The sequence below is a fragment of the Nicotiana sylvestris genome, chromosome 9, assembly GCF_000393655.2.
Source record: "Nicotiana sylvestris chromosome 9, ASM39365v2, whole genome shotgun sequence".
Lineage (NCBI taxonomy): Eukaryota > Viridiplantae > Streptophyta > Magnoliopsida > Solanales > Solanaceae > Nicotiana > Nicotiana sylvestris.
Window position 1 is genome coordinate 24,309,735 of NC_091065.1, and position 72,089 is coordinate 24,381,823.

The 72,089-nt window shown below is 38.0% G+C and overlaps 1 protein-coding gene and 1 long non-coding RNA gene across 3 annotated transcripts; one reads left to right on the forward strand and one right to left on the reverse strand.

Moving 5' to 3' along the window:
- The first annotated feature begins 9,969 nt into the window (after positions 1-9,969).
- On the forward strand, positions 9,970-28,772 carry LOC104230137 (uncharacterized). 2 transcript variants are annotated; one of them, XR_011402259.1, is made up of 6 exons: positions 9,970-10,295; positions 25,135-25,249; positions 26,604-26,728; positions 27,151-27,262; positions 28,334-28,415; positions 28,496-28,772. It is a non-coding gene; the product is annotated as an uncharacterized lncRNA (long non-coding RNA). The 2 variants fall into 2 exon arrangements; XR_011402260.1 differs by lacking the exon at positions 26,604-26,728.
- Positions 28,773-37,425: 8,653 nt separating this feature from the next.
- On the reverse strand, positions 37,426-38,979 carry LOC138877344 (uncharacterized). Its single transcript, XM_070156948.1, has 3 exons — positions 38,836-38,979; positions 38,213-38,740; positions 37,426-38,154 (listed from the first exon to the last, which is right to left on the reverse strand). Exons 1-3 carry the CDS (start codon positions 38,977-38,979, stop codon positions 37,426-37,428), a joined length of 1,401 nt encoding a protein of 466 aa, XP_070013049.1.
- Positions 38,980-72,089: the final 33,110 nt, after the last annotated feature.

Below are 72,089 nucleotides of genomic sequence, written 5' to 3' on the forward strand. Positions count from 1 at the left end.
GTGGGTGTGAAAGTGGTCATTTGTGGAGTTTTGGAGTTCTGGGATGAGTAACGGGGTGTTGTTTAAGGTATGGCATGTGTTGCAGTGATGGTGAGGAGCTGGATAGTTCTGTTGCTTTGGGATATTCTGTGGAGGTACAAGGTTCTGAGCATTTGGGAAATTGATATCTGGAGTGGTGAGGGAAAATGATAGACTTGTCAGATTCCGAACCTGATCAAGTTCTTCTTGGAATTTCAACAGTTTTTGTTCAAGTTGGGATGCATTTTCCTTAGGAACCTGAGTACCATGGCCATTGGTGGCCTCTACCCATTCAGTTGAATTCTCCTTTCTGACGTTGTTCAAATCTTCCATTTTGCCTTTGTTCTTGTTTTTGACAGGACTAAGAGGAGGAGTGGGTGGAGGGCCCTTGGATCTCGTGGAATAGAATGATGTTGCCAGAGTGCACGAACTAACCTTTGGGGAGGGGAATAATAAAACAAAAGCAAAAATAGAAACAAAAGGTAATCAAGTTAGTGAGGAGTATAAAAAGTATTGCGATATTTAAACATATAGTGCGGGAATATAAATCGAGTCCTAATTTGGGAACCTCTTTGTGCCCGAGGTAGTCATAGAGACAAATTGACTTGGAGAACTTAGAATGTTAAATGCCTCATTTTATTGATAAAAATAGACGAATCCCAAATCGACACTAAATAAGCAAGAAATAAAAGTCACTAATGACCATTGGCCTTATTACATTTATAAAGTGAAAAAGATGAACTCCTATCTACTTGGTCCCAGAAGAACCTTCCTCAGGTTGAATGCTCTCGTTGATCAGATCCTCCATTTCGCATAGGTTCACTAGTAAAAATGCCTTTGTTAGGTATTCTCCTTCGTTTCCCTCAGCATTTTAGCAGTCGGTGACTCTTTCCCTCACTTTTCCTTCCAATTCCAGCAAAGTGTATTTCAGATATTTCAACTTTTCACTAGCTTTGGCGGCCTTCTCTTTCCACTCATTGATTTGGTCATTTGATGGAAGACTCCTCCACCAGTCTAGCAAGAGTAAGGGTATGCTAACCATACCAAAGTTGGGAACCTCATTCTTCATTTTCTGCAAAACAAAAGGGTTAAGACCCTACCCCTACCAGACTCGACTATTTAACATCAACAATTAGCATGAAGCATTTAGTTCTCCAAATAAGTGCACAGAACGTGGTGGTGTCCATTTGGGTTCAGGGAAACCCAGTGGGCTTTGGACAAGGTTATCTTAAAGGATCATTATTTGGACAACATAACTGATCCGACTAGGTTTGACCATGATGCATGCACAATTTGAACAGAGTAATGGTTTCTATGAGTTTTAGACTGGTACCCTTGAGCGGACAACTCAAGGGGGAAGGCACGGAACTGTCGACTGCACTGCTGATCGACTGGTTTTACCGCAAATATGCCTTTCCAGATTTAGGGGGTAATGATATAGGAAGGGCGCAACCACTCATTATAAGCGTTGCTATGGTATTTGTTTGGCACGAGTGGAGTATGATGTTGAGCATGATTATGCAATAATTAAAACATGTTGTCACGTATTTGCACGTTAAGAAAGCGGTAAATACAACAGTTTCATAATTTAAAGCAACAATAAAGGAAAGAAACAAGAAGACATGTCAGTTTTGCAGTTGAAAAGTATATTAAATGCTTAAAGGAATTAAACAAGTAATTGTACATAAAGAGGTACAAATTCACAAGAACGATCTGAAGTGGTAAAAGCTTAAGATCCCCAGTAGAGTCGCTATGCTATCGCGCCCCCTTTTTCTGGGCGAAATCAGGTTTTTGACATTTGGTATGGGACAACTCGTTCCTTTTGGGAACTAGGTTTGCATTTGAAAAGTCTCCACCTAATGATTTAAGGTGAATTAGGACACCTATGGGTTCAATTCTAAGTTATTTGAACAACCAGAGATAGGGTAAGGCTTGAAATTATCCTAAGGGGAAGGTGTTAGGCACCCCTCAGGATCTACTAGTGTGGTTTCCGACCAGACAGTTGATTGTGAATTTGTGCAATTTAGCAAATAGACAAGTATGAGCTCAAATATTAGGTGATTTAAATTTAAACACATAAGAGAAAGAGCAATTAAAAGAAGAGTTTTTGAAAAGAAGTTTGCAAATAAAGGGAAAGGGGTCCTAGGTTTATATTTAATATGGATCACATCAATGCAATGCTCGGTATGACACTCCTCAAAAGAGGTGATACATGTGGTATTAGCACATCGGTTATCATATCCATATCTACCCTTCCTGCCCCGTTGAGGTATTAAAGCGCAGATTGGTCTCGATCATTATTGCATGTTATTACCCGTCCCATTCCTATCAGTCCCGGAGAAGTTTAGGACTACTATTCCTAAAGAGGAGGGATATTAGGTTGATTTTGGTTTCAAAAGGTAAAAATCTAAGGCGACATACAAAACATATAATACTGCATGTTGGGGGAAGCATGTAAACAGATAAAGGCTCATGCATACCTCCTCAAACAGAACACATATATAGCATGTCTTGGACATACTTTTAAGGTCTGATTAAAATACTAAAGACGAGGGGAGTTAATTATTAAAGTAGATTAGTTTATTACATAAGTCAGATAAGAAGTCCGAATCAGACCTGCTTGCAGGTTGTAGCAATTAACAAAAACGAAATTAATTTTTTATTGTTATCATCACCTAAGGCTTGCCTAAGCGTTTGGGTGAAATGATATCTATTACTGATTCAGAAAGTGAAAAAATAGTAACAGTTTTAAAACGAACGATTGAGATCATATACACATGCTTTCTAAACCTCGTTAGATAAAGAAGGAAGGTTGTTTAAAACTTGTTCAGAATAGACTGAATTTAAAATTGATTGCAGATCCTATAGGCAGGATGTCTAATATTGCTCATTTTATTTCTATAGACATGATTTCTGAAAGGGGTATTGATTCTTAACCTTATGAACACGATATCTGATTTTAACCATTTAGATTCTAGGAACATGGTATCTAAATGTCACCATAATATACAGAATTTAAGCAAGTCCTATAGGCATACTCTCTAGATGCAGAACATGCAAAAATTTAATGAAAGCAGGTCTTATAGGCATGGTATCTAGTGTGCAGAATTACAAATGCATAATTTAAACAAACGGATCCTATAGGCATGATTTCTAAAATGCAGAACTCAAAACATGTAGAATTTAAACAGCAGATCCTATAGGCATGATTTGTACCCTTAAGCATGCATAATTACCCAACCCTTTTCACTAGCCAAACCCCAATGTTTATTACAAATTATTACAGACTGGATAATGAATTACATCAGAAAAGTACAAAAGAAACGTTACAACCAGAAGAAGCCTGATTCTTGACTTCCTCTTTGAGTTATGGAATAAACCACCTCAAATGCCATTGATTCAAAGCCTTTCTCAGACCTGGGTGTGTCAGAGTTCCCTAAGGGTCTCAAAGGACCCCGGGCAGTGCTTACACCCAGGTTCATGGAACCAGATTGGGATGAGTGCAGTGTGGAATTGCCAGCCCTTATGTGTCCAAGTTCAGAGGGAGCTCATGGGTCCCAAGGCAAGGCTCACACAAGAGAGGCAGAACCTAAGTCTAAGAAGATAGTGAAAGTGCAGGAATAGAGTCTTAAAACTGAGGGGATAAAGGAGAGGGGTAGAGGGTGATAGGGAGATAGTAATTAGTAACACACAGAGTTAATAACTCCATACAAAGGGGGTCAGAGTTGGAAATATATTTCAAGGAGCCTATGTACTTAGGCATGGATCAGCTTTGGTCATGCACAACAATAGAACGTGATGACATGCCTATAAACTAATCGGAACACACAACATCTAGAGGAGACATGGAGGTTATGATCCCAGGGGGATCAGGTTTGGGTCATGCACAGTAATGTCCAATGTTGTCATTCCCCAAACCAACCACAGATACTAAACATCTTGGGGATAGGGATTTAGGATTCACAAGTCATAATAAGTAATGGGCAGAAGCATTAACTCAAAACAGGAAGGGGCAGATAACAACATGTTTAATAATGGAACTTGGTTAAATACAAACAGGAGACAAACAGGGATGGAAGAGACAGTAAAGAAACATGTTGTTATTGGTGCAAAAGCTTAATTAAAATATACCAATAAGATGCAAATGCAGAGAAAAATAAGCAAGCTTCCCATAGCCTAGCCTTGGCTTTCAACCGGCTAGGTAAGGCAGTAATACAAGTAGAACAGAGAAAAGAGAGAGATTTTAGTGGAGTGTGTGTTTAAACTCAAGTGTTTTATGCCTTGTGTTCGTGTGTTTGAAAGAACAGAAGGTGGGTATTTATAGTTTTGAAAGCATGTAAGAAATAAGGCAACAAATACACATATGGAAGTAATCAGCAATCTGAATCAATCAACCAAGTGATTCCCCTTTAATTGAGGAATCACTTTTTTAACGGGGCTAAAAGGTTTAAAAGAAGGAAAGAAAATTAGTTTGTAGGCCGACCGGTTATTACCATAAAAGGAAGTAGTAAAACATTGAGTACACAATAGAGTCCAAGTACAGAGATACACTTGTTTTGGGGAAAAGATTCAGCAAGGTAATAAGTACGTAAAGGGATCAATCAAATTAACAGGCAGGTAAATTTAGAGTTCACAAAAAGAGAAGTTTTGAAATCAGTCCCAAAATTGAGAATCAATCAAAGAAGGGGCCTCTGCATATAAATAGAAGTGCACAAACAATGGACATGTGAGGCCAAACTATTGGCAAAAGAAACAACATGCAGTAGTAGCACAAACTTAGTAGACAGTAAACATTCGAAGCATGATAGTCACGTAGGTCAAGTTTTATTGAATCAGTAGTGTAGAGAAAAGAAAAAAAGGATAGAGTATCAGAAGCATGCAAAGGGTCAAGTGCAAAAACCCTTCTGAAAAGCATAGTCGAGTTTCAAAGATAGTAAGAACTCAGAATCAAAGGAATCACATAAAGAAAAGATATGCTGAAACAAAGGAACTTCAAATCAAGTCAGGTATTCCAACAAGAAATTTCAAACCCAAAGACATAGGTTTTTCCTTAATAACATTCAAGCTTAGAAGATGATAAACAAATAAATCGCACAAGCAGTTTCAGAAACTCGAATAGACCCCAAAAGAAATTAGGGTTTTCAACATCGATCAAATTTAAAGATGATGAACAAATTCATCAGACAATATTTAGCAAATAGTCTTAGAAACTCGAATGAACCCAAAAAAATTAGAGTTTTTATCATCCATCGAGTCTAGAAATGATAAACAAGTAAATCAAACAAACACTTAACAAATAGTCTCAGAAACCCCAAAAGAAATTAGTGTTTTTATCATGCTAACCTCAGAAAAGATTTTGAAAAGAAGAACTTGAAGGAAAACCCTAATCGGAAAAAGATGAAGAGTCTTTTTTTCTGAAAGAAAAATTAAAGAAGCTTCGAGAAGGCATTTAAAAACTCATAGCAAGCATAGATCTAAAGTGAACCTGAAGAAGTCGAGAAGCTCTTAGAGATTAGGGTTTCAGAAGAACCCCAAGTGACGAGAAAGGCCTTGAAAGCCATCGATCTAAACAGGAGAGTCAGGGATCTGACTCGAATGGCCATGGCTGGATGGAGAAAGGTCAGAGACGACCGGAGAACAGTCATCGAGCAAAGACTGGACCAAGCCCCTTCATAATCTGGTCATGAGACCACAGAAACGAGCACATAGAAGTCATGAGAGGCTGATACAGGTCTTAGATGATCCTGGAGAGCCATGGATTAGGGTAGACTAAGGTGGCGGCGGCTAGGGTTTGATGTTGTTGTAGAGAGGATTGAGAGAGGATGGGGATTCAGAGGCGGCGTATTGTGAGAAATGGATTAGGGTGAAGGGGTCGTTTGGGTTAAAAAGGGAAGGGAGTAATGGGAGCCGTTGATCTACACGATCAACAGCTGGGATTAGGTGGGAGTCCGGGTGGATCATTTAAACGGGTAAAGGGTCGGATTTGAAGGGAATTGGGTCGGGATAAAATTGGGTTCCAATTGGGGTTCAAATTAGGCTATAATTGAAAGGTAATTGGGCTAGTTTTTAAATAGCCAATTTTCCTCATTTATTTTATAAAAATAGCAAATTAAATTTGAAAATAAATTAAAAGTACTAAAATGATTTATAACATATAATTATCAAATTAAAAATACTGGACTTAATTTTTATAGATATAAACACAATTAAATCTAAAAGAGGCTAATAACAATTATATGCAATTTTGCTTTAAAAATACTAAATAAATTTTTAAAAATGTACAAAAATTTATTTTAGCTATATTTTGGAATAAATATGAGAATCCAATAAATGAATTACCAAAATGATAATTTTGGAAATATTATTGGGTTTTTATGAATAAAATAGGGGAATAAATTGGTTTAAAAATCTTTAAAAATTAAGAGAGAAAAAAACAATTGGACATACTTATATATGCATACATATGCTATTTTGAAAGTATTTTGCATATTAAAAATATACAGGGAAAAATTGGGTATCAACAATGCGAACAGTGTGAACCTGAGGGGATCGCAAATGCCAGCCAAGATCTCGCAAATGCAAAAGCCAAACCCCCCAGCCATGCTCGCAAATGCAATGTTTCCTTCGCAAATGCGAGGCTCGCATTTGCGAGCCAGACCTCGCAATTGCGAAGTCTGCAGCAGCCACCAGAAGCACAAAGACTTAAGTTATGATACTAAGTCCAAAAACCTTTCGTAGCCTATCCGAAACTCACTTGAGCCCCCTGGGGCACCAAACTTAACATGTAAATAAGTTCAAAAATATCCTACCAACTCGCTCGCGCAATCAAATCGCTAAAATAATACCTAAACTACGAATCGGACACCAAATCAAATGAAATTTTCAATGAAACTTAAGAATTTCTATTTTAACAGTCGGACGTCTGAATCACATCAAACCAGCTTCATTTTTTTACCAAATTTTGCATATAAGTCATGAATATAGTGATGAAATATAAAAGCTCCAAAACCAAAATCCGGACCCGGTAGCAACAAAGTCAAACTTAGGTCAAAATTTTAAATTCTTTAAACCTTTAAACTTCAAATTTTGACAAAAGCGATAACTCGAGTTAGGGACCTCTGAATTCGATTCTGGGCATACGCCCAAGTCCCAAATCATGATACGGATCTATCAAGACCGTCAAAATATGGATCTGCATCCGTTTGCTCAAAACATTGACCGAAATCAACTAAGATGAACTTTTAAGGCACATATTCACATTTTATCAAATTTTCACATAAAAGCCTCTCAAAAAAAATACGGATCGTGCATGCAAATTGAGAAAGGCTTAAAGAAGCTATTGGAGGCTTCAAAATACAGAATTAAGATTTAAACTCTATATGACCTATCGGGTCATCACATAGCACCCCTAGTAATCGAAGTAAAAGAATAACAATAGGGATTCACATAGAGATTATGTCCTATTACATTCTAAAAAGAAAGTTAAACCCAACAAGGTGACAGCCTCCAAGGCAACATAAGATAATAGGTATAGACAACTTAACCTATCTAGAGGCTGGAGAAAAAGAAGGTTAGCCAGAGAACTTTATCAGTTAGAAAGTTTAAGGGTCCAATTTAAGGACTTTAATGATAATAGACTTGTAGCGCATAGGGTATCAATGTTGCCCTTATGGCAGGGCATAGTAGAGCAACAATATGAAGATTCGGAGTTAATATTATCGAAAGAGAAATTTTTGTGGCAAAGAGAGATAATGTTTGAGTTTAGGGAAATAGAGTTTTCCGATACCAGGTCGATTGTGTGTCCTAGATATAGATGATCTATGGGAAAAGCTGAGAGTGGAAGTGAATTATCCCCTCCCCCCATTATATTCATCATGATTTGAAAAGGATATACCATGGTACCAGAGACATGTATTGTTGTGCTAGTGCGACAAGAACATTGTCGAATTTTGGCACAATAAACCTAATGGTCAGGAGGTATAAATAGAGTATCAAGTCCTAGAGGGCTGATAAAGAGGATAGAGTTCCCGGTGTGGAAATGAAAGAGTAGTTCAAGGATAAAGTGCAGTATGGGTTTACACCATTCTTATTAGAAATATTACTCTAGATGGTTGATGGTCGAAAAATTTACAAGATTAACCCATTTCTTATCAAGATGGAACATTCGCACAGTCGAGAATTATACAAGTGATGAATTGAGAAGACAATATGTTTCGGGACATTCTAAAAACTATTACCTCAGATAGAAGAGTTTAGTTACAATGAACTTCTAAAGATTCTTCTAGAAATGTTTGGGTACGCAGATCGGTCTTAGCACAACTTTCCATCCGCAAACAGATGGTCAGGCCGAGCACACTATTCTGTCACTCGAGTACATGTTGCGAGATTATGTTCTAGACTTTAAAGGAAATTAAGAAGATCATCTGCCGATCATTGATTTTGCTTATAATAATAACTAACATTCCAGTATCCAGATGACACCATATGAAGCTCTATACAGGCAGAAGTACAAGTCTCTTATCGGTCGATTCGATATTGGCGAGACAAAATTAGTTGGCCCTGATTTTGTGCAACAAGACGTAGAGAAGGTGAAAGCGATTCAAGATCATTTGTTGACCGTTCAGAGCCGACAAAAGTCCTACTCTAATAACCGATATCGAGACTTAAAGTTTGCTGTGGGAAGCTAGTATTCTTGTAAGTGTCATCTATGAAAGGAGTGATAAGGTCAGGCAAGAGAGGAAAAGTTAGACCCTACTATATCAGACCATATCAGATTATCCAAAAAATCGGCCAAGTATCTTATAAGCTTGAGGTGTCCCCAGAATTGGAAGCAATTCATCTAGTGTTTCTTGTATCCATACTTCGTAAGTGCTTGGGTGACCCCTCCCACATTACCCCATTGAGGATGTCCAGGTCACAGAAGACCTATCCTATGAGGAAATTTCAGTAGTTATCCTAGATCGCCAAGTTCGTAAGTTACAAACCAAAGAGGTGGATTCAGTTAAGGTACTTTAGAGGAACAACAATGTAGAGGAAATTACATGGGAAGCTGAAGAGGATATGAAATCCACATATCCTCATTTGTTTTAGACTGCAAGTTTATATCGACACTTGCATGATACAGTTTCATTACTCTTAAATTACTTATCGAGCTTAATTCACATATCTTCTTTAGGTGATAACGCTGACACAAATATGGAAGGCACAACATAGAGTACAATGGATGATAGTTGAGGCGAGTCATGGCTAACCCTTTTTTTATTTGTTTTACATAAATAGACAGTCATGTGAGGCCAATTGAATGTTATTATGCTATTTTCTAGCCCCGTCTGGCATTGTTTGTATATTTGGGCTGCTTACCAATTTTCAGATAGCCCTATTTACAAAGAAAACTTTTCCAAAAAAAAAATTTAAAAATCGTGGGAGTTAGATTATTATTCAATATTCGAGGATGAATGTTCCTAAGGGGGATTATGTTAACCCACATACTTTTGACGTCAATTGCATTGTTAATTAAATAAAGTAAGTCTGGAGCGTTTAAGATCTCTCCAAAAGTTTAAGAGAGGTTTATTGAGATGATAAGTAAGTTTCATAAGAATTCAGAGTTGTACGAATTAAAAAAATACTTTTCGACGAAGTTCGCCAAAGGGAAGTGGATTGTCATAGCCGTACTTTTGGGGAAAGAATAAGAGTGCTTAACATGACAATAAGGTCTTTTTATAATTTATTTGAATCATATAATAATTGTATGTTAAGTTTTGAAGTCAAGTAAGTTGTAAAATAAAAAATTTGTAAAAGTTGTCGCAAGATACATTTATAATCTTACTGAAATTTTGGTCTAATGTCACTGAGCTTTTCTATCATATTGAATTATAGGGTGATCCACCCGCCAATTTGAAGCTCTAAGAGTCTAGTTTTAACGCATTAAACTGTTTGTCGATACGATATTTGAGTAGAGAGATATTCGCAGTTTTGTGAGACTACACAAGTAGCTCCCTATGATACCCACTCTGGAAGGTGAAAATATTTAGATATATACCAAATGCCCACAACCCATTTTCATTCGTATTTTTTTACTATTTCCAGACCCAAAACACTCCCAAACACTCTCTATGAGTTCTCATATGATCCAAGGCCAAAATCAAAGGCTACCAAGTGAATCCAACCCCAAGAATCTCGTGGTGCTAGCTAAGAGTAGCTCTAGTGCGTTGTGGTGACGTTGAAGGTTGGTCTAAGTGAGAGTAAACTCATGTTTCGATCTGACCTTGTTGATTGAGGTAAGATATTACTTCCTCCATATTTTCTTGTGCTTGTAAAAGCCATGGCTAAGTTATAAGATTGAAAACCCGTGAGGTAAAGCCCGAAAATCATAGTTATGTTTGGTTATCTAGTATGGGACAGTTTTCAAGATTTTTAAAGGTTTGTTGTGACAGGAAAATTGGTGCAGTAGCTTGTGTAGGTTGTTGTTGCTGCTATGGACATAAGAAAATGTCTTAGAATTATAGTTCGTTAATCGTAAAACCAAGCTTGCGGCTCGTTATGATTGTTGAATTGTTTAAAGAGCTTGTTGAGAATGTTATTGTTGTTGAGCCGCTCGTTTGAATATTGGTAGTTAATGAATAAGGAAAATAAGGAGATAAATTAGAGTTGAAAAGGTTATATTGTTTTTGAGTTTCCATTGTTAAAGACTATGGAAGTTCTATGTACGCAAAGTGTCCGATGAAATGTCTAAATGAAACTAATAGTTTATTGAGTTGCTATTGATCCAAATCATTCGTATGATGTAGATTGCCGTTCATTAAGCGTTCGAGTACTTATTGTTGACATATGATTTTTGTCCCTCCCCAAATTTTTCACATTTTAGCACATAAATATTTAATTTAGCCTTAATGTAGCTATTTCAGCTTATTTTGACTCTTTTACTTTATTTTCGTCACAAAAATGAAAATTACAAAAGATATATATAAATTTTAGTTTATTTATTTCTCATAAACTTTAAAAAATACAAAAAATAGTACTTTATATTTTTATCTTTATATATATATATATATATATATATATAACGGAAATTGTAAAAAATAGTTTAATTAATGTGTTGTAGCTTTTTTTTTTAAAAAAAAACTTGGAAAAATATAAAAATAGTTTCGTTTTAATTGTCAGTTTTATTTTTATAGTTATTTTGCTTATGTAGGATTAATTAAATAAATTCATGTTTTCATTCTCGGTTCCGGGCAAAGAATAATATTCGGGTTCAAACGACCCATTTTTAGGCCTAATTTTCGAACCTAGCCTCCGAGCCCACCACACGTAGGGGACACAGACAAAACACAAGAACATGGGCACATGGACAAAGTAACATGGGAAGGCTTTTAAAATTGGACCACTTAGATTTAAGAGAAAAAAAAAAAGAAAAAGCATATAAAAACACCCTACATTTACATATACACTGATGAGCACATGAAAGGGGGGACTTAGACATTTTTTTTTTGAAAAAAAAAAGGGAAGACCACTACTGTTGGTCTTCTTCTCCATTTTTGGAGAAGAAGAAAAAAACCACCACGACCATAACTCCACCGCCTTCACGTCTCAAAACCACCATTGCCCGTCAACGGAAAAATCGTCCAGCGACCACCCTTCCACCTCCAGCAACCACCATCACCCCAGCTTCCTCTCCGTCTCACGACCACCATCAACAGCCCACCATCCCTCACGAACCAGAAGCAACGTCGTCAACCAAACAGTCCGTCGACCACCCTATCCTCCAGTCAGCGAGCTCCAGCTCCACCAAAACAGCCATCGCTGCTGCGCCATCACCTTCCTCGTCGTCCACCCAGACCACCCTCATCGTCGCCATAGACTCCCTCCGTTCGTCGCTACATCCGTCAACCGGACGAGCTCAACCTCACTATCGAGCAACCAGATCGTCCCCGTCATCCTTCTTCCAGTCGACAACCAATCAACCAGCCTCACGACCACCGGAGCCCCGTCGAGCAGCAGCTGTTGCTGCTGCTGTTGCTTCACGTTCTTCTCCTTCGAACACCATAACACCAGCCCCCAGGTCTCTAACCAATCAGCCCAGTTGTCGCTGTTTCTTCACTGTCGTCGCGCAGTCCGTCTGAGGTCGTCGTTTGAGTTGTGCTCGTGGTTTCCGGTCTAAGATCTTTGAGCTTGACATCGAGGTTCCAAGGTTCCGTCGTTGGAGAGGTTTCCGATAGTTGTCGGTCCAGTTTGGTTGTTGTTCTTGCTTCAAACAGGTGCATACACATTTCTAAACTTGTGATATTTGCTTAAATGGAATGAAAATGGCATGGATTTCCTATGAACTGTTTGTGTGTCGTCTTTGTTGAATTGCTTTTGATTTTACCATGGATATTATTACCTATTAGAATTGTTGTTCCATATTTGTTTAACCTCGGATGACTTCATTGTTATTTTGTTTATTTCGTTTTTCCTTTGAATTTTGTCTTATAAGATATGTTCCACAAAATGGGTACATGAAAGAAATAAGTTGCTGGATTTAGATTACAGCTTAACTATTAGTCTTCATGATTTAATTGTTAGTCTAATCTATAATTATTGCTTTACAATAGTCACAAAGTTTATATAAAAGAATAACGAACACCTAGTATACTTTTAGGCGCGCCTTTAATTTATTATCGTGATTACGGGTACGGTTCTCGTGACGTAGTTGTGATGCTTAATTTCTAAATTCGAGGGTGCATTTCATGTGACCCGGCTTCAATTTCGAACAAGGTTAAATAAAGCGTGTCGTGAACCACAGGTGCTATGGTTTGAGATGTTTTAAATAACCTTGAATTTTTTCGAAATGTTAAAAGCTATTAAAATAATAACACCCTTTTTGCTTTAACTTTTGTTTTAACTTTAACTTTTGCTTTAGCTTTAACTTTTGCTTTTGCTTTAACTTTTGCTTTTGTTTTCCCTTTAAGCTTTAACTTTTGCTTTTGGCTTTAGCTTTAGTTTAAACATATGTACAACATGTGCCTATTGTTATTTGAAGTATTTTTAAGTTTGTTGTCAGACGAGCCTCACCAAAAAAGTGCACAAACTGCGGGGCTCTCATAAATGTATATATTAAAAATACTTAGAATACGGGATGAGCCGTCTAGCGAACTTCACGGCTTTCCCCAAAGATAATAATGCGTTAGACTCTTTAAGCGCGATTTTAATTAAATTACATTCTTAAATTCGGGTGCGCATTTATGTGACCCAAATCCAAATCTCAACGGAGTCGGAATGTATTAACAACCACGAGTGCATTGATTTCGATGTGGTTCGAGATGCATTTTCACGACGTTGCAATTCTATTAAAAATAATAATAAAAGCGGTTTAAACTTAATAAAAGCACACAAGTTATAACATGTATTAAAATCAGATATTTAGCCATTATAATAATTTAAACGACCGTGCTAGAACCACGGGATCCGGGGGTGCCTAACACCTTCCCTCGGGTCAACAGAATTCCTTACTTAGAATTTCTGGTTCGCAGACTTCATTTGGAAAGTCGAATATTTTCCTCGAATTGGGATTCAAGATAAACCGGTGACTTGGGACACCAAAAGCCAAACCTTTCCCAAGCGGTGACTCTGAATTAAATAAATAATCTCATTTCGAATATTGTCACTTAAATTGGAAAAACTCTCTCACGCATTTACCCTTCGGGGTAGGCGCGCAAAAAGGAGGTGTGACAGCTCTGGCGACTCTGCTGGGGAAGAGAACCCAGAATCTCTGGTTCAGGGTTCAGAATTCGAGCTTAGATGAATTGTTATATTTGGCTTTATCTGTTATCTGATTTTTAGTTGTTGAGCCTAATGTGCTAAATGTTGCTCTTACCGCTTTGATATTATCTAAACTGTATATAAACTTGTCGAAACCCTCCTCTCTCATCATCTGCTGGACAAGTTACAAAGCCGGACGATCTCGCGGGTCCCCGGTACGTAGCCTCCTCCTCGACTCGAGTTGTCCGCTCGGGTACACAGTCTAGAACAAATGCCCAGGTTACGAACCTAGAATAACTCAGCTTCATGCCGGATCCCTAGTAGGAATGTTTGTTTGCATCACGTGCATTTGACTTTGGAGGCCCAACACAGGGGTTGGGTCTGTCTAGGACAGATGTGCCAAAATGAAAAGACCATCCTGATGCATCCTACTTGTTTTCTGTGCATTTATTTGTTTCGGGCTTACATGCTGACCGGCTTTGGAGAATTTGGAAAATTAAAAAAAAGGAGAGAAATAGAGTACGGAGGTTTGATTATCTGTTTTAGAAAAAAATCAACGTCCAAATAATGTCGAAACTCTGCCGAATTTTTTAGAAAAAAAAAAAAGAAAAAAAGAGTTTTGAAAAATGGTTTTGTTTGCAATGGAAAAAGAGTCTTGTTTTTCAAAAGAAGTTTGTTTTATCTGACCGAACTACGCAGGTCTGATTCTCACCGGATGTGAGATACGTAGGCAAACCTCATCGGTTCTCACTCGCTGGTGACTGGTTCATATCTCACCGGAGTCTGTTGTCTTGTTCACTGTGGAGTGAAAGAACGCACCCCCATGTGCACACAGGTCTGGTCAAGTGAAACGAGGGTGGAAAGAGGATGACCGACAGAGTGTATAAGAAGAGAGACGTCGTCGACGTCTTACCGGCAGTGAGAGGGGGAAAAGACAAGATAGAAAATAGAAGAGGCAAGGTTAGAGAGATGGGGGAAGAGAGGGAGAATGATGAGGAGGAGAGAGGAGAGAGGGGACTTTCCTGGGCAGAGGGTGGTCGCCGACGACTGGATTGGTCGCTGGTTTTGTTGCCATTTTGTTATCGTTACGGGAAGGGTCGCTGAATTGGTTGCTGGTTTTGTTACCGTTTATCACCTCTAAGAAGGAAAAATAAAAAGAAAAGATTCTATGCGCGTCTACAAAACAAAGAGTGAAAAATCACTTCATAGGGTGAAATTACAATGGATCCGCGAACTGGTTCAGAACTCCACTCCTTCACATGGATTAGAGTAAATAATTAGAAATAATGGGATAATATTGCCCAAAAAATTCATTTATAGCAATATGAAATTTTTCTAAAAAATCAACAAGTATTTTAACATTATCCCAATCCCCATTCGTAAGGTGCTCATCATCATCATTTACATGTCCATAATGTTGAGTTTATAGGGTTTCTATATTCATATGCAATAACCAAACTTTCATACATGTAATTCCATCTAGTTGGACAATGTTTAGGAATCTTTCTTTCTCTTAGGCCACATTCATCGCATCTTTTAAAATATTCTCTAAATCTACTTTTACGGTTTGAATGAAAAAGCCAGTTAAGAGCCATTTTAACTTTTTCAATTTGAAAATTTAAAATTCTTATACCATCACCCACAATTAAATGGTAAATATGAAAAATACATCTAACATAAAAAATATTACTAAATGCAGGATTTAGTGTAGTGGTAAGCAAGTCTATAGCATTTGTGTTATTAATAGCATTATCCATTGAAACCGACATTATTTTATCACTAATGCAAAAATATCTGCAAATATCCGTAACTGTGTTAGCAATAAACTGTCTTGTGTGATTTGAAGTAATTATGCGCCTTTGCATTATTTAATCCTCATCAATTCAATGATTGATAACTATAAGGTAATCACAGTCGTTGCCACTTCTACCAATATCAATTGTAATAGCAACACGACAATTTATATGAGTAAATAAAGAGTGCAAATATTGTTCATATTTATGCTTATACTTATAAATATTGTTCTTTACGGTTGTGCGAGGAAAACTTTTATAAGTAGGATTAAAAAAAATTCTAATATAATGCACAAACGAATGGTCAGAAGGAAAACTATAGGGTAAGCACATAACAGTTACCATTTTTTCCAATTCTTCCCGATCTTTTTTGGGATCATAATAAATACCACTGGTAATGGTGTTAATTCCCGATTGAAATTTATTTGAACCGGTACTAGGTCAGCCTGACTAGGACTAGGTACACTTTTTCCATCAGCCAAAGCTTTCAGACGTTCATATCTAACTCTATCTTTAGGGTATTTTTTTATGTGTCTAGTCAAAGTTCCCCCCTCCCCCCAACCTCCCGCGATCCAAAATATTTAAAAGCTAACTCCATACCACAAGTTTTACACTTAGCCTTATTCTGTGGAACTAGTTGAGTAAAAATGGACAAACAAGAGATGTTTCCTACCGTATGGTAGGTTGTCTAGAAAAAGGAGGGGCAGTAACAAGAGTATCAGATGGGTCATCATTTGGATTAGCAGCGTTATCACTAGTTGGAGTAACATCAGGAGCAGGACTAGTGGGTGTATCATCATCCGGTTGAGTTTCATCAAAATCAATTTCCTCGTCATCATTTTCATCAATAATATTATAATTATTAGAATAAAGAACATTCATTAATTTATAGTCTAATTGTTCACCGGGTGAAATATTATGGCAAAATTGGCTATCGGTAAATTGTAATAAACTATTATCGGTATCAAGAATAGCAGGTGTAGGATGAATATGTGATTTGATTTGATTCCAGGAGCCGAGGGCAGGGGAGGAGGAACAACAGTACCACTAGATTCGCCACTCTTGGATTTTTCCTTATTCGTATTTTTACAAAAAATATTTTTAAGGAAGACATCTTAATTAACCAAGTAATAGCAAATAAATAAAATAAACAAAAACTATAATATTAAGACTTAAGAGTTGGAACGAGTTTACCGAATTGACGAGCAACTTGTTGAAAATTGATTATCGTTGAAGACTTCAATTCACCAACTTCATACTTTTTTCACAAATTGTAACAACCTCAATATTTTTGTACTATTTGTTGGAATAAAGAAAGCAATAGTAACAAGTATAGAAGAAAATTAGAGAGAAATTGTGATAGATTGATATTGATTTTGTAAGAAAAATTAAAGAATGATGGTGTATTAATAGTTAAAAATAGGAAAAAAATGTAATTATAAAAAATTTGGGATTAAAACAAAGTTGGGGGAAAGGGGATTAAATGGCAATTTTTTAATGCCCAATGACTGTTTTTTTAAATAGCCAAACGGCTACTTTTTTTAAAAAAATTACCGTTTGGCTCGCCAAGGGATCGATCCAGTCCCGGTCCTTTGGCGGGCCAAGCAGTCCCGATTCTAACGGTTCAAGGGCAAAAATCGGCCTATGAGACCGGCCCAAGCCCACCTTTAACGGTCCTATCGGTCCTGACCCATTTATCCCATTTGGTCCGCGGTCTAGGGCCAGTTCCGTCCCTGGCCCAGACCGGCCCTTTTGCCAACCTTAGCAATATCTAAAGGTTGGGTTTGGGGTTTCATCCTCTAGCAGATATCATTTTTTCGGACTAGAATTAATAGCCCATGTACTGGGTTAGGCGTTTATATGATGGTAGTGTCGCGCATCTACAAATATAAGAATTTTTTTTAATATATAAATTTGAACACACACCTAAATCTTAAGATATTATTTTTAAATCTTATACTGGATGATTAAAACTATTTATTTTCTCAAACAAATGTTGAGAAAATAATCTTTATTAAGAATTTAATAAATATAACATTCAAATAAAATAACTTAGATATTATATCCATAAAGTACTAGGTTGTAAGGTGGTGGCTAGTAGAGACTGACTTGTGGTATTTGGCGGTGATAATGGATTATGGTGGTTGTTATACTGTGGAGTGATGGTGGTGATAGTAGATGTACAGGGTAAAATTGGAGTATATTAAATAATCGAATGACAACATGACACGTGAAATCGAAGACATGTAGAAAATAAATTGCGTAGTAACCAGTACCGGAAACAACAACTGCAATTGACGTCGGGCTGACCCCCAAAAGAATATGATCAAGTGAGCAGAATCAAATGCTTGCCATCGGATAACATTCAATGAAGAATAATCCCTGGCATTAATTAGTCAGCCGTTGAGAATATTTGCATTCATAGTCTGCCATTATATATTCATCAATGACCCTCTTTATTGTCATTTAAGAAGGGCTTGATCATAGGATCTTGTTTCCCCAGATATAGCTATAAATAGTAGACTCAACAGCTATTGTAATATACGAAAATCTTGGCAAAACTTATGCTATATTCCATTCTCAGGCTAAATAAAATACTTTACTTGCTCTTTATAATATTCTCATTTCTATCCCCGGAGGCATTGTTTTCGGAGCCAAGCTTATCATTTCTTTTGATTTTAACTAATTTGATCCAAAAATAATAAATAAACTATATTAAAAATAAGACTTAGCGGTTAAAATAAATAAATAATTGAGTTTACTTTTTTTCACCAATAAATAATTTCCCCTCAACTTTGAGTTTAGTTCATTAGAACAGAAATACGAATACGAAAACTTGGGGCGGTGAGGTTTCCCTGCAATTGTCAGGTGACAGTGAATGAGTTGCCCATCTAGTGAATCCAACCTCTGTCTGCTGTGTCTCTTGATCGGCAGTGGCCGCAATTGGAATGTGAAGGGCTCGAGTATGGTGTAAGTTGAACTTGTAACGGGCTTTCATTTACGTGTATTACATCATTGTGTAGTAATTACACGATCTAATAAGGCAGAATGCATAACTGGACCCTTAAATTTGGTATTTTTTGTCATATGAACAATTAAATATAGAGTTGTTCCCATCAGCCCCTTCAACTAAATCGCATTTGTGCCAATTAGACACTTTGTAGACCATCTGAGAAAAACTATTATAAAAATTAAATGAGTGTGTTACAGTTGTCTCTAACACCTTAAAATATTCCACGTTATAGAATTAACCTCCAAAACAAATTGAAACTCATTTTCAGAAAATGGAAAACCTGACCATCGGCTCTGGTGACTTAGTGCCCTAAAAAGCTCATTGAAAATTTCCTCCGTTCAACTTCATCTCACTTCTTCTTGTTTCGATTTCACTGAAATATCACGCTATTCTCTCTATTCTTCGTCTAAGTTGGTGTAGCTTACGAGTGCCGTGTAAAGAGAACAAGCATGCCAAATGAGAATAGTCAAATTCATGTACACTAAACTTTCTTTTAAAAAATAAAATTAAGAAGAAAAATGATGGGTTCACAGGAGGAAGAAGAGAAATAGAATGTAAGGTAAAAGTTAGCTTTAATTGGAATAATATATTAGAATATAATAATAATCAACAACCTTTTTCTCATGTTCACGCACCCTTTCTCACGCACTCAATCATGTCACTACGAAGTATCTAATTGACACAGATGTGATTTAGTTGAAGGGCCTAATGGAAACAACTCTATGTTTAGGTGTCCAAGTGATAAAAAAAGCCAAGTTTAAGGGCCAGTTATGTATTCTGCCATCTAATAACTACACGACATAAGCTGCTTGTTGGTTAATATAAAGTCATCACAGTGTAATGTCAACGTGATTATACAAATAGTAATTACAAAATTAGATATTTCTAGTTTTGAAAATAAATAGTCTCTTTATTCCACTTTATGTGACATAATTACTGTTTTGAGAATTAAAGGAATTTTCTTTTACCATAATCTGTTTTAAATACTTTTAACTGTTTTTGAATTGTTAACTTATAATATATTTTATATAGTTTTTAAATATATAATATTTCTTCCCCAAAAAACTCAAAGACCCTAAATTTAAATTTACACCAGAAAGTAAGTAGTTTGACCCTCACGAATTATGTCACATAAAGTAGAACGGAAAGAGTATTAAATATCAAAATAAGATACGAGTTTGTAAAGCTACCGTATCTTGGAATATAGGTAGACTTTACCAAAAATATGGTACAATAAATTAAAAGTATCTATGTAGGTATACCAATTAATTAGGATAAAGTTATAGTCACATTAAAGTGTCAATTTAGTTGAATATTTTTTAGGAATCTTTTGATTTTATCAGTGATTTATATATTAGTAAAAAATATTAACTTTTTTAATTAATTTTTATTTTATTTTATAATCTTAAATAAAGATAAACTTAAATAGAGTAATATGAAACTAGTGAACTCATATAGCCGGGTAAAACTTGATTATCTTGTTAAAAAAAGCCTATTTGCAACAGAAAATTTTAAATTTTTAAAAAAATATATAATTTGTTTTGGGAAAGTCACGTTTTCGTTCTCTTGGAGCGTGTACATGTAATTTGCCCCTTCAATTGACAAACAAGTCAAATGATTTAATTAGTTAGGATTACATTGAATCTAATGTTAATGTGGCTTTTCAATTCAAATCACTCATTAACTCATCAATAATTGCATTCTTATCTCTCTCTTTCCCATTCCCTAAACAAGTCATTAACATTTAATTACGCAAACTCCTTAAATTAAATATTACGCACATCACTTTCTCTCTGTGCATTTTGTTTGCGATCTCCCTCCGGTATCCACGCCCTCTTATGTTATCTTTTCAGCTGGATTCTCTCTTCAACTCTCTTCCTCCACTTCTCACTTAATTTTTCATTTTCCTCCACAATTTTCTTTTCCAATTAATCCAAATACCAAATCAATCTCAAGTCAACACAAATTCACTCTTCCATTCCAATTGACTCGATTTTTCTTCTGTGTTAGGAGCGTCGAAGGGCTGAATCTCATCGAATTGGGTATTCAAATGGTTGATTGCCGAAGTTTGATTGAGTTTTGTAGGGCATATGAGCAGCATAAAAACATTATCAAATTCAATTCCCACATCAACAAAAAAAACTCATATAATAATCAGAAAAATTCATTTTGCTGTGATCACTCACCTTTTGCTGTATCACTTGATGCATTTATATTACTCTTAGTACTCGGATCACTAGGGTTTCTATTAATCCCTTATTTCAAATTAATTTTCACCCAAATTTCCCCGATTATAGTTGAAGTTTTGATCGAGTTGATCAACAATTCTCCTGTAGCGTATTTCGTCGGATTGTTCGTGGCGTTGATCGGAGTAATAATTTTAATTGTAATTTGGGAAATTATTGATTTGAGATCGAGGAAGTGTGAGAATCCGAATTGCCAGGGTTTAAGGAGAGCAGTTGAATTTGATATACAGTTAGAATCTGAGGACTGCATAAAGTGTTTGCCATCGGATCGGGATTTGAATTCGAGCTCGTTTTATGATTATGGAGTGAAGCCGTTGGAGTTAGGGGAAGAACGAAAAGAGTTGGAGGCAGAGTTGAAGAGGATGGCGCCGCGTAATGGACGGACTGTGCTTATTTTCAGAGCTCCGTGTGGATGTCCTGCAGGTAGATTGGAAGTTTGGGGGAATAAGAAAATTCGTAGAATTAAGAATAAATGAATTTTTTTTGTAGTTTGTTGAAATTCTATGAATTATATGAATAAAGTAGGAGATACTGAATAGTTTGGACATTTTCTATTGACTCTTATGGAATAAGTAATGATCATTGGTGATTATGCTCTAGCAATAATATCTGTGATTATGGATCCGATTGCGTCTTGCATTCTGGGATAAAATTATCTAATGTTCTTCAATTAGCACTTTTACTATAAATTATGAAGTTAGCTTTCGTCAAAATTGTACGTCCTCAGATTTGTTATCATGCCAGTTTTTCTTGTTTGTAATTATCTTACAATCTTATTCAGTTGCATAGATTGCCAAGTCTAACAAAATGGCCAGGTTTTCTGATGCTTGTTGCCTCTCCTCCCCCTTTACTTTTGGTAATGCTTTATTCTGCTCCCATCTACTTGGTCAAGGGATAGATGAGTATAAAGAAGGAAGGAGAATTTTTTCCTTCTTTCTGTTATATAATCAAAACTAGTGTTGAGTAAGAACATAAATGTTGTTGAGTTTTTTTGGAATTCATTGCCCAGGACCGGTTTTATCTTTGTTTTTTTGTCCTCTCCTATGCAGTTCTGTGTGTTTCAATTCTGAAGTCTTGAACCTCACTGGACTGATTGTGCTCCTTATTGTTTGGTTGTCATCCTATTGGTCTTTTAATAAAATGCCGAAGTTCTCTGAAAATATATACCTGCAAATTACTCTGAGAAAGAATATAAGTACCTGTAAATTTCTGATTGGTGAAATAAAAAATATCTATATAATCAATATGGTTGTTTCATGTTTGTTGATTTGAAAACCGTGGAGCTGATAGCAAGCCTTTTCTAAATAATTTCATCATGTCTTTGCATGTGATGATGTATAGCATGAAGACAAGACATTTTCCGGCATCATCAATTCTTCTATCCTTTTGGTGTCAAAGTAACACGGGAGACACGAAATGGTAGTAAGATGACTGCAGTTCCAAATAATGACTATTAGAATGATAAAAAGAGAAAAAAAGGTTTAAAAAAGAGATTGTCATTGCACGATTGCTCCTTCCTTATGTCCTTTCTTACTTTTCTGCTCCCTTTGCAATTTTTACTTAAGGAGTCTGTTTTCAACCTCCATTTGTCTTTATTATACATCTTGCTAACTTCTGTATGTCGAGCAGAGATATTATCATGGGGTATTAGGTCCGATAGAGATGTGGACAGAAGCTTGCCTGATAGTTTAGGGATTGCTAATTTCCTCAGTTTGCCCAATTTATTTATCCTATGAAATTGGTGATGAGGAACATATGTTTGCATGTATCCGAGGATTGATATGTTTTGTTCCATTAGAGACTTTCTGATGTCTAGAATTCTTTTAAGTCACCCGATAAACCGATCTTTTCTTTCTCTGACTTGCTTCTTTTTAGTAATGTTATGTTTATCTCTTACTGCATTCAGATTCTTTAATTGGTACCAAAACCACGTAAGCAGGTAATAGAAAATTTCAGGATGAAAGAAGGTTTCCTAGTTTCGTTCACAATGAGCTAGCCTTGGCAATGCAATAGATGGACTTTGATGAAAATAAAGTAAACGTGCTACATATGAGGACTGCTAGGTATATCTTGTGCAGAATCTGGCTAGTCTGCGACCATTTTTTTGTTGAATTACATTCTAAATGGGTCTGCGACCTTTTTTTGGTTGAATTACATTCTAAATAGTTTGTAGCATTTGCAATGGATGATAGAAGGGAATAAACGTATCATTCTTCCTTCTCAAACAATTGTTAGTTTTAAAGCTCTTGGAATTAGAAGATGGAGTTCTTTGTGGCACTCATATACCTAGTGTCCTAGTCATTTGACTGGATATCCAAATGGTAATTTTAGGAGGATTTCTTGAGGTGTATCTTTTTTACTGACCAAAAAAAAAGATCCAGGTTTCCATTGACTCCCTTCTTCTTGTGCGTGAGAAGGAGATGAGGTCATTTACAATATGTTGACTAACAGGCACATAATCAGATAAACTTAGTTGCAACTGTTTCAACTGCAGGAAGTTGCCTTAGCTTGTTCATGTTGTAGTTCTCTTTTTTATAGGGGAAAGGTATGCTTGGCCCAAAGGATTTTTTTTTTTGGGAAAGAGGGGGGGGGGTGATCTAGACCTCTGGTTTACTTTGATTATCAAGCCAACATCATGGGGTCTAGGAGAGTTTTGCAGTGCAGGAGTTTGAAAGTCAACACATTCGAAAACTTTCCTTGGTTTTGAAAGCTCTACCTATGGGCAAGGAGGCACGAGATGTCTTTTATTCAAAATTTCTTAGTTAATTTTGGCATTATGCCAGGGAAGACCCAGTGAGAGGGGTAGTGGTGGACTTGTAGTTCCTTAAAGAAATTACCTTTGAGTTGTCTTCACTGTTATGAACTTTGGGATCTCTCTACCCTTTTCCCTTTAGTGTCCTCACACACACGCACATACACCAGGTATGAAAAGCATACCTCTACGATCAAAGTTAAGAAAGACACTGGATTGGTATGGTTTATATTAGGTGCTTAAAAACGAGATTAAACTTTCACAGGTATTTGTTCCAAAATTTCTCTTCAACTTCCCTGTTTCATACTCCAGGGATGGTTGGTGCAAGTTATGGTGTTTAGACATCTCCAAAGATGACGAACTTTTTCCTGCTCCCTTATTATAGGCATGGTCTTGCTTCTGCAAAATGTGGAGATTGAGTAGAACCTTGAGACTAGTAGCTATATGAAAAGAATAATTGAATATAATTTTTTGCTATGAATACGGGGAACATGTCTTAAGACTTATGATAATGCACGTATGGTGATATGCTGTTCCTTTTAAAAGCATGCTTCCTAATAGCTTCTGAGAAAGTACATTGATCGAACATTACAACTAAGAGGTGAATTATATCGAGTTTGCATGATCAAATTCCTATCCTGCCACTGACAAAGGCGTGCATTTAAGTGGAAAAGGGCAGAGGAGCAGACCCATTATTTATCGAGTTTCGAACCGTGCACCATTGGCTTCGGGATTATCAAAAACAAAAAACAAAGATCGTCAACCCCCCCCAAAAAAAAAAAAAAAATAAAAAAAATCTGGGTGTTCTTCAATTGTTGTGTGGTGGGGAGCTGCTCTTCACAAGGTGTAAACTGGAATTCCCAAATACTGATGCTCTCAACATTTTATCTAATTCTTTGAGTAATGTGTGTAAAAGCTGTTTGGTAAGAAGCTTGCTCCATGATTAGTAGTATATTTGTGGTTTGCTTCACGATGTCCGGTTAGAAATTGACTTTGCGTGACCAACTCAGTGTGGAGAATTTTTCCTTCAGCACCAAGCAGTAAACACATTTTTTGTTTTTGAAGGCTTTCTTTCTGTACCTAATGATTCTAGGATACCTCCCCTCCTCCCCCCCCCCCCCGATAAGCCATGTTATGCTGAATAGTGATAGTTTCTGAAAGAAATTGTTTGTTGTTTTGACTTGATCTCCAAGCAAACTAGAGCTTTGTTAGCCTTGTGGTTAGACAAAAATTGGTCGTCTAACCTCGAAGGTTCAGACCTTACCAAAAAAAAAAAAAATGCAAGCTGTGGAAAAGATTAAGCTTGAAGTCTATCTTTCTCCCTAAAATGAAATGAAGAATCGCATGCTACTATGAACTCATTTTTTGGTTAGTAGCATCTCCAGAAGTTTCATAAATCCACCATCTGTAGATGCCAATACATAGCTTTAGTTGATCTAGTTTCTGCTTGTTTATTGCTTAATTGACATGGAATATATACTTTTTTCCTTTTTGTTTATATAAGATAAAGAGTCGTCTTGCAAGAGATTGTGCTAATAAATCATCAAGACGACAAGTAAACTTTCTGACTTGTAGGTTGAAGGGACACATAAAAGAAAGTTGAATCTCGTCTTCAATAAAACAACCATCATTTTGTTCAAGTCAAATTAAGACACCAAGGTGCTTCGATGTGCAGAAACCAATCTCTCAGGTGTTTACCTACAGCTTTGGTCAACTTCTGAAAAATTATTCTATACAATTCGTTGCAATGCTTCGGAAAGTAGTACTTTATGATCATCTATGATTCTCTTATTTTTATATATATTTACTGAATGATTATTTGTTTTTTGAGCTGGTTATGATCACTTAAGTGTGCACATGATCTCCACCAGAAAGATTTAGCCTCCTGAAATTGACTAGCAAAAAAGTCATTGTCAGAAATGACCAATACATAAACACAGACGCACTACCAATACTTGGACCGGTTATGCCCAAAACTATCTTCTTGTAGTTTTTGCTTCCTCATTGTTTTTGCTTTACATTAACAAGGCACAGACCAATAGTTTGGACCTATCCTGGAATTGTAGCTTTTACTTGCTATAAAATCTTGAGCTGATAAAGTGTCCTGTCTAATGCATAAATTGTTCCTTTTGTTGATTCTAGTGTCCTCGGCATCCTGAAATGACCCTGAGATAATGTAACTCGATATTATTTGTCTCCCGTCTCCATAGATTATATTTTTGGTATGTGACTAAAGGATTTCCCATCCGCGTAGATGAAGAAGCATAGAGGGAGTCTTCCTATGAGAAACCATCAACTCTTTGAAGCAATCAGTCCTTGTTTCTCATATTTGAAATCAAAATACATTCCTCCATTTTCCAAACTTCAGTATCCTATTTCCTTCCTTTTCACAGGTGACAAACTAGGGGAATGATCTAGTGCAACATGAAAGACTTGAGTTAGTAGATATAAGGCTTACTTTACTGAATGGAGACTCGTATCGAGATAATGAGCATTAAACTGCAGGATTCCTAAGAGAAGCTCCAATTTCAAGACACCTCAAATTTGTATGGTACTAGCATCTGTCGCATATCGCTCCATCTGCATATGGATTTTTTGTCCCCCTGTGTTTGATCTTCAATTGTTTAAATAACTTTCCTTGAGCATAGTGAACTGTAGATAAAATGCATGGTGTGTCATATGATTGAAAGAAACAACATAGTGAAGTGTGCAGGAGAAGTCTAAGACTGTTTACTGTAGTCATACTTATCTACTTGAGCAATGATGTGGAAAGTATGTTCATTCTTTTATTTTTTTCTCATCTAAGACTGTTTTCGGAGAAATAATCATCTTTTGGGTGACACTGTGAAAAGTTGCCATTCTTTCATTTTGTCGAGCAAATTATCTTCCTTAGATTTCCTTATTGTTAATGCTGTGTCGGTGCTTGATTTTTGTCTAAGCAATTTGAGAAATATTTTACAAGGGCAGAACTATAAAAAAATTGTGTTTATACTTAATAAACACTATCCAAAATGAAGCATGTTATAATATCTAATGCTCTGTAGTGAACTACCATAAAGTTGAGGCAACTGAAAGGAAGGCTGACCCAGTTATCAGTCAACAAGTGAAACTGGCATAACCAGCTTACAACTAGCACTTGGTTGTTCTTATGATGGAACTGGTTGTTCAGGTTTGATCTTCTTTCGTGCATCAAACCTTTGCATGTCTTGTGTGTCTACATGTTGTAAACTGCCCTTCAAACTCATGTAATTCTGGACTTGGAGTTAGAGGTCCAATCTGAAATAAGCTATGCATTAATCTCACCTTTTGGAGCATCTGAGTTTTGTATATCCTGTAATTTGCTGTGTTCTTTTGCATGGTTCACAGTGACCAACCACTTTTGTCTCATTCCTTTTAGATGTCTATTATCTGCAGACATAGAAACCTATTCTTCCTGTCATTTGCTTTGTTAATATACATACCTTTTCATAAGTGACACAAAAGTGTATCGTCATGTAGTAACAATTGACTCTTTTAAGAAAAAATACATTGATTTATTACGGCTAAAAGTTTAGATGCTAATTCCTCTTGGGCTTCTATTCCTTTGCAAAGAATTGTATCATGTGGAAGGTTCAGAGTTAAGTTCAGATGCTACATTTCATTTGGGCTTCCATTCCTCTGTGAACAAGAGTTTTACGCTTCCATTCCGACTTTGTTCGTTCAGGTATAGATTGCATCATTGTCTTTTATTTTTTCATTGCTTCAAATGCTGAAATTCACTTGGACTTCCATTCCTCTGCATAGAATTGTATCAAGTGTTTTAGACATACATTTTTGTTCAGGTTATACTTTTGAACATATTCTCTCTTATTTATTTTTTTAGTTCCGATGCTAAGTTTCTCTTTGGGCTTCCATTTCTGCAAAGAAGAATTCGGGTTTAGACTTCATTCCATCTTTGTTCAAGCTATGCTTTCATTATTTTCTTTTATTTTTTCCGTTGCCTGTCTTTGTTTTGGTGTTTTTATCTATGAATCAGGATTGACTTTTGAAGTTACTAGTTGTCTCTCGCTTTTGTTTATTTTTATTGTTTGAGTGGGTGTTGTGAGGCTAGGACTCTTAGGGGTCGTTTGGTTGAGAAATAAGTTATCCCATGATTAATTATCCGGTATTAGTTGTCCTGGGATTAGTTATTCCACCCTCTCATAGGGATAAAAAAACACTGCAATCCCGAGATAACTGATCCGGGGATTAGTTATACCACAATTTTATTCCAATCAAACATGGAATAAACTCATCTCAAATTTAATCCTGAGATTAATATACCTAATCTCTCATACCAAACGAGCCCTTAGAGTCTGTATTTTTCAAGGGCATCCTTGCTTAATCGTGTTTTCTACCTGGAGAAGCTGCAAGAAACAAAGAAAAAAAGAAAGATGAAAAGGCGTTCATTTAGTTAGTGCAAGGCAAACAGATGCAGCAGTTCCCAACTGCATTATGCCTTTCCATCATGACTGCCTTCCAGAAAGCTCCCAATGGTCTACTTCTTTCTGATATCATAGATAAATTAGCTCAGCACTAGTGTCTGAACTTGTTTCTGTTGTATGCAAGACCTATCTACACTTGCTTCTGGTTTATGCAAGATCTATCAGACTTTCATGGACTTGTTCAAGAGGGATTGTGTTTCTCGTGGTGTTCATAGACTTAACTTAATGTTGTTCTTATGAGTGGTGCTGCGAAGCATTTCAGGAAGCACGACACCTTGGCTTTCATCTCATATTAATGATTTTGCACCTAGGTGTATATTCCAACATTCAATGAAGTGTGTGAAACCATGAGAGAATGAAGGTTCAAAATGCAGTAGAGACAATTGACATTAGGTAATTTCTTCACATCTGGCCTAAAACTTAGTAGGTAAAACCTAGTATCTGTGTCGATAAAATAGTTGATGTTGTTGCAGGACACCACCATTATTTGGAAAAAAAAAAAAGAGAGGAAAGAAGCAGGGGGCGTATCTAGGGGGGTTTCATGGGGCACATGAATCCATGCTCCCCGCCCTAAATCATGTATAGTAGTGATATACTTTTTTTCAAAAATATTTAAATATATGTGTGTGCACCCATGCTCAAAGTATTATATGATGCGATGGTTATTGGGTGTACATCTGTAGGTGATGTTGTGAGTTTAAATCTTATGTCAATCTTGTTGTTTTTTCCTTTTTTTTTTCTAGAAGTAGACTCCCCCGAGAGGTGGACATGTCTGGTGTTATTTTTTAAGTTCTTTTTCTTTTTATTTCTTTTTTTGTTTGGTTTATTCTTTCAAAATTTTCATTGAAATTCCTATTTTTCTTTTGTCGCTGTAAAATCTTATATGATTAAACAAAATGTATTAAAACTAGGTTCAACTGATCTCAATATTTTCAACATGAAAAATAGACATATATGTAAGAAAATTATTATTTTTTAAAAATAATAATTTTGAACTTATACTTCCAAAACTGCAATGGGTACTCAATCATAAGAACTAAAGGTTGAACCCGTAAAATTTATATTTTGGCTCCACCTCATTTTAATAGTGTACCCATCTGCATTCATCTTGCCAAAATCCTGGATCCGCCTATGGAAAGAAGTAATGGTTCTAATTTTTTAATTTTTCCTCTGGTTAGTGTGTGTGCCTGCAAATCTGGCTATTTGGCCTGGGTTGATAGGGTTTACACCTGGCCGACACAAATTTGAGGCAGTTCAAGTTTATGCACGTACAATTAAACTAGAGCCGCTAGTCCAGTGGCTGGTGCAACCGCATAAGATGAACAAGTCTCAGAATTCGCAAGTTTATGCCCAAAGCTTTTACAACCAAGTACGAGAATTTTGTTACACATTCCTAATGTTTCACTGGAAACAGAATTTCGTGGAAGTACAAGTGTGTTTTTGCTTAATAAGCATTTTCTTCAGTACAACAATAAATCTTTGAGGAATATTAGAAAATGAGTTATTCAAATTATACTCACCTTTATAGATTCTACAGTAAACGAATATTATACATAGTGTTATTCTTTTCAATCTCAAACATAGAGAAGATTTAAAGATGTACAATTCAAGGAGGATGAACGCGCAAGCATAATCCAATGGGGCATTTGCATCTATACCCGCTTTTTGTGTCACGTTTTAATTTGTGTCCGTTTTGCAAAAAAAATTGCAAGCGTACCCGCTTTTTCACATAACTTCAGCATACGGGGCTGAAGTAGCAAAGACAATCACGCAAAACTTCAGCATTCTAGTAGCCGGGCCTGAAGTTCAGTTCTAGAGCTGAAATTTTTGTTTTGTAACTGTCGAGCTTCAGCTCTAGAGCTAAAGTTTTTATTTGTAACTGGCGAACTTCAGCTCTAGAACTGAAGTTTTTGTTTGTAAGCTTCAGCTCTAGAGCTGAAGTTTTTGTTTTGTAACTGTCGAACTTCAGCTCTAGAACTGAAGTTTTTGTTTGTAACTGGCAAGTTTTTGTTTGTAAGCTTCAGCTCTAGAGCTGAAGTTTTTGTTTTGTAACTGTCGAACTTCGCTCTAGAGCTGAAGTTTTTGTTTGTAAGCTGTTTTGTAACTGAGAAACTTCAGCTCTTTTGTCTTTGTAACTGGGGAACTTCAGCTATAGAGCTGAAATTTTTGTTTGTTTATAATTTCATTTGCTACACCATCTTGACCAAACTGAAAGAAAATTAATTAGAGACAGCAGGAGAACACTGCACCACAAACTTGCAAACTGTGTTAGATTCTTTACTTTGCATAGGATCCACGAAACACTGTAAATATCCTCAGAGAAATGAGTAGTTTCATGACTTTTACTGCTGCTACTTACCAGATTAGGTAATTACGAGTAATAATTAATCAAACAAATCACCAAGTCAGTTGTGTATATATATATATATATATATATATATATATGCATGTCACGTGATAGGAAGTGACGAAGAAAGCAAATTGGTTGTTTCAGATGTATAGGTTGGCGTGAAAATTTATAGGACTCACAGGAGAAATAAAAAGAATCAGATAGGGAGAAAAAAGAAAAGATAAAACTTTGAGGAGGAGAAAGAGGGCTGAAGTTGTTTAAAAAGTGGGTATAATTTAAACGTTTAAAAAAATGGGTATAGGTTAAATGGGGCGACCAAATCGGGCGCCCCATGCAATTTTTACTAATCCAATGCACGTGTGGGCGATTTGCACCACTGATAAGTTTCAGGGTTACTGTTGAAAAAATATCCAGCATTTGCAAAGTATTTAAAATTTAGCCAAATATAAACTTAAAATTTACCAAACATATACTGCTTCTTCTGCTTTTGTTTACCGTACTGTGTTTTTGTTTGTGAAAAATGTGGTGAGTACCGTACTGCTCGACAACAGATGAGCGCTGATACTTTATTTTTTGTAAGACGAAACAACTAGATATCAAGGACAGGTAATTCATAACACAATAAGAAAACAGTCTGGTGCACAACATATCCCGTGTTTATGTAGGGTCCCGGAATAGGGACGCATTTTAAGGGGTGTGATGTAATTTATAACACAATATGGCTTACAATTCTTCCATTTATAAATTATTACATAATATATAATTAACAGTAATTAATATATTATTACATGTTAAATTATACTGATAGTGTAAAAAATTAATTATATTAGTAGGTTATGTAACATAAATACAATTGGTCTGACATTAATTGTATTTCCCAAATTACGTGAAGAATTTCTCAGAACAAGCTACTTTTCAAGGCTTGGCTTTTGGTGCTCAAAATAAGATTGAAAACAGCAGTTAGAAAGGAAAATATAATATTATGCACGAAAAAGATACTATAATGATGATTCTCTCTTTTTCATATTTTTTTTTACTTTTACAAACTTTCCTTTTTCTCCTCTCTACTTAGTTTTTCCTCACTCAAATATGGTAATTCTCAGTAATGTTTCAATCCTCACTCAAATATTGTAATTCTCCGTACTGTTTCCAACTGGCAAAAAGAACAGAAGGAAAAAAGAGAGGAAAGAATCAAAACATCGGTATCTATATAAATAATGGAATAGAGGTGCCTTCTTTGACATAACTCGATCGAGTACGGAGAATTACAATAATGGAATAGAGGTGTCTTCTTTCACGTAAGTTGCGTTACTTTAATTTATATTAATTCCTCTGTTTTTAAGTTCATATATTTCCCATTAACGTATACATGAATTTTTCTTGACTTGTTTTGCTCATTATCTACGTGCAAGAACTAAAGAAAAGAAACAAATTGTTCACGTTGTAGAAGCAACCTAGTGTAGTTTTTTTTCTATCTATATATGGTGTTTTAGTTTGTATAGAAGTTACCATCTGTTAGGCATTAAATTATGTCTAACTCTTTTAATTTTGTATTTGCAGTGGTTTATGTTTGACATATCTATACTATATCAAAAGCAAGAATGTCGTCATTAAAAAGAAGCAAAACTATTAAGAATGACTTGGACAAGTTGCCCGAGAAGGAGTTGAGACAACAAACAGATGCTCTAACGAGGAACATTGAACAACTAGGTGTACAAGAAAGTAGATTTAATACGAGGAGAGGAAGAATTGATGCTGAAAATCATATCAATGGATTACAAGATGATGAGACACGAGAGGATTCGAGGTGAGAGGACATGAACAAAATGGGCAGAGAAGATAGATTGATGGCTCGTTGTAATACATATAGTGTTTTTTTTTCTTTCACTATAGTATTTACTGTTGATATATTTGATGTCTAGCTAGTCATAGATATAGGAATTTGGTACATCTCATTCTTTGTTACCAGGAGTTGAATAAAATCTATTTTTCTCGTCACAGCTTTCTGTAATTTGCTTTTTTTAGATATATTATTAACATATAAAAAACATAGTTTCATTATTCCTTGCCCCGTATTATTTTATCTTGGATATATATATATATATATATATATATATAGAGTCATCGTCACCACAACTTTAATACAATTTCCCATGAGTTGTCCCATCTTGTGGTATACACCTAGGGGTCGTTTGGTTCAAAGAGAAATTATGCAAGGATAGTTATGCATGGAATATGTGGATTAGTTGAATTACAATGCTCCGATTTTTTCTTGTTAGATGTTTGGTTTCTTGTAATAAAAATTAGAATCAAAGGGCAGCATGGGCGAAGCTACATAGTACTAAGGCTGGTCAATTGACCATCCTTTGTCAAAAAATTACATTATGTATATAGGTAAAATATTAGGTTTTAGAGGTATATAACATATATTGAACACTCTTTGTCGACACTGAATGACAACATGTTTCGCAAAAGCATACCGTGTTCTCATATAGGATTGGGCGAAAGGACCTGTGACGTATACAGAGGCGGTTTCAGGATTTAAATCCTATGAGTTCAACTTTTAAGGTTTTTAGCATTGAACCCATTATATTTTTAAAGTTATGGGTTCATGTCCACTATTTTTGTAATTTTTAATAAATTTTTACATGTAAATTTTACTCCGCATCGAAAGTTATGATTCAATTGAACCCATTAGTTATTTACTACATCCATCTCTGGACATATAGATCACGCGAAAATAACTTTACCCTTCAAGTTAGAAGGGAGTCATGAAGGGGGTGCCATGAAAATCTGCACCTGAGATAAAGTTTATGCAAAAACCATGAGATTTGGATAGTAAAAAGGCTCGATTAAAATATTCAGTGATAAGTACACACAGCAGTTTCAAGTTTAAAAGGTTGCCCTCCTATAAACAGTTGACTCGTAAGAAATTTGCAAATCTATATCTACAATGCAAGTAAATTATGCAAGAAAAGAAATCTTAATCAAGAGAGTTAATCTTTCATTTCTTTAGAGAAGGAAGATTTTTAATTCTAGATGATATTTTTGTCTTTTTCAAATCTTAATCCAATATCATTTAATACATATTTTCTTATTTCACATTCTACTCCTCGTAAAATAATACATAAATTTCTTCTTTGTTTCGTACGGATATTAAGTAGAAGAAAAGGGAAAATACTAAACTATATGTTGTATAAGCTATATTGGATTTTGTACCAAAATTAACTTTTCTTTGAGGACCAATCAAACTATATATAATACTACAACAACAACAACAATCCAGTAAAATTTCACTAATGGGGTCTAAAGAGGGTAGTGTGTATGCAGACTTACCCCTACCCCGAGAGAATAGAGAGGCTATTTCCGAAAGACCCTCGGCTCAAGAAGATGAAAAGAGACAATATCAGTACCACCAATAGACACCTTAGGAAAAATAACATCATTAAAATGAGAAAGTAGATGCAAAGCAAAGCGATAGACAATACATAGACCAGGCACTATGGAAAACGAAAGAGTAGTAAAACGCAACATTTCCACTAACTGACTTCGACAAAAACCTTACCAGACTAGCCTTACAGAGGTACGAATTAAGGAAAGACTCAACTACCTCCTAACCTACAACCCTAATACTCGACCTCCACACCTTCCTATCAATGGCCATGTCCTCGGACATTTGAAGCCGTGCCATGTCTTGCACGATCACCTCTCCCCAATACTTCTTAGGTCGTCCTATACCTCTTCTCGTTCCCTCCAAAGCCAGTCGTTCACACCTCCTTACTGGAGTATCTAGGCTTCTCTTTTGTACGTGTCCGAACCATCTGAGCCTCGCTTCCCGCATCTTGTCATCAATGGGAGCCACGCCCACCTTCTCCCGAATATCTTCATTCCTAATCTTTTCCATCCTAGTGTGCCCGCACATCCACCTCAACATCCTCATTTCTGCTACTTTCATCTTCTGAATATGTGAGTTCTTGACAGGCTAACACTCAGCCCTATACATCATGGCCAGTCTAACCACCATTTTGTAAAACTTACCTTTGAGTATTGGTGGCACTCTCTTGTCACATAGGACTCCAGATGTCAATCTCCATTTCATCCATCCCACCTCAATACGGTGTATGACATCCTGGTCGATCTCCCCTTCCCTCTGGAAACTATATATATAATAATACAGATTATTTTTGATAGAATAGCTCTATTTAAGGACCAACCAAATGGCCCATATATTTTTCGCGTGTTTATATATGGATGTCTATTACTAGTTGTCAATGGATTGTTCCTCGTGTTGATCACATATATGCATACATGCCTCTTTGCGCCATTAAGACATATCTCAATGACGATTGGTTGAGGGATGCTCTAGCCACTATTGACATATAAAGATCATGGAAGGTCTAACATAAGATTACAAATATAGTTAGGTAGCTCACTAATTGTCCTCAATCATGCCACATTATCATGCAACGACCATAAGCAAAGGCCGATCCATAATTTTAGAGTGTATTTGATCTTTAAGGTTCTTAATATTTTATTAGTATTTTATCGTTATGAGTTCTACTATTGTGAGTTTCACATAAAATTCATACTACATATGTATCAAAATTACTGATGTCAGATAACAGATGTTGAAGCACTGGATTCGCCCGGTTCCTAGTGTTACAGGGTCAAATTAGCACAATTGAACTGCAAGGCAGTAGCCAAACTCTCAGCCACTCAACCTTACTTTTCCGCACACAGTTTGACACTTAAAATTATTTCAGACTTATAAAACGTAGCAACACACAATAGTATAGATAAAAACCCAACCTTTATTAATTCTCGCAAAATATACAAAGGACACGCAGTTGGAAAGACTCACATATGCTACTTGCCTTTGAACCAATGAAATACAACATAGAAAAGGGACTGCCAATGGCATATTTACAAAGGAGCAGTTACGGGGCAGTTATACAATGTGTCTTGCACATGACCAGCCTAAAAACAAGCATAACTACTTAGTTATATTTTGAATTCAAACTTTCCCACAAAATTGAATACCTCTTCAACATTTTGGCCAATTGCAACATGTGCATTGCACATGGATAACTTCCACAGCACATGCACAACACACTTCTTCAGTCACATAACTTGCACACTTTTTCTACAGTGTTTGCCCACACTTTGCCTTCCTGTTTTGATTTGTCTTTGGACCATGCCTCGCCCATAAGCTCATGACCATGTCTTGTTACAAACTTTGTTGTCCCACTGATCCGCACACATGTCTTAGTCAAGTGTCATGCGCCTTCATTTGCCATAGTCGTTGCCCACAATCAAGGCTGCCTTGCCATCACCCAAGACACCTTGCCTAGCTGACTTGCCTAAGTCCATGCACTAACTTAAACACATTTCCAGCTCCGCACATTGCTTGCCAACACCCGCAGAAACCTATACCAAGGGGCAATATACAAACCCTTGACATAGATTCTGCCCGACATCCGTCATGTCTCAATATTAGGGGCTAACAAACCACCCTCACTAGTTGAACTCGACTCCCTCGTCGAGGCTGATTTCAAGTAGTCCTCAATTTTTTGTTCATACTGCCACAATAAAGCACCCTTTCCCCAAGTCGCATCTGCCTTGGGCTTTCCCTTTCATTGAATCAGAAATTTTGTCTGCCTATTCTTCTTATGTATCCCAAGAACCCGGCGGTCAAGAATCTTCTCAATTTCTTCCTCAAGAGAAGTGCGCACCTAAGGAGGAGCTCTATTTATTTTGTTCCTATCAGGATCTTCAACATAAGACCTTAGATAACTTGCATGGAAAGTCGGATGAATCTTCATTCTTTCAAGCAACTTCAGTCGGTAAGCAACTTCACCAACCTTTTGAGCAACTTCAAAGGGACCATCATACCTTGAAACCAAAGCTGTATGTGTAATCCGACTGTCAATCTTCTTCCAAATCTGCGGAATAAGTTTTAACAACACTTTTTCACCTACTTCGAACTCCAATGGACACCTGTTCCGATCAGCATACTTCTTCATACGTTTTTGTGCCACTTTCAAGCTATCTGTTGCTTCTTCCATCATAGCTTGTCTATCCCAACCATAACGATATGCAGCTGGACATTTGCCCCTAGTTTTCTGTTATGCCATCTTCGTTGGTAGTTTAGGCTGCTTTCCCAAAACAATCTCGAATGGACTTTTCTCCGTTGCTGAAGACTTGTGCAAATTGTAAGAGAATTGTGCATAGTATAACAAATCTGACCAGTTTCGTTGACTAGCAGTCATGAAATGCCTCAAGTATTCTTCCAGCAAATGATTGATTCCTTCAGTTTTGGCCATCAGTTTGGGGTAATCAAGTGTGACATATGTTCATCCAAGGTCCGACTATAGATAACAACGTCGTCTAAGTAGACAACGACAAAGTCATCCAAGTACTCATACAAAACATCATTCATCAGGTTGCAAAAAGTAGCAGGGGCATTTGTCAACCCGAACGGCATAACAAGGAATTCATATAAGCCATACCTCGCAACACATGTAGTTTTAGACTCATCACCTTCAACTATCTGTACCTGCCAATAACCAGACCTTAAGTCAAGCTTCGTGAACCAACAAGCCTTGCTCAATCTGTCCATCAAGTATTGCACCAATAGAACCGGGTATTTATTCTTCACCGTCACCTTGTTCAATGCCCGATAATCAACACACATCTGAAGCGTCCCCTCCTATTTCTTTTGAAATAAAACAGGTGCACTAAATAGAGATTTTGATGGCTGAATCAATCCCGCATCAAGCAACTCATTCAATTGTTTCTACAATTCAGCCAACTCTTTTGGCGCCATACGATAAGGAGGTTGAGCTGGAGGTATTGAACCCGTCAGTAACTCTATCTTGTAATCAATAGCCCTCCGTGGTGGCAAATTTTTAGTCAATTCTGGCGGCATCACATTAGCAAAGTCACTCAATATTTGAGCAACACAGTCCGTCACTTTAACCTTCACACTAGGCTTCACCTCAATCGTAGCTGCAAGGAAAGTATCATCTCCCCTTTTCAAACCTTTTTCGACCATCATGGAAGAACTAATGAAGCCCTCCGTTGAGTCTTTTCTTTTCCATAAGGATGAACAACCTTCACAAAACCAGGAGCCGTTTCATGCATGATCATCACTCTGTCCAAATGAGGCATTGGAACAAAGCGATTTTTCCGCATAAAGTCAATTCCAAGGATCACCTCAAAGTCCTCCAATGAAATCACCATCAAGTTAACTTTCCCTTTCCAGTTCCCAATAGACATAGGAATGTTGTAAGCCATACCCACAATGGCTTGTGCTTTGGCATTCACTGTCTTCATGTAAGAGGGATATTTGCTCACACTCAATCCGTACTTATGCACCAAACTGGACGAGACAAAGGTGTGAGTAGCGCCAGTATCTACCATAGCTATCATACCTTTTTCTCCAATTTTCATTTCGATGTGCATCAGCAAGGAATGAGGGTTCGTCTCATTGCTTGTAGCATTAACCAACGAGATAACATTCAACAATTGCAAAGGATTTACTAAGGCAACAACAACTTCTTGACCTACTCCATCCCAATTATTTTCTGTAGCAAGTAAAGCATTAACCCGTTCGCGATTTGGACAGTTTTTAGCAATGTGAGGTCCGCCGCAAGTCCAGCAACCATCACATTTTTTGGTGGCAATGCCTTTGTTTCTAGCAGATCCGTCAACAACCTTGCCCTTTTCCACAACTTCTTTTTGAACTTCCTTCCTCCATTCCCCTTTCTTCTCCACCTTTTTCTTAAGTTTTGAAGTAAAAGGAATTTAAGAAAGACTACGGGGTACTGTGATAATCCACCAAAGAATCCGATGTAGCAATCTCACTTGGGAGATCTTTCACATTCTGCCTCCTAAGTTCGTTCAGCTCCCATGCTTGCATTCCAGAAATAAAGTTATGCAATTTGTCATCCTCTGACATGTTCTGAATATCCAGCATTAAGGAAGTGAATTCCTTAATATAATAACGAGTTGTTCCAGTTTGCCTTAGACGTTTCACGCGATCCCCAACAAGCCAAGATGCATTGCTAGGTAAGAACTGGTCCTTCATTTTTTTCCGGAGTTTCTCCCACGTATCGATCTTGGGTCTGCTTGCACTTTCGTCATCAGCCATGCAAGTTCTCCACCACAATTTAGCATCTTCCGTTAAGTACATGCTTGTAATGGGGACTTTCTCCCCGTTTGAAACTTTGGCAGCAACAAAGTATTGCTCCATATCCCACAGAAAGTTCTCCAGTTCTTTAGCACTATGCGCTCCACCAAATGTCTTCGGATCAAGGATCTTTACCTCAGAACGTTCTTCACTGCCTTGGCCAGGAGCAGCCAACGCCTTTCGAAGAATAGTAATTTCAGTTTTTAGTGTTTCGATTTCCTTTTTCAGATCCACATCTTGAACATTCGTGGCCTCACACATTTTTTGAATACCTTCATGAAACTGATCCATTCCATCTTTAGACGGTATATCTCAGTAATTAGATCAGCCAGATCCAAAGGATAATCAGTTACACCAATCAGCGCCTCCAACCTTTGCACACAATTATGCAAGTCTGAAGTGGATCCACCAGCCATGGTCCCAATTCACGAGCAAAGCTATGATACCAGTTGTTACAGGGCCAATTTTAGCACAATTAACACTGCACGATAGTAGCCAAACTCTCAGCCACTTAGCCTTACTTTTTCGCACACAGTTTGACACTTAGAATTATTTCAGACTTGTAAAACGTAGCAACACACAGTAGTATGGGTAAAAACCCAACCTTTATTAATTCTCACAGAATATACAAAGGACACGCGGTTGGAAAGGCTCACATATGCTACTCACCTTTGAACCAACGAAATACAACATATAAAAGGGGTTGTTAATGGCAGATTTACAAAGGACAGTTACGAGGCAGTTATACAATGTGCCTTGCACATGACCAGCCTAAAAACAAGCATAACTACTTAGTTATATTTTGAATTCAAACTTTCCCACGAAATTGAATCCCTCTTCAGCATTTTGGCTAACTGCAACATGTGCATTGCACATGGCCAAACTTCCACAGCACATGCACAACACACTTCTTCAGTCACATGACTTGCACACTTGTTCTACAGTTTTTGCCCACACTTTGCCTTCCTGCCTTGTCTTGTTTTTGGACCATGCCTCGCCCATAAGCTCATGACCATGTCTTGTCACAAACTTTGTTGTGCCACTAATCCGCGCGCATGCCTTAGTCAAGTTCCATGCGCCTTCATTTGCTATAGTCGTTGCCCATATTCAAGGCTACCTTGCCATCACCCAAGACACCTTGCCTGCCTGACTTGCTTAAGTTCATGCACTAAGACACATTTCCAGCTCTGCACATTGCTTGCCAACACCCCCACAAATCTATGCCAAGGGGCAATGTACAATCCCTTAACATAGATTCTGCCCGCCATCCGTCATGTCTCAATATTAGGGGCTAACACCTAGCCACAAGAGATATAAACCAACATTAGGCAATTACCATCAATTTGAACAGACACCAAATTTTAAGCCATGTAGAGAAGAGGAAAAGAGTGTATTTACGTCCAGCTTGAGCTAGAATAAGGCGACTAGACCAATGGTGCCGTCTAGTCATTATCGTTTGGTGGAGTCAGAATCTAGATGTTATCTATTTCTAAGTCCACCGTTGAGGTATTAGCTCACAACTAAATAGGGGTGGGCATATATCGGATAAAACCGATAACTTGAACCGTTAATTTTTTATTGGGTTAACGGTTCGGTAACGGGTTAAATTTTTTTTTATTGGGTTATCGGTTCGGGCTCGGTTTGCATTTTTGTTATTGGGTAAAAATCGATAACCCAATAAGAATGATATAATTTACTAATTTACCCTTAAGTATATACTAGGGTTATTTATTTTCCTAATTCCCTCTTCACTCTTCAGTCTTCAGTCATTTGTCTCTCAGTTCTCATTCTTGTTTCCGTCGCAGCCCCCAAGAGTCAAGACGCAAGACTCACCACCAGTTCTCCGCCAGACATCAGTAGATACTGCACAGAAGTGGGAGCGTGCTTTCGTTAAGAAACAACAAAAGTTGGCAGTTTGATTTCTTTGTTTTATATATTGCAAATTTTTTTAGTTGTTTTATCTTATCGGGTAAACCGATAACCGAACCGATAACGATATATAACCGATTAACCAATAACCGATAACCAATATCTTATCGGTTTGGTTATCGGGTTATGATATTTGTAAACCGATAACCGATAGGCAAAACCGATAATGTTCAAAACCAAACCGAACCGACCGATGCCCACCCCTACAACTAAAGACAGGTGACCATACGTAGCCAATTTTCAACCACTATAATTGAGAAAAAAATCATTTCCATGGAATTTTAAATTTCATATGTGAATTTAAAATTTCACGACAATAACTATTTTTCAATTACACGACTAAAAAATGGCACCCCATAAAATCTCTTGGCTGTCATTAGTTATAGTCTATTATAATGGACAAATTGATTCACTTACTATTTCCTTAGCAACATGTCATTTTTCTAATAGTTTTCTACGTTCGACTCGAAATCCCATGCTTCCTCCTAAATAACTATTAAGGCTTGGGCCTTAGACCCCCAATTTTGGAGGACCACATTTTTTAAAAATAATCTATATTATTCAGGTATATAGGTATTTAAAAAAATTATATTTTAGTACTTTCGATACAAAAATAGAATTTTTCATATAAAATGAAAGAAAACCTTTTAGATTTGTAAATAAAGTAAAGATTTGACTTACTTAACAACTTTACATCTCAAAAAGTTAAAAGAATAAATTTTTAATAAAAATATATATTATAACTTTCTTTAAAGATTGAGGCCTCATATCAAACTTGGCTTTAGGCCATATATATACTTGAGTCGCCCCTGAACTTGTCCTAAAATGTTGTGGTATGTGCCTTTTAATGTGCAACCGGTTACCTTTTTAAATCCATTCTTTCTCTTCACCTACAACTACTAGTCTATACATGCTAGGTAATTAGTGCTTCTTTCATGTATAACCTTTGTGATCTTTACGTGTAGACTCGTTACTTCTAAAGAAGGGAGCTTAGCTTATTTGGCTATGATTTTCTCCACTCTGAATATTACTCCTTATGTTCCTAATTTATACGATGCAATTTGATTTGATACGAAATTTAATAAAGTAGGTAAAACTTTTGAAGCTTGGATTTAAAATAAGACTTATAGAATTGTGTAGCTGTACTAAATAATCTCATTAAAAGTAAAATAAAAGATTCAAAATTAAATTATTTGTAAATATTAAAAAAAAATTGAACGGACCGAAAAGGAAAAGTAACTCACTCGAACTAAATCATAGGCTAATGAAATCTTTGAGACAGATAGTATTCTCTTCTTCATTATCTAAATCGCCAAAATGTTTATCTCCATGGTCAATCAGATTTCCTCACCCAGCATAATTAAAGGCCGACTGGTCATTTGGATCCCTTGGATCAATATATCCATATCTCCCAAAAATTTAATTTTAGTTTCCATATTTATCCTCTTTGTGGAACATAAGCACTAATAACGAGATAAATACAATTACATTTAGACATCTCTATAACAACATCCCTATATAACAACACTTTATTATAAAAGTCAAGTTTTTACGGAATCAATTTTCATGTTATATTATAATATATGTTCTCTATAACAGTATTTTACTATAATAGCCAAAAGTATTCGGAACAAACGAGACTTTATAGAGAGGTTTGACTGTACATTTTCTTCTTCGTTTTTGCCTCTAGAGTTTTATCCATAAAAATGCACATGCTACAGCGAATTAATCCTGCCCAAGTAGGGACTATTGGCTCTCTAAAATTCTCTGCCTTCTCTCTAGGAAGAGAAGGAATAGTATTTTTGTCACTATTTTTCGGCCATAATTCTGGCATCCGGCGGCGGATTGTCGCAAACTTTGGTGTCAAAAGAAGCATCTTCTCTTTGCGCACAAACCCCAATTGATTTCATACTCAAATCTGTAACCAATTGGTAAGGATCTTAAATTTTTATTTTGCGGTTACTGTAGCAACCAGGCATTTTTCATTAACTTCTTCTGATTCTTCACGTTAATGGAGTGTTGAAGAGTTTCATATCTGCCGCGTCCTCTCCCCAGCCTTTGGCTGTGGGAGAGCCATCTATTAAACCAACATCTGCTGCTCAGATCCAAACCAAATCACCAACACAAATTGCAACAAAAACAGTGTTGAAATCAATTCAATATGTACATGGCGAACCAACTGTTTGTTTTACCATGGAAGAAAGGCGTGAATTTGCAATGGAGGAGGGGTTACACCAATCTGTTGTTTTTAAACTATCTTCAGGTGCACCAGATCTCAAAGAGCTAAGAAATTTACTGCCCAAACATCTAGGAACAAAAGGTCGATGCCTCGTAGGTTTACTCGCACCAAGGCAAATTCTGTTAAGGTTCGATCAAAATGAAGATTATGTACATGCCTTAGCTCGTGCAGTAAATTACCTATCATGGAATGGCAAAGAACACCAGTATAGAGTCTTTCCATGGACAATTGGATTTAATCCAAACGAAGAAACTACAATGGCAGTAGTTTGGATTTCGTTGCCGAATCTGTCGCTGGAGTTATTTGCTATGCGTTCGTTGCTATCAATTGCTTCTGCTGCTGAAAAACCTATAGCCATTGATAAAGGGACACAAATTAAATCGAGACCAAGCACAGGGAGGATGAGGGTAATTTTGGACCTGATGAACAAGCATCCCAAGCGAGTGAGAATCCAAAGTTTGGATAAAAATTCTGGAAAAATTGTTGAAGTTTTTCAGGAAATTGTGTATGATAATCTACCTTTGTATTGTAAGTTATGTAAACATCAGGGTCACGATGAGAAACATGTCGATATATATCGAAAAGGGCACACAAAAATGATGAGATTGAAGATGTAGAAGTTTTTCAAGAACCAATTGATCAAGGTCCTGTAGAATAATATCAAGGGGATTTAAGACAATTGTTGAATGCAAGAAAGATGCAACAGGTTTTAGAAGGCAAAAGTGTGGATCCAGATAACAATTTTGAAAATAATTCCCTTGTTTATCATCAAGGAGCTGATGTAAATAAGCAGAATATTGCAGCAACTCAGTCTGCATTGACTGATGGTCCACGACCAGCTGTTGTTAAGGGCCAACTACAGAATGATCGAGATACTACAGTAGCGTGTGAAATAATTGGAAAACCACCATTTGTTCAATCTACTGATGTTGCATTGAAAAATGTTGTTGCATTGACTACAAAGTTGAGTGATATCCCTGCTTCCACAGTATTTTCAAGGATGTATAAAGCTACTGCTGTTTCTTTAAAGGAAGTTGCTAATCGAGCTGATAATTCAAACAGCCTTGATATGTTTAAACATGTCCCTGGGCCATCTTGGATTCAAAGTGAAGTTGTGGTTTCGGAGTGTGCAGCTACATGTTCCCAAATGTCAGCTGGAGCAGAACAAGATGCTTGTGGGACTTTGAAAAATGTTGTGCAAGAAAAAGTGGAGACCAAAACTATTGGGAAAACAAATGATGTTATGGAATTGGAGTTTGCATCATCTGATACAAAGGGTAACAAGAGTAACAACTGGACAGTAGCTATTGAAGCAGCTGCTGCAGCTACTATTGTTTCGAAGCTGGATTGTATTGTTTCTTTGCAATCTCCCGTTGATCGAGTTGTATCTAGGAGTGATAAACATGATGCTGTGATTGATCTTCTTGAAAGAACAGCAAATCCTATGGATACTGATGTTGCATTGAAGGCAGCCCGAGCAGATACCTCTAACCAGCCTGATATGGTTCAACAACAAGGTGGTGTGACTGTTTCTATAGATACAGCTGCTGTAGATGTCTCTAATGCTGCCTTAGTTCAAGCTGAGTTTGCTTTAGAAGGGGCTGAATCTGAGCGATCAAAACCTACTGATGCTAGATAACATATAAGGGAAGCTGGACAACATATTACTAAGGATAACTGGACATCGGTTTCCAGCAAAAAAAGGACTCCAAACAGCAAAAAACTAATGCAGATCGCAAAAAAGAGTCCAGGTGTACCAAAAAATTCAAACTCATTTACTGCTCTTGGCAATGTGAATGATGATGATAGGAAGTTGACTGGAGAGAATTTACAGCTGGTTGAGAGTTATAAGGACCAGAAATTGGATCAAATAGCTCATCGACTCCAGCGGCATTGAATAAAGCTTTTGTTACTGTGAATCAGAATGAAGGTAAGACTACTGATCCAAATATGCAACTGCTGGCCCATGATCAAAATGAAGGGAAGGTAACTCCTACGATACATTTCTCCAGTCCACATGTGGAGAAAATTATCAAAGATTTACAGATTAAAATGATGTTGGATGCCAACCCTATGTTCAAGCAACCGTTGGTCACCTTGAACACATCGATGTATGATATTCCCTCTCAATCTTGTGAGTTAATTGGTGAGCATGGGGGTGAATCCGGGCAACCATCAATCTCCACTAGAAATAACAAAGAAATAATTCAAGCAAAGGTGAGGGAGATGGTTATTAACTCGAAATTGTGGAACGACCAACGAGAGTATGATAATGAGGAGGGCTGGGGTGACGGAATTGCTGGGTTTTCATCTGAAGAAGATGACCAAGAGGATGACTAGGATAGTGCAGGAGAGGACATTGATGCTCCAGTCAAGCCAAAGTTTCAGGGGAAATCTGCAGCACCCAAGAACAATTTGAATTATCATGCACTTGCGGCACCTGCAGCAAGTCCCAACAGCAAGTTAAACCATAATGCTCCAGCTTTTGTTCCAAGAATTTTTGCAAATGCAGAAGCAACAAACTTGGATCAAAAGGCAACAAGAGATAATGTGCAACAACAACAATGCTCAGGCAAAAATTCTGCTGGTGATCGAAAAACAACAGTAGTGCCAAAATCTGGGCAGAATCAAATTGTAACAACTGAGCCACTCATTTCATTGGAGGAGAGGAAACTTTTGGATGCAATGGTAAGCTCTACTCCTCTAAAATCCTTAAATCCTGCAAAGCTTAGCACTGGTCCTGTAAGTAAGAGCAAAAAAAAATGCAAAACATAGGACAACAACAAAGTAAGACAATCGTGACAACGACACAAGGAGGAGATGCCTTAGTGACACTCGATATCGTTCAAAGTTCTCCACAACCTGTTAATTTGGGGAGTGAATTTTTTGAACAAGGAGAAGAAGAAGCAATGTTATAAGAATGTCGTGCACATGCATCAAAAAAAGGGGATCTATCACCAAGGCATAACGGCAAAGGTAAAAAGACTCATACAAGGAAAAATAGTTGGGACGACAAGGTTAGTGATTTTTTAAATGTTAGGCGACCTCCAATGAGAAATGCCAAACAAAAGCAGGTCGCCCCAACTACATCAATAAGGTCCAATCGTTCTAAAAAGAAATCATGAATTTTGAATACTTCTTGAAGAATTGGGAGTGTGATGAAAAAGAATTACAAATTGAAGAAATTACAAGTTTCGACAAGAAGGGACAACATTTTAATTCCTTCATCATTTTATTCTATCATTATGTTAGTATTCTGATTTGTAATATCATCATAGAGTATGTTATAAACTCTGTGGTGATCACTGAATATTTGATTGTAGCTAGTTCTTTCTTTTTACATGCTTGCTAGTGAGTCTATTTTATGCCTCACTAGGATTAGTAAGGTAAGGTTTAACCCGGTTTGTGTTATATGGGTAGCAATACCGTGCTATTATCCCCCCTTATTTCTACTTTTCCTAATTGTTGTATTTTTCTTTTCTGTTATTAATAAAAAAACTAGCCCTAGGCGCTTGCCTAGCGGATTGCCAATTTTTTTTTTAACCCTGCCCAATTTCTATATCTACGCTACAATACCACAACTTGTAGCTAGTGTTGCCAACCTCCACAGGATTTTCTTCTATCCAGTTAGTCTCATGACACATCCAATATTAACTCTCCTCTTTTACCGTAAGTATTCACTAATTTTATTGACTTTCCTGTCAACTAGTGTTGAAAATTGGGGGTTTGATGATTAACAAAGTGTGTCCAGTAAACATGCGCTAAAAATCAGGTCCTTAAGGTAGATATTAGAAGTTGCTAAGAACCAGGTACTCAAGGTAGATGTTGGAAGTTCTTACAAGGCAGTAACTTTTTCAAAAGTTACTCGAGTCTGAGAATGTTGAAAAGAAGTTGTTGGAGTTGTAGGAGTCCTATCAAATGAAAAGTTGACTATATATAGGAGTCCTAAAAGATCTTGAAGTCTAATGAACTTAAATACTTTCCTGATGGACTAAGGAGAGTATCCTACTTTTGCACGTCAACTGTGGAATAATATTTTCAACATTCAAGTCGATTACTAGCCCTAGTGTTCTTCTTGAGTCAGTTAGTGAATGAGTTTTAGGAAATCGAGTTGTAATCAACTTGTCATACATAATCTGTTGAGTGAAGTAAGTGTTTTGAGTTTGCAAGTTAGAGTAACATGTAATTTTCTCAAATAGTTGAAGTAGGAGAATTGTGTGGATATTGATTTACAGGTCTTGTAATCAGTACTTTTAGCTCATTTGTTTTAGTGAAGTTGAAGCTAAAATCCTACGTGGTAGGTTGTAATTTTTGCACTTTTGAGCTGGGTGATTTTTTACATAAAAATTGTTGTCTTTACTTTTTACTATTTATTTCGTATACGCTAAGGAGTTAGGGAAAGAACCAAGTTCTTTTGTAATCTACAAAAGCACTCAAACTAACAATTGGTGTCAGAGAATGAAGGATAGTCAACTACTAGACCACCCATGTTCAGCTAAAAATACTACAGCTGGTATAAGGCAAGAACGGAGGATTTCCTAATGGATGAGGACTATGACCTATGGACAATAGTGATCGAGGACCACTAAATTCGACCAAACAAAATGGGAAAAATGAAATGCTTCCCAAAGATCCCTTTGAATTTGTGGCGGCAGATTTCAAAATAATAGAGAAGAATGCCAAGACCAAGAAGATTCTCATCTGTGGATTTGGTCTTGATGAGTACAACATGATATCTGCATGCTTCAAATGCAAAGGAAATCTAGGATGCACTTCAAACTGCACATGAAGGAACTAATCAAGTGAAGGGACCAAGGATTGAGTTGCTTATGAGAAATTATGAGCTCTTCTCGATGAGGGGGTCGAAACCCATTTAGGAGATGATGACTAGGTTCACTATAATCGCAAATGAACTGAAGCCACATGGAAAGGTATTCACTTCTGAAGAATTGGTTAACAAGGTTCTAAGGATTCTTCCGACTTCATGGGAATCAAAAGTCCATCCAGGAAGCAAAGGAGTTGGATAAGATTTCAGTAGATAAGTTGATTGGAAACTTAAAGACCATGAGATGAGAAATCTAAAACTGCATAATAAGGAACCAAAGAGGGATAATGCCTTTGTTCTTAAGGTATCCGAAGAAGATGAGTCTGACAGTGATGAACTCAACCTAGCAATGTTGGCTAAGTTCAAGAGGTTCAGAAGAATTCCAAAAATACATCTGAGAAAGAAAATAGTGGCAAACCTAAGCAGAATAACAAAAGCTTCATATGATGGATGCTACAAATGTAGCAAGCTAGACCACATGGTCAAAGGCTGTCCAATGTGAGAAATTGAATGGAAGAAAGAAAGAGCTGAAAAGGAAAAGAGGAAAAAAGATGAAAGAGAAATGCCTAAACAAAAGCAAAATCCTAGGCAAAAGATTCATTGAAGCCATGAAACAAGCTTTTCTAGCAGCATATGAGAACAGTGGAAGTGATAAAGAGGAAGATAAGGAGGACGAGGCTATAAGTCTTTATGTTGTGATAGATGCTTACCAGGCAGTGGAGATTGATCCCCCAATACAATTAAGAATGCACATTGGAAGACATCTTCTGTTTAATGAACACCATTATGATAAATGGAACATGCGTATGGAAGTGTTCCTTCAGGCCACTAATTTTGACCTATGGATAATTATCAATCATGGAACTATTATCCCTATTAAAGTGGATAGTGAAGGAAACAAAAGTATCAAGAAAGAGGAGGATTATGATGCTAAGATCGTCACATGTGCTAAGGCAAAGAATCTGTTCTATAGAAGTTTACCATGGAGTGTCCTCTACAGGGTGTCCTTTTGCATCTCTGCTCATGATATATGGAGGACATTGGAGGCTGATTTTGAAAATGAAAACACTGAAGTTGACCTAATGGCAATTGACGAAAGCCAAACAAAAGATTAAGTGATAGGGATGATAGCTATGAGCGACTCAGAGGCTAAAGATGAAATAAACCAGGTAAATATTTCTAATTTAAAAGAAAATATCCATGCTATGTCTAATAAATAGCTAACGACCCATAATACTAACAATGATAAGTGAGATGGATAGGTTGGTACTGGAAATAACCAGTTAATAAGCAACCTTTCATATGTTAAGCTTGACCTAAAAAAACTTGAATCTGACAAAGTTAATCTTGAAGGATAAGCCAAAGATCTTAAGAACCAGATTTTTGAGCTCACTTCTAAAAATGAGCAGAACTATGCTGCACATGGCAAGGGAATAATGAGTGGTATGCAAGACAATCTTGAAAATGAATTAAAAGAGGTTAAAGATAGTCTTTGTGATGCTAATGGTAAGAATAAAGTATTACAAAAAAATCTTGAAAAGGCAAAGTATGAACTATATAGGCTAAGCAAGTGGCATAGATCCTTAGATGCACTAAATTGACTAAATAAAAATTGCAGCACTAATAAATCTGGAATTGACAATAGAAAACCGGTACCTAGGTTTGATCCTAAGTATGTAGGAATCTATGACAATAAGATGTGCACTCACTGTTGGAAGGTAGGACACTTAACAGATATTTTCCCTGCTTTAATTCATGCTCAGTTCAAAAATACTTTTGGGCTATTTAAACATGTGAAGAAGGAAGTAGAACCCACAATTAATTCCCTTTTCCAAACTAAGTGAATTACAGTCAATAAGAAAATAACTGTTAACACCCTTCCCTTATGGAAAAGGAGATATTTGATTCATCCTTTTTCCAACAAAAAGAGACCCAAGCTTGTCTAGGTTCCCAAGACTAACTTGTAATTTCTGGTGCAGGCTAAAGTGAGAAAAAATAATCAAGACTGGTATCTGGATAGTGGATGCTCAATACGTATGACTGGTGAAAAGAAAAATTTCCTCTCACTGACAGCCTTCTAAAGAGGGAGTGTCATTTGGAAACGGGAAAAAGAGACAAATAACAGGTATTGGTAAGGTTGATAAGTCACTCTTTCATGCTATAGAAGATGTGTACTATGTAGTTGGTCTTAAACATAATCTTCTCATCATTTCTCAAATGTGTGATAAAGTCAATGAGGTAAAGTTTAATTCCAAAATCTGCATTGCAACTAACGTGGATCTTGATGAAGAAGGGAAACGTGTGGAACAAAATCTGTACAGACGAATGATTAGATCACGATTGTATCTCACAGCAAGCAGTCTGATATTGTGTTCAATGTGGGACTGTGTGTAACATTTCAGGCAAATCCCAAAGAGTCTCATCTAAAGACTATCAAAAAAATATTCAGATGGTATCTTAGAGGATACAACTTTGATCTAGTTGGTTATGCTGATGCAAACTATACAGGGTTTCATGTTTATAGGAAAAGTATTTCAGGAACAAAACATTTTCTTGGTTCTTGCTTGGTGTCTTGGGGAATAAATAAGCAGAACTCAGTTGCTTTATTTCCAGCTGAAGCAGAATATGTGGCAACAACATCTTTTTTGTGCTCAATTACTTTGAATAAGACAACAGTTCAGGGACTATGATATTTTTGTTGATTGTGTTTCTATTTTTTGTGACAATACAAGGGCCATAAATATTTCTAAGAATCATTGTCAGAGAACCAAACACATTGATATCAGACATCACTTTCTTAGAGATAATGTTGAAAAGGGAAACATCTCAATCAATTTTTGTGAAACTAAAGATCAAATTGCTGACATTTTTATTAAGGCACTGAGTGGGGACCACTTTGAAAGAAACAGACTAGAACTGGGATTAATTAACACCTCCAACTAGGTTGAACCCCAATAATTGACTACAAAAGAAGTCGTTAGATGTAGATAGCTGATAATAAAATGCTTGATTCAGTCTCACTCGCCTAGAAAGTCTAGTTGATAACTATGTCTTATGATACTAACTTACTATGCTGAAGATTTATTGCAGAAATGACTAGAGAGTTGCTAAGGAGTTGGTTCTTGGACTCAGGAACGTGCCATCTTGTCTTACAATTATTGAAACTTAATAATTGAAATTACTGCTACTCTCAGACTCTCTAATCATGTTAACGTCACTCCTAGTTGTTTTCAAAGTCAAGAATCAAGGAAGAATCCTAGAGAAATTAGAGTCTAATTACATCTAAAAGTCCAACAGTCAAAAGTAATTGTTGTTAAATTACCGTTAAAACTTAAATTCGTTACCTTCTCTCTTCTAATCAAATCAGGGCTGCCATATTTAAAATCCTTTCATTATACATCTCTCAGACCAGACTATTCCTCTCAAATCCTTACCAAGAACCAAAGAAATATCTTTCGTCTCTCATCACTATGACAAAGTCAAGCCAAACTCCCTCGAATGCAAAATCTTCATCTAAGACTGAAGCAAAATCCAAAGTTATGAAGCCCAAGCCTAAGAAAAGTGAAAAAATTACCAAAGAATCTGCACTTGTTGAATCTCCACACATACCCTTTATTGTACCTACAACATCGTTCCCTGCTACTATTGCACCTGTAATTTCTACCTCTACTGGACTTTCATCCCCAAAACTAACTACCCATGCACCTGTATCTGTTCCCCAAATCGCCTCCAAACCCACTAAGATCAAGTCTACTTCAACGAAATTAGTTAAGAATGGAAAGGTGGTGATTCGTGTTGATGCTAAGGGGAGACCGGTAGTTAAGAAAGTTGTGTCTTAGGGGGAATCCACATCTGTCACGGATGATCAGGTAAAATCATCTCTATCAAATCTTGATTCTACTATTGAGATGGCCCTGTTGGAATTTGTTGCACCCATGAGTGATAAAACACATGTATATGATACTACTATAGAAACAGAAGTTATAACTCAAGAGAAAAATGTGGACACCATTGATAATATACTTGTGGTTGAAAGGGAAGGAAATAGAGAATAAAGAGCGTTATGATAGTACTTCTTACAGTTGGACTGAGGATGAGGATGAGGATGATTAGGAAGTTAGTGGGAAGGGAGGAGAAAGATCTAGTCATGAGGAGTACCGGGTTCAGGAAAAGGCTCATAGTACTGATGAGAAGAAGAGTTAGAATAAGGAGTGTATATGGCTAAAGTCGGGAAGCCCAGTTTTATGGTCGACAATGTATTACGTAATCTCATATGGAAGGGTATGAAGAACAGCCAGGGGTCCGATGCCTTCAGGAATTCTTCGTGCTCGGTGTCAAGTCAGAATAAACCGGTGCTTGTCGCAAGTAAGCGGTAAGTTTTCTAGGAGCAGTACTTTCTGATAACACCTACGCAAATACTGACAGCCTACAGCAGGCTGATTGACTGGTTGTACCAGCTACTTTATGTAATAACTACACATGTGTCATATAGGGATTTTCCCCTCATATATAAAGGGGACCCTTTGTCATTTTCAAGGGGGATAAACAATATTGAATATACAAGAACATTTTCTCTACTCTCTAACATATTTTCTTGATTTCGTTACTTACATTTATTGATTATATTCAAAGTGTTCTATTTGTTGTTATTCATTTATTACTCATTATTGATCATAAATAGTCACCATCACAGCTCTCATAACTATTAGTCCTCCCTCGATTTCCCTAATACGGGCATCCGACTCGACCTCGAGGCCCCGATATCTGACCATTCAGTTTGGTTATTACATTATCAACAATCTCTTATCTTATTTTCCAGTCTTCCACTTAGCATCTATTACCTAACAACTAGCATAAAAATAGATCACATATTTTTAGAACTACAAAATCAAATCTAATTGTAATTACTATTTTCAAGGTAAACCGTTTGGCGCCCACCGTGGGGCTAAAAATAATAGTGATTGTTTTCCTGCTGGTTTACTACATAATGCAAGTTATCTTTCTCACTTTTCCTTGTCCAAGTCTTTCATTGTAGGTCAAAATGTCTAACTCAGTAAATGCACATAACAACAACGGTCTCAAAGACCATAGAGAGAATGGTGCAGTTGTTCCCGGTAATGGTGTACCACCACTAAACCCTGAGGTTGCAACAAGAGCCAATTCCTGTCGATATGATCTCACACAATACTCAATACGTCAGCATAAGTTCCCACACCAATAGGAGTATATGCTGAGAAAATCAACAAGATACTCGAAAAAACCCCACTCGGGAAGAAATAGAGGCAAACATGGGAAGCGAAATGGGAAAACCTCAACACACTATTCATATGATTATAGGGGGGACTGACGTTCCCCAGGGGCCCGTAATCAAGCGGATAAAGGTTTATGCGGTAACACAAGGACAAACCCGGGGTTGGGCATCTAAGGACATCCTCACGTTCAGCGAAGAAGACTTCGAGACTCTGTCTCATCCCCACAATGATGCACTGGTAATCTCGTTTCTCTTAAATAACATCAAAATTAAATGTGTACTCGTGGATCCAGGTAGCTCGACCAACGTAATTAGATCAATGGTGGTAGAGCAACTCGGATTGCTCGATCAGATCATACCTACCTCCCGAATCCGCAACAGCTTCAATATGGCCGGCGAAGCAACAGAAGGAGAAATCACTCTCCCGGTTAACATATCAGATGCAGTTCAAGATACCAGGTTCCACATCATTAAAGGTAATACAAGGTATAATGCCTTGCTCGGTAGACCATGGATAGATAACATGAAGGTAGTACCATCGACCCTCCATCAGATGATAAAGTTTCCAACAAAGGACAAAATAAAGACAATATACGGAGAGCAACATGCGGCAAAGTAAATGTTTGCGGTCCATGAAGAGATACCAAATTCTGTACACTCCGCCTCGGAGGAGTCGGAAAGCCGACAGACCCACGAGGACGATGAAAAGGATTTCCTCTCTCCCAGAACCTTCATTGCCCCCGAACGCAACGAAGTGGACTATCGAAGAGCTGGATCAAGACATATTGGTCGAGCATCTCCCAGATCGGAAGGTATACCTGGGAACAGGATTAACCCCCGAACTCAGAAAAAAACTCATTCAATTCCTAATTAACAACATCGATTGCTTTGCTTGGTCCCATTTAGACATGACAGGGATCCCACCAGAGATAACTACCCATCGACTAAGCGTCGACCTCAGGTACAAATCGGTAAAGTAAAAAAGGAGACCCCAGTCCGAGATAAAGCATGCATTTATCAAAGATGAGGTAACGAAGCTCCTCAAGATAGGGTCAATTAGGGAAGTAAAATATCCTGAATGGTTGGCCAATGTGGTGATAGTTCCCAAAAAAGGGAATAAACTAAGAACATGTGTAGATTATAAAGATCTAAATAGGGCGTGCCCAAGGACTCATTACCGCTGCCCAACATCGATCGTTTGATCGATACCACAGCGGTCCATGAAACCCTCACTTTTCTCGATGCCTATTCGGGGGGTATAATCAAATTCAGATGAACCCCAATGATAGAGAAAAGACTTCGTTCATCACGAAGTACGGGTGTTACAATGTAATGCCCTTCGGGCTAAAAAACGCAAGGGCCACGTACCAACGCCTAGTTAATAAGATGTTCGAACATCAAATAGGCAAGTCCATGGAAGTTTATATTGACGACATGGTAGTTAAGTCCCTGTGTGCAGAGGACCATTTGATTCATTTGCAGAAAACATTCGATATCCTCAGAAGTTACAACATGAAACTCAACCCCGAGAAGTGCGCCTTCGGAGTAGGATCGGGCAAAATCTTAGGTTTCATGGTATCAAACAGGGGAATCGAGATCAACCACGACAAAATCAAATCCATCGAAGAAATTACGGTGGTGAATAATGTAAAGGTCATGCAGCGGCTGGCCGGGCAGATAGGAGCCTTGGGTCGGTTCATATCAAGGTCGTCGGACAGGAGTCACCATTTTTTCTCCTTGATCAAAAAGAAAAACAACTTTGAATGGACTTCGGAACGCCAACGCGCTTTAGAGGAGTTGAAGTGATACCTCACAAGTTCGCCTTTTCTCCACATCCCAAAAGAGGATGAGACATTGTATAAGTATCTGGCCGTATCCGAGATAACGGTAAGTGGTGTACTGGTTCGAGAAGAACAAGGTACGCAATTCCCTATTTATTATGTAAGTGGGACCCTGGGTGATGTCAGAACCAGGTATCCATACCTGGAGAAACTAGCTCTTGCATTAATAAGTGCATCTCGAAAATTGAAACCTTACTTCCAATGCCATCATATTTACATTTTAACAACGTATCCCCTTCGAAGCATATTGCATAAACCCAAATTATCGGGCCGACTGGCCAAATGGGCCATCGAACTCAGGGGATATGATATCGAGTATCAACCCCGGACGGCTATAAAGTCACAAATTTTGGCAGACTTTGTAGCCGACTTCACTCCCTCACTCGTACCTGAGGTTGAGAAAGAACTTTTGCTAAAAACGGGTATGTCCTCCGAGATATGGACCCTGTTCATTGACGGTGCCTCAAACGTAAGAGGGTCCGGGCTCGGTATAATCCTAAAGCCACCTACGGGCGGCGTGATTAGACAATCTATAAAAACCTTAAGGTTAACTAACAATGAAGCCGAGTATGAGGCTATGATTGCAGGTCTGGAATAGGCCAAAGGCCTAGGAGCTGAGGTCATTGAAGCAAAATGCGATTCCCTCTTGGTGGTAAATCAGGTAAATGGGAGCTTCGAGGTTCGGGAAGACAGGATGCAAGGATACTTAGACAAAATTCAAATCATATTACACCACTTCAAAGAATGGACCCTGGTCCACATTGAGAGGAGAATAGCAAAGCTGATGCAATTGCAAACCTGGGATCGTCTGTCGAGGAAGATGACATGCTCTCCAGATTTGTTGTTCAATTGTCCAAATTAGTGATCGAGGAAGGCCACACCGAAATCAACTCCACTAGCCTAACATTGGATTGGCAAAATAAATACATCGATTATTTGGAGAGTGGGAAGCTACCCGCAGACCCGAAAGAGTCGAGGGCCCTGCGAACCAAAGCAGCCCGATTCTCGCTCGACGAAAGCAGAACTCTTTACAGAAGAACTTTTGATGGCCCTCTAGTAGTATGTTAGGGGCCGAGAGACATAGACTATGTGCTACGAGAGATCTACGAGGGCACCTGCGGAAATCATTCTGGTGCCGATTCCTTGATTCGAAAATTAATCAGGGCAGGCTACTATTAGGACAGCATGGAGAAGGACACCAAAGAGTTCATCTGCAAATGCGACAACTGCCAAAGGTTTGCCCCAATGATTCACCAACCTGGTGAAAAACTTCATTTAGTGTTGTCGCCATGGTCATTCATGAAATGAGGGATGGGCATGTCGGACCTCTACCAACGACTCCAGGTAAAGCTAGATTTATTTTATTTATGACTGACTACTTCTCGAAATGGGTTGAAGCGCAGGGGTTTGAAAAAATAAGAGAAAAAGAAGTCATTAACTTCATCTGGGATCATATCATATGTCGATTTGGAATTCCTTCCGAGATAACGTGTGATAACAGAAAGCAATTATCGGAGGCAAAGTGACTCAGTTCCTCGAGGATCACAAGATCAAAAGGATCCTGTCAACGCCCTACCACTTGTGTGCATATGGCCAAGTCGAGTCTACAAACAAAACCATTATTCAAAACTTAAAGAAGAAATTGGAAAGCGCAAAGGGAAGATGGAGAGAAATATTACCCGAAGTACTTTGGGCATATCGAACAACTCCAAAATCAAGCATGGGGGAAATGCCTTTCTCCCTGGTATACAGCGCCGAGGCTTTGATACCGATCGAGGTCGGAGAACCTACTGCCAGAGTCCGACACACCACCGAGAGCTCAAACAATGAGGCCATGGCTACTGCTCTCGAACTATTGGATGAAAAGCGAGAACCCTCGCTGGTCCGAATAGCCGCACAAAAATAGAGGATCGAAAGATACTACAACAGGGGAACAAATCTCCAACATTTTGGAATCGGGGACTTAGTTCTAAGGAAGGTCACCTTGAATACCCGAAATCCTAATGAAGGAAATCTAGGTTAGAATTGGGAAGGACCGTACCGTGTCCTCGGGATCGTTGGCAAAGGGTCCTACAAACTCGGCACCATGGAAGGCGAACAACTTCCAAGCAATTGGAATGTATCAATGCTCAAACGCTATTACTACTAAAAGATCAAAGGCCTTAAGTTTCAAAGGTAGACGTTGCACTCTTTTCCTTCGATCGGGTTTTTATCCCAAGAAGGGTTTTACCGGCAAGGTTTTTAAGAGGCAACATCTATACGCTACCTAAGAAAGACTCAACAAGTATTCAAGACTTCGTTTCAATCAATCTCGAATACTAGGGGGCATCCCCCCTAGAAGGACACCTCCTCGAAGAATCCAAGATGTGCTGAACGGGGTTTCGATAGGAAAATGATGTATCGGGCCAAACGGTCGAACGAACCATGTCTGTATAGAATAACTGAGCCCTTAAAAAGTGAAAACGTGTATACTTGTACCAAGTAATCGAAGAGTACTTTCCCCTCCATCAAAGCATTTCGCGTTTCAAAGGAGTTCGGTATTTTTTGCAAAAAGGGCTTCAGAGCCAAAAATGTCCCGAACACTCGGGGACTAGCATCAACAACTCGAAGCCGTTTGACTTCCGGGTCGGAGCTTTAAACTCGTAAGCCCTAAATGAGGCAACATCAAGTTCACAAAATGGCTCCAGAGCCAAAAACATCCCGAATACTTGGGGACTGGCATCAAAAACTCGAAGCTAAGCCCTCAATGAGGCAGCATTAAGGTTACAAAATAGCTTCAGAAGTCAAAAACATCCCGAACACTTGGGGGCTAGCGTCGAAAACTCAAGGCCACATGACCTCCGAGTCAAAAACTCCAAACTCTTAAGCCCTCATTGAGGCAATACCAAGTTTACAAGCAATGGCTCCCGAGCCAAGAAGCTTTCGATGACTCGGGGACTGCCACTAATTGCCATCCCTATCGACTTATCTAAAAATTCGAGGCCATAAGACCCCATGTGGGCAGCCTCGGTCTCGTAAGACCTATATAAGGAAACAAAAATATCTATAAGACCTCAAGTAAGGCATGAACCACACTTGTACCAAATGACCAAAACTGTAAGACCTCAAGCAAGGCATGAACCATACTTGTACCAAGTAACCAAAACTGTAAGACCTCAAAGGCATGTAAAAATTTGTAAGACCTTACAAAAGGCATAATCGCGATCTTAAAGTTAAGGCTATATATCGAACTTGTAAGACCCCTAAAAACATACCCTCGATATAGATGCCAAAACTACTTCACTCAAGGAGTGAAAGGCTCCGGCCAGACATAGTGACTACGGTCACGAGGTTGTACTAGCCAAACTAACGTGACTCGGGGATGCCCGACCATCGCTAAAATGTCGTAGGCCTTCAATTACTTTGAAAGTACTTCAAAAAGAACTGGTTAAACAGGTCCCTCGACATAGGCAAAAGAGCTTTGACCATGTTAGCTCCAAACTATAGGCTTCGAAACACTCGGCCACCGAGCAAAACCTCCCGAGGTGATTGTTCATCACCATATAACGACTCACAATCAAGGTTTTTATCGAACTGTCGAAGAGTCAGGCAAACAAAATTTCAAAAAGTCCTTAACGAGGGAAAGATAAAGCCTATATAAGAGGTCGTACCGACCCAATGCGTAAGAGCCACTGTTGCTAGCCCATATAAAAGGTCATATAGACCTAACACGTAAGAGCCACTATTGCTAGCCTATATAACAGGTCGTACCGACCCAATGTGTAAGAGCCACTATCGCCAGCCCGTATAAGAGGTCATATCGACCTAATACGTATGAGCCACTGTTGCCAGCCCATATAAGAGGTCATACCGACCCAATGCGTAAGAGCCACTGTCGCCAGCCCATATAAGAGGTCGTACCGACCCAATGCGTAAGAGCCACTGTCACCATCCCATACAGGAGGTCGTACCGACCCAACACGTAAGAGCCTAAGGGCCAGCTTTAAATTCGAAAACTTAAGGGTCAATAAGATCGAGTCGAAACCCGATTCGGAGATTGAACCCGAAGCAGTTAACCGAATATTCCTAAGAGCAAAAGCATAAAATCCTAAGACGCTAGCTTACATTAAAACGTCGTACCGATCCGATGCATGAGAATCTTAAAAATTCATGCAAATGGCCTCAGAACCAACACAACAAACTTACAGATCAAGTCTTGACCATTGATAAATGCTCCCGGTAGCAGGAATCCAAGGGTATAAAATTGAGACCCACAACTTCAGATCAATTGTCAAACGAATGCCACATGTCAGAAAAAGGTAAAGAATTGACACACATATAAAAAGATTCATAAGAGTACAATTACAAAGCCTACATCTGGAAGCCGTTGAAAATGTAGAAAGCAAATGAAAACCTTAATCTAGCACCAGAACTACGCATTTGATGGTAGAAAATATGCTTTCAGTAGCTTCAGCCATAGCCTCCGAGTTTCCAACCGCCTCCTCCCCTTCAGGGACCTCGCCTCCATCTTCATCACCTCTCAAGTCGCTGCCCGACTCGCTTTCGGATAGAAGCAGGGCTACAGCTTCCTCTTTTAGGGTCTTCACCCTCTCAATCTCGGCAATTAAATCAACGCCCCCCGTGTATATGTCCTCAAACATTTGTCTCCGAGATTCTAACCGGGCATGATCCACTGCTCGGGTCAGCCGCAACTCAGCCTCTTCAGACACCTTCCGGGCCTAAGCATTTGCAGTAGCGGCGTCCTCCTTATGCAAGGTCACGAGCTCCTCGGCCTCAGCCCTGACCACGGATAGCATAGCAACCAATGCAGTATGGAGATCCTTGTGCTTGTTTCTCTCAGCCCTCGCATCTTTGAGGCAACGCCCGATCATAACCACCCCTCCCCAGAGGACATCTTTCTCAGAGATTACCTCACTCAGATGCCGCTTAAGCTCGAAAATTTTGGAGTCCCTAGCTCGGAGCTCCTTCCCCATAAGGACATCCTTCTCCTTAAACTGCAAAAATCGACCCAAAAACATTAAAATACGAAATTCAGTCAGACGTACAGACAAATAACAGATAGGAGCCATGTAACCTATTCAGTAAGATGAGCCTTTTCCCGGGACGCCGCATCCAAGCATTTCCAAAGGCCACAGAGTTCTTCCTCTCTCTTGGTGGAAAAAGCCTTGAGCTCATCGGCTTTCGAGGTAAGCTTCTTATGTTCGCTCTCATGGCGAGTCAGTTCGGTTTCAAAATTGGCGAACGTTTGGTCATAAAGCACCTTGTCCTGGAACCATGGAATAAAAAAGGTTAGAAGGGCAAAGGTCGGGGCACCAAGAAAAGTTTACAAATAGATTACCTACCTGCATAACCTGTCGATCTCGGTAAAAATAAGTGAAATATCAGGCTCAAGCTTTTCCTCAGGCGCAACAGAAGGCTTTTCGAACACATCTTTATTACCCAGGGGCGTCCCCACACCGAGAGACTCTATATTGGGGATATATTGCATCTCCCTCGGAGTATAGGCCGATTCAAAAGGGGAATCACTCACTTCAACGACCTCGATTGGGTAAATCGGAGCTGCCCCTTGCTTCTAAAGAGCTTCGGAATTGGGCTCCCCTAGATCGCCTGCAAAGCGCACCTCGGCTCGAGGGAAATTTTGACCGTCGGCGATAGCATCCGATACACCCTCGCAGGCCTCTTCAGCCCGAGGCGGGGCAACAACAGAACCGAGCCACGATTCAGAAGCCGCTAACTCAATAGTATGAGAGATAGTCAAATCCTTTCCCCCTTCGGGGTGCTGACAAAGGATCATCTTTCCTTTCGCCTCCAGCTCGGGGATTCCCCGACCCTTCTAGAATTAAGACTATTGAACCATCCTTAGGATCTTCCATTCTAGTTTTTTTGGATTTCGGAGGACAAGACGGCGATCCCTCTCGTCTTTTCCTCTCTTCATTGGGTGTTGGAGCACCTGCTTCCCCAAGCAGAGTTTCTCTCATCAATAAGGCCTCCCCTAGATCTGCCCAAATACAAAAACAAGCATGGAGAATGAGCGCAATTAGCAACAACCTTTGTAAAACTAAAATTATAGCGGAAAATGAAGTCCCACCGTGATCCTTGGCTTCCCATCGAGCCTTGGATAAATCGCGCCACACACGCTCGACGTATGGGCAAATCGAGTCCAGTTTAGCTACACAGCTTGAAAGATTTCTTACCGAATTAGGGTACGCCGCAACAGCTGTATCAGCGGAGGAAGTCAGTCCACAAAGAAATGTATCTAAAAGAAAGAAATGGGCAGTTAATTAAGTATGTCTACTTATGCTTCATGTTCCATCTTTCGGGGAACGACATCCTCTCTACGGGGATCAAGTCTGAAGTCCTAACTCAGACGAAATGACTCATCCACCCCCATTCCTAACCTCATCGATGCAAGCAAAGAGGGCCCTCGAGGCTCGACAACAGAGCTTAATCAGCCCCTCGCGAAAGAGTCGGGGACTGTACATTCTAATCAAATGGTCAAGGGTGAAGGGCATCCCCTCGATCATATTCACGTAATAACTGGTCATGTAAATGATACGCCAGAATGACAAATGAATTTGGCCGAGAGTCACTTGATATCATTCGCAAAAGTCGAGGATCATGGGGTCTATCGAAGGCATGGAGGGCACTGTTGGGTCGAGGGTAAATGGATAAGTATACACACTGAGGAAGTCAGCCTTATAAGTCGTTATGTCCCCCCTTCCCCCGAGAGGGAACCTTCACTAGCACCGCATCTCCCTAGCGACAGTCGATTTTTACCCTTTCGATGTTCGTTATTAAACTGATGTATCGGGACGCGGGTTTGTATTGCCCCGGCTTCGAAGAAGGTCTCCCGACCTTAAAATCAGGGGTCATCTCAAAGGCCCCTGGAATGCACTCTCCAGCACTAGGAGACGTTGTTGCTTTACCCTCAGAAGAGACAGTGGAAGAGGAAGGCACATCTCTCTAAGGGATAGAGGCGGAAGTGTTTGCCATTTTTACCAGGGGATTACAAAGAAGAAATTAAAAATCATGTTTCAAAAAAAGGCATGGGAGAGAGGTAAGAAGAAAGTAAAACTCTGTTGGGAGCCTGATGATGCAGTAGAAAGGAAGGGTCAAAGAAATGAATACTTATAGAAGCCTAACATATGCGGTTGGACCAGACCAAAAGACAATCAACCTCTATAATTAATTCAAAGATTTTGAGGATTGTGTGGATGCGACCTTTAGAAGCCCTGTCTATTATATCAGTTTGGCAGGGCATACCTATTTGTTTTGATGGAGGCGCCGGAGGGGCAAGATCTCGAGGACGTTTCCTTTGGTTTTACTCTGAGAAATGCAGAGACTATTTGTATATGGCTAAAGTTGGGAAGACTAGTTTTACGGTCGACAAGGTATTATGTAATCTCATCTCGAAGGGCCCAAAGAACAGCCCAGGGTTCGATGCCTTCGAGGATTCTTTGTGCCCGATGTCGGGGCAGAACGAACCGGTATTTGTCCCAAGTAAGCGGGGAGTTCCCTAGGAGCAGTACTTTCTGACAATGCTTGCGCAAACAGTGATAGCCTGCACCAGGCTGATTGAGTGGTTGTACCAGCTACTTTATGTAATAACTACACATGTGTCATATAGGGATTTTCCCTCATACATAAAGGGGACCCTTTGTCATTTTCAAGGGGGATACACAATATTGAATATACAAGAACATTCTCTCTGCTATCTAACATATTCTCTTGATTTCGTTACTTACATTTATTGATTATATTCATATTGTTCTATTTATTGTTCTTCATTTATTGCTCATTATTGATCATAAATAGCCGCTATCACAGCTCTCATAACTGTTAGTCCTCCCTCGATTGCACTAAGCCGGGCATCCGACTCGACCTCGATGCTTCATATACGTTAGCTCGAGGCCCCGATCTCTGACCATTCGGTTTGGTTATTACATTATCTACAAGCTATTATCTTAGTTTCTAGTCTTCCACTTAGCATCTATTACCTAACAACTACCATAAAAATAGATCGCATATTTTTAGAACCACAAATCAAATCTAATTATAATTACTATTTTCAAGGTAAACAAGGGGAATCAAGTGAGGAAAAAGAGAGTGAGGTAGAAGAACAACTAGGTGAACAAGTGGCAGACTCTGCAGAAAAAGAAAAAGAAAATAAGGGAGAAGGTGACTCTGAGAGTGAGTGTGCTAAAGATGAAAAAGAAAGTAAAAGTGAGGCTACTGAACCCGAGAGTGAGGAAGAGAATGCCAGTGAGGAATCTGAAGGCTCCATGGCTATTGGGAATACAATCATGGCCCCTTCAGAAGAAGTTTAGGAAGAGGAAAGGCCTGAAGAACCTAGGTCTTTGTTAACTTATTTTGTTGGAGATGAGGATGTTGACAGTGATGAGGATGATTTGCCCCTATCTGAGGTGGTGAAAAAGGGCAAGAACGCCTATGTCAAACCTACACGACCAGCTTCCCAAGCAAGAAAGGAAGTGGCTCCTCCTGCTAGGACTCTTCTCACTAGGAGCAAAAGAAAAGTTGTTACTGAACAGATCAAGGAGTCTAAGAGTACCAAGAAAATTAGAAAGAAAATTGTTGTTGTTGAACCTATAGTTGAGTTTGATGAATAGGATAAACATGGTCCTTCTCTATAGGGAAAGAAACCGCCAGTGAAAAAGACTATTGTTAAACTCATCAGGGCAACTGCCACCTCTCAGAAGGACAACAAAGGGAAGAAGAAGAGGGATATAATTGTTGTGGTTGACATGCTGACTGAGTTCAATAATAGAAAAGTGTTGAATGGAAATATACTTGCAACTATAGATGAGAAAGGTATGGCCCAGTTAGTTGAAAATCTTGATCTACAAGGATGGAGACATATGTTTGTGACGCCCTTTTCCCATGTATGTGTGCCTATTATAGTTGAGTTTTATGCAAACTTCCAGTTTGATAGCAAGGTGGTAAAGAGTTCTGTAGGAAAATTTGATATAGAGTTTGATGCTAAAGATCTTGGGTTGCTACTGAACATTCCTTCCCTAGGATTTGATAACTATCTGAAGAAGAAGTGACCTGCTATAGACAATGATGTGGGCACAAGCAATGTAGTGACCAAAAGTTTTTCCCAAAAATTTGAGTTGGATACTTCCTAGAAGGTGTACAAGACTGATATGAATTATTTTCACAGACTAATATTTCACTTTGTGAACTCCTACATTCTGCAGAGACCTGAGAGGAGGCATAAGGTAACCCGTCTTGATATGGTTGTTATGGAGTTACTGGATACAAGTAGAGCCATAAACCTTCCCAGCTTGATGATTCAGCACATGGCAAGGGCTGCATACACCTCCAAGCCTAAGCATGGCATGCCTTATGGCTTCATGCTAATTGAGTTATTTTACAAGCTCAACATTGCCTTGCCTGAGCTGAAGTTTGGGAATCACAATGATGTTATGGAAGCTGTTACACTCAAGCAGTGTGGTTATGAGGATATCAAGGCTATTTCTGCCATTTTACCTAGTAGCAACAGGGCAACTGAGCTCTCTAAAAGGTTAGAATTGGCCCTAGAGGATAATTCCAAGCTCAAAGAAGACAATGGTGAGCTACGAAAGGAAACCAGGCAACTCAGGGATGAGCTCGGAAAAGATAGAGAGGCTCATGCGCAATAGATTGCAACACTTGTGAAAGCCTTGACCCCCTCCTCTTCTAACCTTTGATCCTGGTCCTTTAACCCTTGTCTCTAGTCTATTCTGTTAACCTAGTGGTACTTTTTCTTTTGTTATCTAGTTCTGAGTCAGTTGCAGGATATTTCAACTTATTTTGTTTAAATGCTTTAGTTCAAGGCCTGAGCTTAATTTGGCACTACTTAATAAACTCCCTTATGTTGTTTACTTGCTTCTCAAATATTTTTTATCATCAACATAGTTCATTTGTCTTGATTTATATTTTTCTTGTGTTGTAGCCTTGATGGATATGAATCTTGCATTAACTATACTTGTCTGTCTAACAACATATCTTTTTTCGATGATGCCAAAAGGGAGAAGATAAAGTTGGGGGTGGTTAATGCTCTGAATCTGAATTGGGTCCCAAGTGTGTTAGTGTTGTACTACTATTGTTGTGATGAACTGATCATGAATGAATACCTGGTTTATGTGCACAAAGTCTGTCATCATCAAAAAGGAAAAATTTGTTGAAAATTGAGATTTTGATGATTAACAAAGTATGTCCAGTGAATGTGCGCTAAGAACCAGGTTCTCAAGGTAGCTATTGGAGGTTGCTAAGAACTAGGTACTCAAGATAGCTATTGGAGGTTCTTAGAAGGCGGTAAATTTTTCACAAGTTACTCGAGTCCGAGATTGTTGGAAGAATGTCGTTGATATGATAAGGGTCATTGTCCAAGAAGATATGCTCGCATATAAGTGATAGATAAAAATCACTTGATTTGTAAAGTCCTTGGAACTGTAGGAGTCCTATCAAATGAGAAGTTAACAATGTATAGGCTCTTAAAAGATCTTGGAGTCTAGTAAACTTAAATACTTTCCTGATGGGCTAAGGAAAGTATCCTTTTGCACGTCAATTGTGGAACAATACACACAAGTCGATTTTTAGTCTTAGTGTTCTTCTTGAGTCAGTTAGTGAATATGTATTAGGAAAGTGAATTGTAATCAAGTTGTCATACATAATCTATCGAGTGAAGTAAGTATTTTGAGTGTGCAAGTTAGAGTAACTTGTAATTCTCTCAAATAGTTGAAGTAGGAGAACTGTGTGGGTATTGACTTACAAATCTTGTAATCAGTAATTTTGGCTCATTTATTTTAGTGAAGTTGAAACTAAAATCCTACGTGGTAAGTCGTGGTTTTTGCACCTTTGAGCTGAGTGATTTTCCATGTAAAAATTAATGTCTTTGCTTTTTACTGTATATTTCGTTTACACTTAAGGAATTAGGGAAAGAATCACGTTCTTTAGTAATCTAGGAAGACACTCAAACTAACAATTAGGTTTCTTTCTATACCTATCGTAATCATACTCTTTTGGACCAACATCCTAGTTGGCATCACATATGGGCACCAATGTAGAGGAACTAACTAGCTCCCTCACAGCCAAATGGTGATGTTATTTAAGCTCTTACCGATTTTTCATCATTCTTGGATAATGCTGGAATACGTGCGAAAGAAAGCATGTCCTAGCACATCCAATTTTATGAGGACATGTTGTAAATTTTGTGAATATGTATTAATTAACTATGGTTAAGTGCTAGAAGTTCATATGCAAATGTATGTCATGCATATGTTGGTTTGATGTAAGTATCGGGTACGAATAAACTTTTACCGTACTCATCTAGCCGTTTTTCATTATAGTAAGCTAGGGAGATTGACTCCTATTAATGAATGACAACAATTGTTACTTTTACTAATAAATTAGCAGATAATTCAGCCGCATATTGTGAGAATACTGAAAGTTGTATAAAATGCTACTCAGATTGCATCAGCTGCGCTCTATTAGTGCTGGACAGAATTTGGAATAATGTTCCATCCGCCTAAGGCCGCGACTTCTAGAACTCCTAAAATGGTCTTCCATTACTACTTCCTGAAAAATCTTATGCCTAAAAGCTTCTTGCATTCCTTTATAGCAAGCAAAACTTCTCATGTTAGGATTTTATGACCTTGCTGAGAGACTTTTTCTCGGATCATGTTGGTGCATAGATCAGTTTATGTGTACCTTGACTATTGCACCCGGCATTTGCTATATTCCACCAACACAAGTATATACCTAATAACTTTGCCCTTCAAAACCCAGACATAAAGATAAACCCACCAACCTTTTTTTTGTATCTGCTGAAACAAAATCATAATGTCTCATTATTTTCACACACTTTATTGACCACTTGTGAGCACGTGATTTTTATTTACACGACAATTACTCCAAAAGAAATCGAAAAATAAGAACAAATGGTTTTGTTGTACAACTTTTTGGAATTTGCGTGGCATTTTTGGTAGTTATTTGTAGTTTTGTCTCTGATTGTTTTAGTTTTGTTAAATAAAAATACAAAAATACATGTCGCATGCATGATATATTTAGGAATTAATTAACCATTATTTGGTTTTAAAAAAAAGCAAAAATCACAAAATATGCATTTTTATTCTATTTTTTGTTGTCATGGTGATTTTATTAAATGTTTTAATTCGCGTGATAACTGTTGTTAGGTGTTAATTAATATTTGTGTAGTTTAATTTTGGTTTTTAGGAATTTTTTTCAATTATAAGAAGGAAAATATTGGGTTTGGGCCAAAAAATTCAACTGAAACCAGGCCCAAACCAATACAATGACCCAGTCCGAAACTAGGCCTTCCAGGAACGCCCCCAAACGACGACGCATAGGGCGTTTTATCTGAGCCGCTCATCCATACTCATCCAACGTTCCACGATCACGTCCATAACCCGACCTGCTTACCCGGGTCGACCCAGCCCCTCATTAAAACCAAACGACCCCGTTTCTACACCAAATGACCCCGTCCTGTCCCTTACCAATTAATCCAAGCCGTTGAGATCATCTGATCTAACGGCTCAAGTTAATTGCCACGTCCCATATATAAACCCCTCATCACACCCCGCGCCCCCCATCCGAACACCCCCCCTTCCGTCGTCCCTCTCAAGAGACTAACCTAACAAAACCTAGCCGCCACTCTTCACCCTCGCCGTAAAACCGGCAACCACGACGCCGATGACCACCAAAATAACACCCCTGATGCACCCAACCACCCTGAACACAAATCTATTAGCAGCTGGCCTCGAATCATTCCCCATCATCTCGAATCTTCGTTTGAAGGTTCGAGCAAAACCCCGATCTACACCAACCCACCTCAGATTCACACCAGTCACGACCCTGCCCTCACTCGTGACCAAACCAAGTTTGGTTTGGTTCGAATCTACCCACAAATCCTCAAACCCCAAATCGGACTGTTCGAACCCTAGAACACAAGAACTTTGGGAATCTGGTCAGTTTAAACGGAGGGTTTGGGTCTAATAGACCTTAATCGAAGTGTTCTCAGTTGAGAACACCTCGATTAAAGTCTGTTCGACCTCAAATGGTCAAGTCCAGTCAAAGCTTGGGTCATTTGTTGTCGAGCTTCCAGAGTAAGTTCTCTTTTCCTTTTCTGCTTCTGGTTCGAATGTTTGTTTGAGTTTGTTAACATGTTTAGTTTAGTTTGTTGATATTTCTTATATGTTCTTTCAATTCCCTCCGTCTTCGTAAGACCCTTTTATTTGGTCGACTATTTTTTCTGTTTATTGTTAAATACGTATGGTGATATACATACTCGATTTGATCAGTGTCGTCACGTGTTCCATTCATGTTGTTCTTCTATTTTGTGCAAAGTTGTCTGAGGCCATTTGGGGCCCTATTCGTATTATTTGTTTAATCGACTGATTTTTCTACGTTATAATTAGTATAGTCGATTAGATAAACGTCGTCGATTAGTTTTATAGGACCGAATGTTCAAATGTCCTGATTCTGATAAGCTTCATATGATTGATCGAACCATTGTCATTTAGCTGATTGTTTGAAACTATCTGTGAATGGTTTGTTAGCTGCAGTACAATAGCTGGAACTCAGTTAGGATAGTTGTTGAATTTGAACTTCCATAAGTTTAAATTTCAGTTTGTTGAAGTTAGGATAAAACAGTAATAACCAGGGGTTTTAAAAGGGGTAGTTTGGGGTTTTAAAAGTTCTGAAATGCTTAAGGGCAAGTGGGCTGACAGTAAGGTACTAAAATATTAATTCAACTAATGGAATTAATTGACCAATAGTGGGATTGATGATATGTTAAGCACCTTTAATAGCTGGAAATCAGTAACAGCATGAGTTTAATAATAAAAGGCTGAAGATGCACATGAGAATAGTAGTGGAACCTACTGTACAGTAGGGTATCCACTGCCTTTCTGAATTTCAGCAGTTTAAAGTAGAAGAAAACCCCATGCCTAGACAATCCTAAGTGGAGATGACAGCCTTTAAGACTTATTTTAAGCCCTGGGCAGCCTGTCTTTAAAGGGAGGTTCTTCCTTTCTATAGGGATAAAAAAGGGGCACAACCAAGAGTAAAAAGGGAGGCAGAGATCAGGAGTGAAGAAGGGGATCAGAAAAACAGAAAAGTTTAAGGTTGTGAGAGCTAAAGAGAAAAGCACTGTTTCATTGCCTCTTCTTCTGAGTTTGTTTCCAATTTCTAAACTGAATTTCATTTTCAACATCTCTAAAAAGAACAAAAGCATAAGTTTGGAATAGGCAATCCTGTCCATTACTTGTAGTTTGAAACTCTTGGATTCATTTGAACATTAGTAGTGAGATATTCGATTTGTTCTTCTGTTTCGTTTGGGTTCAACTGTAATTGCTAGATTCATTGCTGAGCATATTGGTTTCGATTAATTCTAAGTGTTTCAGGGCCATATTTCGATTTCCTGGGCTTTGGTCGTGTTGCTGTTGGTTTGCTGTTGCTACTGCCATTTTTGCTGCTACTGATTTTCTACTTTCTTCTTCTTCTTTTTGCGTTTCAACATCCAGGTACATACTTCGAATCACTTGATGTAACTTGAATTGAAGTTAAAACGGGATTATGCAGCGAATCTGTACATTTGGATGCTATTTATCGCCTTCAATTTCACAGATGTCAAATGAAGTAGATTCATCTAATATTAGTTCTGTTTTATATTTTGTATGAATATTGGAAACATGACTGTTTAATTGAAACTGTTAGGTGTGTAGATTTCTGTGACAGAAATTTAAATTATGTAGATAGTTTATAAAGGTCATATCCCGTAGTTGTTGATTTGAAAAATAAACATGTTTAAACTTTGACGCAAAACTAGTAGGACATTAAGCGAGTAATTTCGCAGAATCGTTAAGTCTGCCGTATTTGAAGTTTGATTCGATGTAGTAGGGCTAAGGTTATGAACTTAATAGGCATGGGTTGATTTCGAACAACGTTTGTCAGAATTCTTTCAAGGTAATAGATTTTCAAAATGTCGATTAAGTTTAACAACTTTCGAAAGTATTGGTAGTCAAGTTTGGTCCGTCTTCAAATAAATAAAAAATTAGCTCCAATGGTTCAATTTGTCTAATAATGTGATGTTTAAATTAGTTAAAGAATAATGGGTTTGTTTTGACGATAGCGTTTGTCAATTCTATATCTTATTTATAATTACACTTTCTTTTAGTAGTGTTCAATTATAGAATAAAGCATAAAATAATTTTCTTTTGAGTAAATTCGATTGCGATTTTGCGTTTAGCATTTTGGTAACCCAATAATTGATAAAGGTTCAAACTTGCCGAGCTCATAATTTAATTAGCGTATATTTTTCTTTCTTTCATTTTAGAGACAAACATAATAGAAAAAATGTAGTCGCTGTAGGTTTATCCTTTCAAAAAAATGAGACGAGCCTCGCCAAATAAAAAATGCAAATTGCGGGGCCCTCAATAATTGGTCAAAAAATAAAATACTTAGAATTTGGGATGGACTGTTTAGTGAATTTCAATGTCCTCCCCAAAGATAATAACGCGTTAGACTCTTTAGGCGCGACTTAATTAAATTACATTCTTAAATTCGGGTGCGCATTTATGTGACCCAAATTCAAATATCAACGGAGTCGGAATGTGTTAACAACCACGAGTGCATTGATTGTGACACGGTTCGAGATGCATTTTCACGACGTTGCAATTCTATAATAATAATAATAAAAGCGGTTTAAACTTAATAAAAGCACACAAGTTATAACATGTATTAAAATCAGATATTTAGCCATTATAACAATTTAAGCGACCGTGCTAGAACCACGGGATTCGGGGGTGCCTAACACCTTCCCTCGGGTCAACAGAATTCCTTACTTAGAATTTCTGGTTCGCAGACTTCATTTGGAAAGTCGAATATTTTCCTCGATTTGGGATTCAAGATAAACCGGTGACTTGGGACACCAAAAGCCAAACCTTTCCCAAGTGGCGACTCTGAATTAAATAAATAATCCCATTTCGAATATTGTCACTTAAATTGGAAAAACTCCCTCGCGCATTTACCCTTCGGGGCGGGCGCGCAAAAAAGAGGTGTGACAGCTCTAGCGACTCTGCTGGGGAGTTTAACCCAGAACCTTTGGTTCAGGGTTCAAGAATTCGAGCTTAGAATAATTGTTATATTTGGATTTATTATCTGATCTTTATTACATGTTTTGGCATAACGTGCTAAATGTTGTCTTTTACCGCTTTGATATTATCTGAACTGTATATAAACTGTGCCGAAACCCTTCTCTTCTTACCTCCGGGGAGGAGCTTGCTGGTCAAGACTCCCTATAACAAGTACCCAGGTTATAAACCTAGTATAACAAAACCTCATGCTGGATCCCTAGTAGGAACGCTTATTTGCATCATGTTGCATTTGACATAGGGGACTCAACACAGGGGTTGGGTCCGTCTAGGACAGACAACCTGAAATGAAAAGACCATCCTGCTGTATCCCGTTTGTTCTGCGCATTTATTTGCTTCAGTTCTGCATGCTGACCGGTTTCTAAAAACTTTTTTTTTTAAAAAAAAAGAGAAAATAGCAGCGTAGGGAGATAATTACTTATTTTTGGAAAAATAAAACCAATGTCCAAGTAGTGTCAAAACCTCGCCGGAATTTTCTTAAAAAAAAAGAGAAAAAAGCATATATAAAAAAAATCCTTTTAATCACTTTCAAAATCCAAAAAAAAGTATTTATTTAAAAGTAAAAAAAAGGAAAATTCAAAATTCAAAAAAGAAATATTGTTTCTTTTGTAGCATCTCTTTTATAAATTCAGACTAATAGTCCAAGTACTTCCTTAAAAGATTTTTCGAAATTTCAAAAGAGGTAAAAAAAAAAAGAGTTCAAAGAAAAAATATTTCTTTAGTTTTCATCTCTTTTCAAAAAAAAAATATATATAAAAAATAATATAAAAATCCAAAAATATTTTCTCCTTTCCTTTAAAATATTTTGTTCAAAAAAGGGATTTAGTTTGTTTCCCCTATTTCTGGAGGCCCGAACTACGCTGGTTTGATTCTCACAGGGTGCGAGATACGGCAACCCTCATCGGGTCCAACCTCCCCTTTTCAAAAATAGCCAAAATGTTAGAATTTTAATTTCATCATGAATGAGTCGGGTGATGCCATTTTGTCAAGGATAGCCAAATGTTCCCGAAAGGGACGCCGGAAGGCTGATTTTGCACAAACGGCCATTATGAGTCATTTTTATTTTTCTGACCAAATTGCCCAACGCCCTTAGGATCCTCGTCCCCAAGGCTCTGTGAGGCCATGTTCCCCATGTTGGTTCATTACTAAAAAAAAGGAGTCATAAATAAATCAAGTGATTGTTTTCGTCAGAAATAGCCAAATGTTCCCGAAAGGGACGGCGGAAGGTTGATTTTGCATAAACGGCCACTTTCGGTCATCTTCTAG

Excerpts from the sequence above, each read along its gene's own strand:
- LOC138877344 (XM_070156948.1), bottom strand. The coding sequence starts at position 38,979 with ATGGCTGGTGGATCCACTTCAGACTTGCATAATTGTGTGCAAAGGTTG. Across the intron at positions 38,741-38,835 it reads AATGGATCAGTTTCATGAAG|GCGTTGGCTGCTCCTGGCCA; the intron begins GTATTCAAAAAA and ends ATTCTTCGAAAG. Across the intron at positions 38,155-38,212 it reads TTGCTACATCGGATTCTTTG|AAAAAGGTGGAGAAGAAAGG; the intron begins GTGGATTATCAC and ends TCAAAACTTAAG.